The 60,948-nt window shown below is 44.3% G+C and overlaps 1 protein-coding gene and 1 long non-coding RNA gene across 2 annotated transcripts in view; both read left to right on the top strand.

Moving 5' to 3' along the window:
• Positions 1–15,932: 15,932 nt before the first annotated feature.
• Positions 15,933–36,174, top strand: CACTIN (cactin, spliceosome C complex subunit). The gene is made up of 10 exons (XM_081958670.1): positions 15,933–16,141; positions 18,425–18,917; positions 20,818–20,913; positions 22,916–23,061; positions 23,811–23,973; positions 27,308–27,422; positions 30,073–30,265; positions 31,548–31,685; positions 32,485–32,756; positions 34,951–36,174. Exons 1-10 carry the CDS (start codon positions 15,948–15,950, stop codon positions 35,439–35,441), a joined length of 2,301 nt encoding a protein of 766 aa, XP_081814796.1. The 5' UTR covers positions 15,933–15,947; the 3' UTR covers positions 35,442–36,174.
• A 16,746-nt stretch (positions 36,175–52,920) lies between these two features.
• The window catches only part of LOC309396006, a 148,553-nt gene continuing 140,525 nt past the window's right edge, over positions 52,921–60,948 (top strand). The window contains exon 1 of the long non-coding RNA XR_014176017.1: positions 52,921–53,267. This is a non-coding gene — a long non-coding RNA (uncharacterized lncRNA). The remainder of the gene's footprint in view (positions 53,268–60,948) is intronic.

Here is a 60,948-nt window from a genome sequence, read left to right as displayed (position 1 = left end):
ATGATGCGACAAGCCTGAAGGAAATCAGCTAAAGTAACCCCGGGACGATTTGCTATAGGTTGAAGAACCTTTTGACAATCCCTATTACCATTTTCATAAGCCAATTTCAGAGAAAGTTCATCTCAGGCATCCTCATTTTTCGTCCTCAAAAACATATCTCTGACTTCCTCTCACTTATCTGAAATCCTCTCTTACAATGACCAATTACTGTACAAAATGCACATTGATTTGGTCCCAAAACAACCTCCAACTGCCAAAGCTAACATCTCCATTTCAGCACCAATATCTGATTGTCCTTCCAAATTTCCTTGTAAACTGAGCTGGATTCAAACAAAAATGTTATTCACTCTCTCTGACTACATATTGTAATTTCTAAGTCATCTCTGTAAGAATTCCTAATAGGGCAGCAACTAGCGCTGCCGACAGACAAACAACAGACCAACAAACAATTAAACAAACAAACGTGACATCTGTTAAACATACAAGGTGCGCACAAACATAAAAACATAAAAGAGAAAAAAAACAGCTTCAAAAATAAAACAAACAATCTAAATAAGGTAATTTGAGTCAATATTAAAATTTTCCAAAAAGCAAAGTTGAATTAAAACTTCAGATGCAGGCATCAGATATCACCCTTTACCCCGCCTTTCTTGGCTGGCAGGAAGAGAAAAGAAAAAAAAATGGTGAAAAGAACACAGCCCCCCCTCCTCCTGCCTTCTCACCGGAGGCAAAGAGGGGGGTGAGAGGAAGGGAAAAAATGTTTTGTTAAAACGACAGGCTCTTTTAACACAACACGCTCTGCTTTTTCAGCCAACAAACCTTACATTTCAAGCGTCCAATACTGACTACATACACACCCATTCACACCTGTAGTTACATTTCTTTTGCCACATTAATTTTACACACTATCATTATAGATGCAAAGAACGGTAAGTCAAAGGAAATTGAATGCACAGCGGGGGAGGATTGCAAAAGCAAAAGTCAGGAAAGGGGAAGCGAGAGTTGTATTTTTTCCGAGGACACATAAATAATTTTTGTACTAGGGTTTTGATCCCTGATGAAAGAGAGGGCAAGATGTTACAGACATGCCCCTCCTTGGATTTTTACACTCTCTTTTAAAATAACGCTTTTCTTGAGGTTTGCTGCCTTGCAATAAAGCAGCTACTAACAAATTAGTTTTATAAGAAGATGTTCTTATGTCCTGACACACTTCAATCATATCTGCCAAATGTATTTTAGAAGGTAAATCAAATTCTTTTTTGATATCATGGGCAGGACTTTCCTGTTATTTTTAAAATCAGCCAATTGTTTTGGTTTATTGGTAAGGGTTTGCCATGATTAAGACAGAAGGTCAATTAATTCTTTTTTATTTTTTCTTCAAACGAGGGAGAGATTTCCCTCCATTTGAGGCAATTTTAGTCTTTGTTTTTATACAGTGGTGCCGTTAAGTTTCTACAGACGATTGGCTTCTTGATTAAAAGGGAAAGGTCAGCCCTGTGAGAGGCATGAGACTTTGAGAGTGAGGAGCTCATACTTACGAAGCGCTTGCCCGCCAGGTGCGTAAGATCAGAATCAAGGCGCCGAACACGTAGACACGGGACTCGGCGTGGGACAGCCGAAGGCAATTCGGCACGTCGGGGTCACCAGTTGTGATTGTGCGGCTGGCTGCCACACGGCAACAACCTCGTCTGCTTTTGGGACCCTCGTGAGGGTGCACCTGAGCTAGGCTTGTGGACCCCCGAAGGGGTGAGAACCCTCGTTAGGGTGAGCCTAAGCTAGGTGGGTCTGGCTCTGCTAAGGAAGCACGGACACCAAGATGTGTTGGAACGCATCAACCAGCTCAGCGAGATGCCAAAAAGACCCCCACTGGCTGATTGAGACGGTATTTATTAAGGCATACAAGAAGGGTTTTCGTAATACAACATACGGTTACATGATTGGTTAAAAACTTGTTGCAGGGCAAAACTTAAGCAGGTTAGAAGCTTTCCATAGGATGTGGTTTTCTCTCATGCCCGGAGTTCTCCGGACAGGCTTTGTGGTTTAGCGTTTCTGCGTAAACTACAGGTGCTTTAGCTCGACAAAGGATGTGGTATTTATGTCTTTAAGCATGTTAGCTACAACACAATGCGATTGTTATTTGCCCTTTCCCAGCCGAGAAGATGAGAGAATCCGGATTTGCTTAGCAACCATGTGATTCACTTTACAACCGTGGCAAAAAAAAAAGTTTATAAAATTGGGCACAACTCTCTTAATGATCACCTCACTTAGCAATGGATGTTCTGGAACCAATTGTGGTTTCAAGTCGGGGACTAGCTGTAATACTGTAGGCTGGGGAAGATTGCATCAGACGATTGGCCTTTCCAAGCCGGTGAAATCTTCTCTGGTTTAATTGGCAATGCGCCTCATAAATCTCAGTGGAGAGATGGCTTTTCCAGGCCTGGCTACCAATCTTTTGGTTTTGCTGCCAAGTTTAGAATGGAGTTGAATTAAATGACTGTTTCCTCCAATCAGGACTCCGACTTCTCGAATTTTCCAAACCATTTCCAACCCCTGCCCTCGGCTTATGAAATTCATGGTCCAGTTATCCAATTAGTCACAGAATCTCTAATTATTTCTCCAGCTACCATATTCATTATTGGAAGACTGAATTCAGCAGTGGCCTTGTTAGCGGAGGACATATGCCTGATCGTATTCAAAGTGGTGAAAGAACACTGGAAAATTCGCTAGCCGAAGATCCTGTCAAAGAGAAAATAGCTTGTAATATACGGTAATTGTCTTGGATGCCGAGTATGGTCGATGGCCAGCTCCCCATCAGCAGAAACACATGAAGAGAAGAAATCAGAAGGGAGGAGGAGGAGGCCTTTTGCCTCTTAAATACAAAGAAGGGAAAGAGGAGAAAGAGAAGATTTTGCTTCTTAAGTACACACCCATTTAACAATTGGTTAAATGAGACACAGTTAGGCATCTACACTACAGGAAGGCTGAAAAAACAATCAAGATGGTGGAATATCATCTAAGCCCTCCCCTCCCCTTATTTTAATATGACCCTGAAGCAGAGGTAGTATTCAGCAGGTTCTGACCAGATCTGGAGAACTGGTAGCGGAAATTTTGAGTAGAACCAGTAAATACCATCTCTGACTGGCCCCGCCCCCATCTATTCTCTGCCTCCCGAGTCCCAGTTGATCGGAAGGGAATGGGGATTTTGCAGTAGCCTTCCCCTGCCACGCCCACCAAGCCATGCCCACCAAGCCACACTCACAGAACCAGTAGCAAAAGTTTTGAATCCCACCACTGTCCTGGAGATAGACTAAGTTGCCCCTAAAACAGTTGTAGTTTCAGTCACACTGTTGTGGCTGCCATCTTGACTTCTTTGCCCACTCTGGGTCAGCCTGCAAAGAACTTTCTCCTTATCCAGTTTTTCCATTTGACCCTGAGTTTAAAAAAAGTCTCATAAATGCAGAATTGATGCAGTCTTCAGGATTCACAAGTACGGAAAAGTACTGGGAAAAGTCACTTTGGGAAACTGAAGTTTTTTCTTGGGCACACAGTATCTTGCTGGAGGTGCCGGGCCTTTAATATATCTATATCTATATCTATATCTATATCTATCTATATCTATATCTATATCTATATCTATATCTATATCTATATCTATATCTATATCTATATCATCTATATCTATATCTATATCTATATCTATATCATCTATATCTATATCTATATCTATATCTATATCTATATCATCTATATCTATATCTATATCTATATCTATATCTATATCATCTATATCTATATCTATATCTATATCATCTATATCTATATCTATATCTATATCTATATCTATATCATCTATATCTATATCTATATCTATATCTATATCTATATCTATATCTATATCTATATCTATATCTATATCTATATCTATATCTATATATCTCTCTATCTATTATATCTATATCTTTATATCTATATCTATATCTGTCTGTGTGCGTGTGCATGTGTTCCAGCATAAATCTGGAATGCCTTGAGCAATTTCAACCAAACTTGGTACGTAGTTGACACTTACTCTCTGGAGAAAAATACTGAGGGGGTAAGACACCCCAACACCCCTCGGAATGTGTATTCTGTTAAGATACAGCCTGTTGTGCTGTACTGCCGTACTGGCTTCTATTGTACAGCACAGTGGAGTTGCCATGGTAATGGCTTCACAGCACTCCACAAGGGGGCTCCCACTGATAAGAGGGAAAATCCAACATTAGAAATTACGTTTGGTCCTGACATTTCCCCCCTATAAATAAATACCAGGACAATGCTAGATTATCACCTAGTCATCCATAAAGGAGTCCTATATGATATAAAGAGAATTCATATGGCAAGATTCCCCCTCATTTCCCTAAAAATCAGATTATGCAGGATGAACAAAACAAAATATTCCTTTTTAAAAAATTCAGCTTGTAATAAATAATTAAGGATGGAAAAACTGATCATTGGTATTATTCAATTTATTATGTTTTGCCATTTAAAAAAAAATCAAAGACCCCAGGAAACAACCAAATGGGTTAAATTTAAATCTACCCCAAGCAGAAGCAGTATGCTCCATCCCATATTTGGGTTGCCCAGGTTGCCCTAATAGACCAGTCTCACCAGAAAAACACTTAACCAAATGGGTTCCTTCTTTTCGTTTCATTTCAGCAACACTTTGCAAATACAAGCAGTCCTCAACTTAAAACAGTTCATTTTGTGACTGTTCAAAGTTACAATGGCACTGAAAAAAAGTGACTTACCATTTTTTACACTTACAATTATTTCAGTGTCCCCATAGTCACATGATCAAAATTCAGTTGTAAGGCAACTGCTTCATATTTATGATGGTTGCAGTGTCCTGGGGTCATGTGATCACTTTTGTGACCTTCTGGCAAGCAAAGTCAATATGTGAAGCCGGATTCACTTAATGACCGTGTCACTAACTTAACAACTGCATTGATTCACTTAGCAACTGTGGCAAGAAAGTCATAAAAGGGGATAAAACTCACTTAGCAACATAAATTTTGGGCTCATTTGTGGTCATGTCGAGGACTACTTGTATTTAAATATCCTGATCAAAATTCTTATACTTATTTTTCTTCACATTTATCCTATTTTTATAACATTTTCTTTGAACTTTTCCGAACATACGCCCATTTGCACATGGTTCCGCGTTTTCTTATACCTCTGGTGCATATCCAGTGGACTGAAGAAACAATTAAATGTAAAAGAAAAATGCTGATTTTGAAATACAGCTACATTTCGATCAGGAAAATGCAAAAGAGGGCGTGTGTTAAAATGAAAATCTAATTTCTCCCCCAACTTTAACAATAACAACCGGGCATGCCTCAAACACCCTTCAGGTTCCAAAATTGATTCTGACTTGTTCCAAGGACAACCAAGGCAGAAAAGGCTGTGCAAATTCCACTCACAGTTGGTTTTTAGATGTTCTTTTCAAGATGTGTATAAATCAGGCTGCCTCATATTACCCCTCTGGGGGTATATCATTTATAACCACAAGCCTGGTTCCAGGAAAAGAGAACTTATCTTGGGTTTTTTCAAGATTCTCTGGCATCTTTAACCATCCCAATATTTGTATAATAAATACTAAAAATGGCATTGCTTTCAAAAACACTTTGATGTTAACAGGTCAGCCATTTGTAAACTTTCAGTTTCTCCAGATGTTTTTTTTAAAGAATGGGGCTTCAAGGAAGGAAAGAACTTAAAAGTACATTTTTGTTTGATGTTCAAGGGTAGGAAACCAGTGGCATTTCCCTTTGATTTATATTCTATATGTTTTATATTCCCACAATGCTGTTCTTTTCTGTGACAGTAGTATTAATTCTCTGTAGAGAGGAGTTCGAAATAAACAAGATTCTAACAACTACTCACTCTAAGTAGATAGTATCATCCCCTTAGCCAGGCCAAACCAGACCAGGAAATCAACCATACAGAAAGTTAAAACTACTTTTATTGTAATAGACTATAATTACTTAGAAAAATTACGGTACATAAGGAAGGCTGAGCGCCAAAGAATGGAGGCCTTTGAACTCTGGTGCTGGAGAAGACTCCTGCGAGTCCCTTGGACTGCAAGGCGATCCAACCGGTCAGTCCTAGAGGAGATCAACCCTGAGTGCTCTTTAGAAGGCCAGATCCTGAAGATGAAACTCAAATACTTTGGCCACCTAATGAGAAGGAAGGACTCACTGGAGAAGAGCCTAATGCTGGGAAAGATTGAGGGCAAAAGAAGAAGGGGGACAGAGAATGAGGTGGCTGGATGGAGTCACCAAAGCAGTAAGCATGAGCTTAAATGGACTCCAGAGGATGGTAGAGGACAGGAAGGCCTGGAGGAACGTTGTCCATGGGTTCGCGATGGATCAGACACAACTTCACAACTAACAACAACAAAATTACCGAATCTTGCAAGCATCCCCTTCTGATTGTGCTTTCCCCTCCTTCTTATAACCCAGTGAATCAGGGAGGTATTTGCTTGAGCTGCTTCTGAATATTATTGCATAGTTCTGGACTTAAAAATACTTCAGCACCTTTGGTCTAGGAAACAGTTCCTCCATATCTCCATCAAGGTCTTCTGACAAGTAAATGTCAGAAGTGAAAGCCAGATTCACAACAATCAGATTACTAACTTATTGACTGCGGTGATTCACTTAACAACTGGGGCAAGAAAGGTGGTAGAATTTTTTTTCAAAAAATTAACAAATATCTCACTTAGCAACAGAACTTTTGGGCTCAATTGTGGTTGCAAGTCAAGGACTTCCTGTATATAAGCATTCCAAGCAGGGGTGGGCTGCTACGGGTTCAGGAGTATCTGTAGCTAACGTTATGGATGGTTCGGAGAACCTCCAAATCCCACCCCTGGCTGGCCCATCCCACCCCAACCATCCCAGCAGTCTAGTCCATTTTGGATGCAAGGTAAGTGCAGGGCCCACGCAAAGGCTCAGGGAGGGGAAAAAACGGGTCTCCTGGAAGTTCCGGAAGGCTGGAGACGGGCCTGTTTCTGGTCTCCGAAGGGCCTCCCGAGCCTGGGTGAAGCAGTTTTTGCCCTCCCAGAAGCTCAAGGAAAGCCTCTGGAGCCTGGGGAAGGCAAACACACACACACCGCCATGGTACAGGAGGCCGACTAAGCCACGCCCAGCATGGCCACGCCCACCCAGCAACCGGGCAGAGAACCCGTTGCTGAAAATTTTGAAGCCCACCCCTGTAATGCACCCATTCAGAGCAGAACTCTGAGGCAGGCGGATTCCTCATAGAACAAATTATTGACATAATGATATTGGCACAACTGGTGAAAACCGTCTCTGAAAGTTCCTGTGGTTTTCACCTAATTAAAAAGCGAAAGCTTCCCCCTTCCCCAAAATACATCACTCACATTGTCCAATAGCGGTGCTGGCCGGTTGCTTGGTAACTCCACTCCTCCTCTCCCAGCCACCTGTTGGAATGGCCTTGGGTCCCACAGGAAAACTTTCTGTTTTGACGGCATAACCCCAGGTAACTATTACCCCCCCACCATGTCGAGATGGCCTCGGCCAGGTTCACTTCAGAGTTGACTCTGTACATGTGTCAGTGCAGATGGCTGAATACATTTTATTCAAGGCAGCAACAATAATGAATTAAAATACAATGTCATGATTTATTCCAGAATTTCAGCTTGGCGCTTCCATGCTCAATTCCTTCAATAAAAAAAAAAAATAATAACACTGTTTTCATTCCACCATTGGTTAGATCAGCCAGAGATCAGATTCCTAATATAAATAGGGACAGAATCAACCATTTTGCATCCGATCGCAGTTTTCCAGAAGAAGGAACTCAACTAGACATTTCAGCTCCCAAAAGCAACTCTTCCATCATGCCTCAGTGACCTTCGATGCACCCACAGAAAATTGCAAAATCAGGAATATAAGCCTGAGGCTGGTATTTCGATTTGAACAGATGTGAAGTCCATCTCTGGCTAAAAATATTTCTGAGTGTGAAGATAGAAGGCATATTTCTCCAGTGAGTTTAGAAATATTTCTTCTGCATTCTTCCCTCTTTGCTTTCTCCTAGGAAGGGATTTAGACCTAGAGAAACTTTGCTGGTGTTTTTGTAGCATCACCCAACCGTCAGCAAAGTGATTTAAATCCTATTGATGTTGATGTTTTTTTGGCACAAAGATGATTGGATTGTTCCAGAAGAAGGTAGAAGTTGCTAAGAGGGAAATAAACATCTGAGTCCCTATTTTATATGTCGAAGTTTCAGTGGTATCACTTCATCCAATGTTACGCTTCACAAAAACGTATGCCTTTAATATAATCTGTTAGTCAGAAAAGGCATCACAAAACTTCTTCTAATGCAGGGGTGTCCAAACTTGGGAACTTTAAGACTTGTGGACTTCAACTCCCAGAATTCCCCAGCCAGGCTGGGGAATTCTGGGAGTTGAAGTCCACAAGTCTTAAAGTTCCCAAGTTTGGACACCCCTGTTCTAATGTTACCATAGACCAGGGGTGTCAAACTCAAGGCCCAGGAGCCAGATCTGGCCCGCAAGTTGCTTAGATCTGGCCCGCAGGATGCTTTGGGCCGCCCTGGAAATAGAGAAGGACCGGCCCGTGGTGCCTCTGCTAGCAAAAATGGAGCTCGGGAGAGCTGTGGACAGCCCTCCTGAGCTCCATTTTCGCTGGCAGAGGATTGCAGAAGGGTGTTGCAGCCAAAACCGGAGTTCGCCAGCACAGGCACCCCCAACACGAGCGATGTCAAGCTGGCCATGCCCACCCTGGCCACTCCCACTCCTGCCCCCTGAGGTCAAACACAACCCTGATGCGGCCCTCAATAAAATTGAGTTTGACACCCCTGCCATAGACTAACATGGCTCTCCTGTAGTGTTTCTTTTGACCAATTCAGTTCACACCAGAGAGCAAAAAACTCCAATAAAGAAAGAGAGTATTTAACTCGTTCTAAAAGAGATTTATGGTCCTGCTTCCACGTCTACCCTGCAAAAATCCATCTGACCACTAGATGGCCAGAGAAACATTGCAGAATGTTATGTTGTGGCTGCCATCTAGTGGACAATGTGATCTTGCAGCCCAACAACAGCATACATAGAAATCCTAGTTTAACAATATATACTACTGTATGGGAAAGTGATGTGCGTGGGGGGCAACTTTACATGGATTATATTGCCAAGAAAAAGGGAAACTGAAATTGCCAGGGCAATCCTTTAAAACATCTGCTATTAAATAATTTTATGAAGAGGTTATTTATATAAACAGTAGAATGAACTGTCCTTTTAAGATAATACGTGTTTCCCCGAAAATAAGACAGGGCCTTATTTTCTTTTGACCCACAAAATATTGATTTGGTCTTATTATCGGGGGGGGTTATTGTTTTGGGGTTGCCAGGTGGCTGCTCTCTTTTGAGTGGGCACCTGAAGAGCCAGGCGCAGCCTCAGGGGCAAACGGCTGTGTTGCGCTGTCGCAGCAGCGCAATACACCAGCCATGAGGTGACCACGCTCATGAGCAGCCATTGGCAACCCCCCTTTCCAGCCGGCCAGAGCACCACTCACCGACCCAGTGACATCCCAAAGGCGCTAAGCTGCGTGGTGCTCTGCCCTCCCCCCAGCTCCCGCGGTTTGGCGCATTCAGGATACTCTGCATGGCATTCTGCCCGGCTGGAAAGGGAGGTTGCGCGAGCATCTGTTCCGCCCCCAGTGGGTGTGCCTCCCAACCTCACCATGCCCTGGCCCGGCTCTCCCTGCAGGCCAGGGTGCTGCCACCGCCGTGGCACTCAAAGCATAACCTATTCTCTAGCTTCCAAATTCCGGAGATCCGCAGCCGAGATCCGAGTCTTTCGGCAGTGGCCGCTCTGGGAGTATGCTCTATGGTTGTGGGCTGGCTGCCAGCAGAGTGTACTACCAAAGCGTACAATCATAGAGCATATCTGGAAGACTTGGCATCCTACCTCTGTGCTTTGGAAGCAGCAGAAAAAGGCATGTGGTGGTGGCAGGCGGCGGCGGCGGGTGATGGTGGTGGCAGCGGAGATGCCCTGGCTCTTCAGGGAGAGTTAGGCAAGGGCATCGTGAGGCTGGGAGGCGCACGAGTGGGGAGCAGAAAAGCCACTCGCGCAACCCCCCTCTCCAGCCATGCAGAGCCCCATTCACTGACCTAGGGACATTCTAAAGGCGCCAAGCCGCGGGAGCCGGAGGACGGCAAACAGGCGCTCACGCGGCTTGGTGATACCCCTAGATCAGTGAATGGCGCTGTGCCCGGCTGGAAAGGGGGGTTGCCGGGCGGATGCTCGTGAGCATGGTCACCTCATGGCTGCTGTGTAGTGGTTCTGCGACAGCGCAACACAGCCGTTCGACCCTGAGGCTGTGCCCTGCTCTTCAGGAGCCCGCTCGCAAGAGAGCAGCCGCCCGGCAACCCCCCTCTCCAGATGGGCACACCACCACTCACTGACCTAGCGGTATCCCAAAGGCGCCAAGCAACATGAGCCTCCCCCCCCGTTCCTGCAGCTTGGCGCCTTCGGGATACCCCTAGGTCGGTGAGTGGCGCTCTGCCAGGCTGGAGGGGGGTGTTGTCCGGGGGCTTATTTTCGGGGGAGGGCTTACATTTTTGCCCACCCGAAAAATGTGGCAAGGCCTTATTATCAGGACATGTCGTATTTTGGGGGAAACGCGATATTTGCAGGGATTTGTAAAGCAGGCTAGTGCAACTGCAATCATACCAGCATATTGCCTGGCTAGTAGAAAGCTAGGGTACCATTGGACAGATCATCATTGGTGTTTTTAGAGTGGCTCTTATTGCTTCTTAGATTCTTGGTTTAAGTGGAAATGGAGCAAGGTCAAATCTGGAGTCCTCTATGTATTTATTTCATCATGTTTATGTAGTGTATATTGGAGGTGGTGACACTTTGAGAGCTGTATGCAACGGAATTTCATTTTAATGTATGCCGATTAGCGTACATTCGAAGTGTACATACATTTGCTCCAAAGCTCAAAGTCAACTGAGCAGTAGTGCCAACTACCTTGATGTATGCCAATGACACTTGGACTGTATACAGGAGGCACACTAGACAATGGAACCACTTCCACATGACCTGCCTCCATAGAATTCTGAGGATCCGGTGGCAGGACAAGGTGTTAGACACAGAAGTCCTCTCCAGAGCAGGCCTGCCATCAGTCCACACCCTGCTGATGAAAGCCCAGACACGCTGGGCAGACCATGTTGCAAGGATGCATCCCCCAAAAGCTCCTCTATAGTGAGCTGTTTCAAGGAAAGCGATCCTTGCATGGGGTACAAAGGTAGTGATACAAAGACAGGTTGAAAGCCTCCTTCAAGTCCCTGGGTATTGACACCATCTCCTGAGAAACCCTGGCACAAGATCGATCAACATGGCGCATGCTGATCCACCAAAGCTCCCGGGCATCTGAGGACAGAAGAACAACCACAGCACAAGAGAAGCGAGCACTCCGCAAAGCCAGAGCTGCAAATGCTGCAACAATGGTGCCCACACATGTCTGCCCAACATGTGGCAAAACATTTTGTGCCACTATAGGCCTTACCAGCCACCTGTGGACACATCATGGACAGCCCATAACCTGTTAGATGTCAAGGTCCTCTTTGAACACGATGGATGAACATCATCATATTAAAAGTGACAATAAAGTTATTGTTCTGATCTGTTCTCTTCTGTTCTGTTCATTGCTCACCTCTTTTTTTTTTGAGTGGAGAGAGGTAAAGCAGGCGCTGCTCCATCTGTTCCAAGCATCGGTCGGACATGGCAGTATTTGCCAGAATTGTGAGCTCCCATTTGGAAACGGTAATGCCTGTGCTGTTTTCCATTGTTCTTTACCCAGGAAATATATTTTATAATATTATTAAATTTGCTATGTCATTCATAATAATAATAATTTATTAAACTTGTATTCCACCAGATCTTTGACAATTCTAGGCAGCTATAGGTTTTTTAATACCATACCTAAGGAGTTGTTTGAATTTGTAAGGAAGATACCGTATTTTTCAGAATATCAGACGCACCTTTTTTCCTCAAAAAAGAGGCTGAAAATCTAGGTGCGTCTTATACATCAAATACAGCATTTTTTTGTCTCCCCAAGTTCCGCCCCGTTCACCAAAATTGCTGTGCAGAGCCTTATTAAGGCTTTCAGAGAGCTCCTGGGGGCTGGGGAGGACAGAAATGAGCAAAAAATGGGCCTTTTTTGCCTCCCCCCCCCAGCAGCACTCTATAAGCCTCCATAAGGCTATGCATGCAATTTTTTTTACAAAAAACAGGCCCGTTTTCATGAAAAACGGGCCGTTTTTTGCTCTTTTTGCCCCCCCCCCCGAAGCACTCTGCAAGCTCCCCAAGGCTATTCATGCTTTTCATTTGAAAAAAAAATGGGCCCATTTTTGCAAAACAACGGGCAGTTTTTGGGAGGTTTGCAGAGTGCAAAAACTTTTTTTCCTTTTGGAAAGCTCTTTAAATGATGAGAATTACATTGATCAAGTGCTGTTCCAGCAGAAACAAAGTCTTAAGGTTTGTCAGCAATTTCCTTCTCCAGCACATGGATAAATACACCTGGAAACATCTACCTACCTACCTACTCTCTCTCTCCCCCTACCTACCTACCTAATGTATTTCTCTCTCTCTATCCACCTACCTACCTACCTACCTACCTACCTACCTACCTACCTACCTACCTACCTACTGTCTCTCTCTCCCTACCTATCTACTGTATTTCTCTCTCTCTCTATCCCTCTATCTACCTACTTACTCTCTCTCCCTACCTATCTACTGTATTTCTATCTATCCCTCTACCTACCTACCTACCTACCTACCTACCTACCTACCTACCTACCTACCTACTGTCTCTCTCTCCCTACCTATCTACTGTATTTCTCTCTCTCTCTCTATCCCTCTATCTACCTACTTACACTCTCTCCCTACCTATCCACTGTATTTCTATCTATCCCTCTACCTACCTACCTACCTACCAGTGGTGAGTTTCAAAATTTTTTAGAACCTCTTCTGTAGGTGTGGCCTGCTTTGTGGGAGTGGCTTGCCAGCCATGTGACCAAGTGGGAGTGGCTTGGCAGTCATGTGACTGGGTGGGCGTGGCCAACTTGTAAAATGTGGTGAAACTCACTTAACAACGCTCTTGCTTAGCAACCAAAATGTTGGCTCAGAAACTCTGGCATTTGAAGCATGTAAGTCTTAAAGCTGTCAAGTTACAAGACCCTTGCACCCCTAATCCTTTAGAAAAAAAACCACAGGGGTGTTCAAACTTGACAGCTTTAAGACTTGTGGACTTCAACTCCCAGAATTCCTCCTCCAGTCATGTTAGTTCAGGAACTCTGGCATTGAAGTGTGCAAGTCTTAAAGCTGTCAAGTTACAAGACCCTTGCACCCCTAACCCTTTAGAAAAAAAAACCCAGGGATGTTCAAACTTGACAGCTTTAAGACTTTAAGGACTCTTAGAGGCGGGCGGGGCGATTGGTGAGCCAATCAGTGAGCAGCGGGCAGGGCAAGCGTGGTGCGGATGGGTGGGGGGAGGGAGCTGGAACCGGTTCTAAATAGCACGGTAGATTTGTGGAACCTCTTCTATAGAAGAGGTTACAACTGGCAGGAACCCACCCCTGCTGCCTACCTATATACATACATACATACATACATACACTCCCTCCCTCCCTCCCTCCTGTATTTCTCTCTCTCTCTCTACCTCTCTACCTCTCTACCTACCTACCTACCTACTCTCTCTCTTCCAGCTATCTACTGTATTTCTCTCTCTTTCTATTTCCCTCTCTCTATCCCTCTATACCTACCTACACACTCTCTCCCCCTACCTACCTACTGTATTTCTCTATCATCTATCTATCTATCTATCTATCTATCTATCTATCTATCTATCTATCTATCTATCATCTATCATCTATCTATCTATCTATCTATCTATCTATCTATCTATCTATCTATCTATCTATCTCTATTTCTCTCTCTCTCTCTATCCCTTTATCTACCTACCTACCTACCTACCTACCTACCTACCTACTCTCTCTACCTACCTACCTACTGTATTTCTCTTTCTTTCTCTCCCTCTCTATCCCTCTATCTACCTACTTTTTATTTTTATTTGCCTCTTCAAAACCTTGGTGCATCTTATACTCCGGTGCGTCTTATACTCTGAAAAATACGGTACTTCCGCCCCTGCAGGTTAAAGAAACAGCCTTAGGATTTAGACTATTACCATACCTGTATTTTTAACACCGCAATGAATGAGAAATTGTGGCAGAAGAGTGAATGTATTTACTCCACTGGTGTACATTTTTAGGATCAATGTAGTAATGTAATCAGCTTGCACTTTCAATGTAGTAATGTAATCAGCTTGACTATCCTCATAGTCATGTGATCAAAATTCAGATGTTTGGCAAGCTGGCATGTATTTATATGATATATGATTAATTCTTTATTGTCCAAGTGTGATTGGACACACAAGGAATTTATCCTGGTTGCAGTGTCCTGAGGGTGCGTGTGTGTCATGTGATCCCCTTTTACAATCTTCTGACAAGTAAAGTCAATAGAGAAGACAGAGTCACTTAACAACCATGTTAGCAATTTAGCAACTGCAGTAGTTCACTTAACAACTGTGGTAAGAAAGGTTATAAAATTGAGCAAAATTCACTTAACAACTGTCTTACTTAGCAATAGAGATGTTGGACTCAAGGTAAGTTACAGATTACCTGTACTATATGGTTAACATTAACCAAGCTTGAAATTGCAAGATCTTTGACCTGGGTAAGCATTCTGTGTTAGCCACCTGCACTCATTCAACACGCTAAACTTGGTCACTATATTTGTGGCTTAGGGTGTTGCACAAACTGCCTCTTTGACTGATACAGAGTTAAATATATTGTGCAAAATGAAAAAAAAAAACTGGATTAGTTAAGTCACAAAACATGAACTGTGATGTGCAGGGGATTGGACTAGAAGGCCTTCAAAGTCCCTTCCAGTTCTATTCTGATTGATTGATTGATTGATTGATTGATGAAACTTCAATTAAGAAATTTGGAGACTAAACCATATGATGAACGATTGAGGAAATTAGATATGTCCAGTCTAACGAGGAAAAGGGTAGCAGTCTTCCAATATTTGAGGGGCTGTCACAGAGAACAGGGGATAGAACTAGTCTCCAAAGCACCTGAAGGCAGAACAAGCAGCAATGGACAGAAGGAAGATCATTAAAGAGAAATCCAACCTAGAATTAAGGAGAAATCTCTTGACAGTGAGAACTATTAATCAGTGGAATAGCTTATCTCCAGTTATTGCAGATGCTCCATTACTGGAGGTTTTCATAAGTAGACTGGACAGCCATTTGTCCAGAATGGTATAAAATCTTCTCCTTGAGCAGGATGTTGGACTGGAAGACCTTGAACCCTATTATTCTATGTTCTAAGAAAATTGAAAATGCTTGTTTCTCCCTAATCTGTCTAAGGGGGGTAATGCATAATCTTCCTATATCAGTCCCAGGACAATAATAGTGACTTTTGCAAAGCTATCTGCAACCAAAAGTACTTTGAATTATCCTCTCTCTTCTCCAGATCTTTCATGAATTTAGTGCCAATGGTCTCAATAATGATGAGCCTGACGTTTGTTTAAATGTTGGGGTTAGCTGAAAAGAGACACATGGAATACGACCTCCTGCTTGAGCAGGGGGTTGGACTAGAAGACCTCCAAGGTCCCTTCCAACTCTTGTCAGTCTGTTAAATAGGCGTGATTGACAGGCAAGAAAGAAATTTAACACGCTGCTTCAACGGTTATTCATTTTTTCTCGACACAAGCATCTGTTTTTCACATTCCCCGTTCCTCTCTAAAAAGAAAAAAACCAACAAAAATTACGGTCGCGAATTGAACTAGGGTCGAACTCTTGTCAGGCATTGCGATGGGCACCCTTCACCGCGACGAGAGAAAGGAAGGACCTCTTCGAGAAGCAGGAAGTACCCGTGGAGCCAGGCCTCGAGTGGCCATGGGGTCCAGGTCCAGGTCTAGGGAACGGCATCGGCGTAGAAGTCGGTCTAGGTCTGAAGAGCGAGAAAGTCGGGGGAGGAGGAGGAGGAGAAGAAATCGGGAAGGGAGGTGAGACGAACGAATGCAGCTCCGAGATTTATGATCATAGAGTTCATAATCATAGAGTTACTCGGTAGTAGAAAGGCGTTAGGAATAAGCTGCTAGTGGATGCTTCTTCCTTAGAGGGAATGGCTTATATTTGGGGAGCTGGACACAGATGAGAGCTTAAAACTCCAAGCCCCGTTTCCTATCCTGTGAAATTTGGATAAGCAGCGGATCAGTTTTTAACGGGTAATGAACTGGGGAGCAAATCCCTCTGAGTACATAGAGATAACTTAAGTTTAAGTTCACTTTATTGTCATTGCACGTCGTGCAGCAAAATTAAATGCCATCTTCAGTGTACATCACACATAAGAAAATTATAAAAAATAACTAAAACACAAACACACACCCTTCTCATTCTATACAATTGAATTGAAAACCCCTGATACTGCATTGATATTGCATTATACAGTAGAATTCAACATAGTTATTGCCCTGTTTTTCAGCCTATTTGTCCTTGTTTTTATTATCCTGTACCGTCTGCCAGATGGTAATAGTTTTTAAAAAAGGGTGCCCAGGATGAGATGGCTCTTTAAGAATGTTTTGAACTTAAGGCAGTGAGAGCTATAAAGCTCTTCCAAGGAGGGGAAAGGGCAACCAATGATCCTTTGGGCAATGACACTAACCCTCTTGAGCACTGTCCTATCTGCCACTGTGTAATTGGCAAACCATACACAGGTGCAGTAAGTTAAAATATTGTCTATGGTACAGCGGTAGACGGTCACCAGCAATTTTTTATTCAGTTCATTCAGAGATAACTTTGAAGGTAGCGAAGTTTTCTGAAGTAGTGTCTGCTGCCTCCCATCCCCAGTAGTCTTGGAAGTGACAGCATGAAACTCCATATTTCATGGTAGAACTCCATAAGTTCTACCTTTAGGCCAGTGCTTTTCAATCTTGACACATTTAAGATGTATGGACTTCCAACTCCCAGTATGCAGGCTGGGGAATTCTGGGAGTTGAAGTCCATGCATCTGAAATTTGCCAAAATTGAGAAACAACGTGCTAGAGCTCAAAACTCAGTTGTCTCAATAACAATAATAACAATATCCACTGTTGTTACTGCTACACTATACAGGTACGTGATTTTTTAGAAAGAGAAGTAGAATGTAGAATGTAATACAATACAGATAATTCTCATTTAGCAATCCCAATTGGTACATTGTTGTTAAGCAAAGCTGTTGCTAAATGGAACTGCGACTATGATTAAGATCTTCTTTGCTTTATGGATACGCAAAAGTTGAACATGCAAGAAATGGTTGTAAAGTTAACTTTTTCATCACCATTGTAACTGTGGTCGCTACATGAGATAGTTGCTAATTGAGGACTATCTGTATAACCAAGTTTTTTTCCCCACTGGAATCTTACGGGATATTTGTCTTCATTACACTCTCTTAATAGAGCATGAGTCTATTTTGTTGCATGAATTAGGTAACAAAAAGAGCAAAGGGAAGTGAAAGCTTAATAAATTAAAAGCATCTAGAAACAGTTATACATATTGAGGATTATTTGCAGAATAATAGGATTTTGGGAATAAGTTATTGTAATCCCATTTCACTATAAGCTACTTGCCACAAAGAGAAAAAGCTCTTTGAGAAGTGTCCAGCATCTCATTGTAATCAGGATTTAATGGACTCTCTTATTTCCCTATGACAAACAAAGAAAAAGCAGATAATCTGCTGAAATTCACCCTCATGTCAACTTTAAGGGGGCATATGAAAAAGCCAGAGAAATAATAGATTGAAAGATATCAGCATTTTCAGTTCAAATCACCTTAGTACAGACTTTGGCTGCATCAGATGTGCTTCATTGTTTTACAGTAGGTTTTGTGGAGATAAATTCAGAGCCAGTTCAACAGAATTTTTGGCAATTCGGGTTGGTGGGAGTAATGTATTGATGAATGCTGATTTAGCTAACCCAATTAGATCCTTAAGTTGAATGCAGAAATGTAGATGCATAACAAGGGTGGGGAACATTTGAGTGCCAAGGCTGCTCTTAACAGTTTTGAGGCTGCATGGTGCATGTGGTTGCATCAGAAAAGAGCAAAAACTAGTATGGGGGAGGATTTTGTTCTTTTTTTTTAAATTGTGACCTGCCTATTTTAGAATACTATTTTCTTCTTTTCCTACCACAAACCATTTTTGGTTTGCGACAGTTATGCTCAGAGGAGGCTGTAAGGACCACAGAGACAGGTCTCACAGGCCACTTGTTTCTTACCTGTTTTAAACTAACACCAGAGCTTTTCCTTTTAAGCTCAGAGGAAGAGAACCAGAAATGGGGAAAGAAAAAAGAAAAAAGGAGGGACCAGCATCACAAGAGACACAAGAGTCACTCTTCACATCACCGGGAACGGTCCTCCAACTCGGATTCATCTTCGGAAAAAAGGGGCCATAAAAGTGAGAGGAAGGAGAAGAACAAGTACCAGAAGCGGTCTGAATCCAGGTCCTCGGTATCTTCCATGACATCCCCGTCACCTTCCCGCTCACAGAGCTCGAAGGGTGACTTGGATGAGCAGCTAAGCCTCCAGGAACGCTTGAAATTGAAAGAAGACCAGAAGAACCAAAAGGAGTTGATGAAGGCCCTTGAAACCCCTGAAGAGAAACGGGCCCGACGTCTAGCCAAGAAGGAGGCCAAGGAACGAAAAAAACGGGAGAAGATGGGATGGGGAGAAGAGTATATGGGTTACACCAATACGGACAACCCTTTCGGAGACAACAACCTGCTAGGAGCTTTCATCTGGAGCAAGGTAAGTCCTGAATTCATGTCTACAATCCAAGGCAGGTGGTGCAAGGTGACGGTGAAACAGCTTGAGAGAACCACCTCTTTAAAATGCACTTCCTCGCTCATAATCTAATCCAGCCTTCAATGGTGAAGATTAGATAGACAGATAGACTGACCTCCTTCCTTAGGATAATCTTCCTCAGCCTGGTGATGCTCTTCCAAAGTGATTCGTTTCCGTTCCCATAATCCATCAGCTGTGATGGCTGTGATTGAAGAATGATGGAAGTTTAAGTTCAAAATATCTGCCAAACACCAAGCCGTGGAAGACTATCGAAAATCACAAGTACAATAAAACTTCCAATTAGTATGGGTGTATTCCAGAAGAAATAGATGAAATTGGTGGCTGGAAACAATCCTTGGAAGGTTGGCCAGATGTAAAGTATATGTTTGGGGCAAATCTCAAGTCAATTATTTTACCCAGGTAGACTGGCTCCTGTTATTTGGTGCAAAGAATGTGTTCATAATCTCAAAATGTTTCTTTAGGTCCCTATGAAAATTACAGAGGGTAAATACTGCCTTAAAGTAATATTCACTGTAGTTTACCATAAGTCCACATAGACCACATCATTTAAAATGTTTCTTACATTTCTTACTTCAGTAACGTTCTATCCAGGTACAAAGTTAATCAATATTACAAGATTATTATTGACTAAAATGTACATAGAGATTGTATTTGGTGTAGTGGTTAAAACACCAGACTAGAAAGCAGGTGGTGGAGAATTCTAGTCCTACCTTATGCACAAAGACAACTGGGTGACCTTGGGCCAGTCACTCTCTTTCAAAATCTTACCTAGAAAACTTCAGGGACTAATCCCAGGAATCAACATTGAACTGAAGGCACACAGAAACAATGTATACAATGCATAAACCAAGGGTCCTCGGTGCTCCCTGAGCTTGGTTGTTTTCTTGCAGATGTTTCATTGCCCAAACTAGATAACATGATCATTGCTCAACATGTAAACCTTTATTTAACTGAGCTATAGGTATATGAGAAAGCCAATTTGGTGTAGAGCATGGGTGTCAAACTCGATCATGTCACATGAGGTATCGTGACTTTTTTGCCTTTGCGGAGCCGGGGTGGGCATGGCCTGTGCATGACACATCTGACCCACAGGCCGCCAGTTTGACACCCTTGGTGTAGAGGTTATGTCAGCGTTCTAAATACCATGCATGGAATCAATCGGAGACCAAGGCAGAATCATCCTTAAAGTTCCAATTTAATCATACAGGCATGTTAGCACTTCTGTGGAATTCCAACTCTGATCTTCTTCCTGGAATTCCACCCAGTTGAAAGTTCATGATCTATCCCCACACCCCATAATCCATCACATGGTCCAATCCTTTTCTTCCGCGCTGGCATCTACAACCCTCTGCTTCCGGTCAGGTATCAAGGTGCGGAGACAAAATATGACCTTGAGCTTCTAGAAAAGAATGACAACAATACATTCCACAATCCTACTCCTTTCTATTCCCCCCTCCCAACTACTACATTAATGAAACAGCATAGGAAACTATTAGAAAGTGTGGCAGGCCAAAGATCCTAAAAGGAACATAACTACAGGCCTGACAGGTTAAAGGGTTGGCTAGAAATCAAGAGACTGAGTTTTACCTTAGCCACAAAGCCAGGTGGGAGCCTTTGGGCCAGTCTTGCTCCCTTACAACTCTGGGAAGAAGAAGATATCGTGTTGTCCAAAAAAAAAAACCCTACAGAGACTCCTTGATGCTAGGAGGCAAGACTGACCAATAGCCCACCTCCACTGTCCCCTTTTAAAATGCCGTGGGCTGTTGCAACTTAAGTGAACATGTTTCTAGGAAATTTTTATTTGGCTTTATTTAAGGTTTGGTGGGTTATATTTAATTTTTAGGCTTTGGAAAAAAAAGGAATTGGACACTTGGAGGAAAAAGAACTGAAAGATCGTAACAAGCGGATCCAAGAAGAAAATCGACTTGAATTGCAGAAGGTAAGAATCAAAACAAAATAGAGGGAGAGAATCCTTTGAGTTTCGCACAAACCCAGCACCAGTTGTTTAATTCCAAGATGTAAACTTGTAAAGTATGATAGTGAACTGAGTCTAATGTTTGGACTACTATGTTATTCTTCGATATTTAAGATCATTCAGATAGCAGGCCAGTTCTGAATTTAAGGTACCACATTTCTTAAGACATATATTTTCATACAAAATGGTCCAGGAGTGATATCCAAGACAAAGTAGATATTCTTTTCTAATCAGATCAGTGCTTCTCTTATCTGGACAGGATGTCTGACTTTTAGCCATTGCAAAGAATTCTGAGAGCTGAAGTCCTGATTGAGAAAGGCTGAAACGGATAGGGATTTAGGGAACTGCAGATACTTCTTCTCTATAAAAATTTCCATCAGGGAAAATTTTCAGCAACAGCAGAGAAATTCTGATTGCATGTTGTTGGATTGAACAGAAGAAGCTGTGTTGTACACAATACAATTGCTGTTTTGTCAAACTCAATTTAAAGGATTGGTAACACCTATCCCTTCAGATTTTCCTATCCTTTCCTAAAATGCCAGAAGTTAAACTAGAGATATTGATCAGAAATTTTTCTGGGGTGGGTCAGCATTTTTCACTTCGGGCAAATTGCAGTTTCAGAAAGGTAACCTTTTTATTTCCAGTAAACATTATTTTCTCCACGCTTCAAGGCTTTTAATTTGGCAACTTTAATTTGGCAAAACTAAAGTACAGGTACAGACTAGATGAAATTTGGCTCAACAGCAGTAACTGCAAGAGGGATGTTGGAATCCTAGTGGACAATCACTTAAATATGAGTCAGCAGTGGGCAGCAGCTGCCAAAATCGGCAATGCAATCCAAGCCTGTATTAACAGAGGGATAGGATCAAGATCATGAGAAGTGATACTACCACTTTATAATGCCTTGGTAAGACCACACTTGGAATACTGCCGTGGGTACTCAAACACTGGAGGCTTTTAAGAAGAGATTAGACAGCCATTTGTCTAAAATTATATAGGGTCTCCCCCTTGAGTAGTGGGGTGGAGTAGAAGGCCTCCAAGGTCCCTTCCAATTCGGTTATTCTGTACCGTACAACTGCTGTTATTCTGTAATTTCTTTGTAATGTAGTCTTCAGACTTAACAGAGGGGCCTAGCCTTATTTTTTTTCCATATCAATGCACTCTAAATATTTGTACAAACTGTGGTGCAGGTAGTTCTCGACTTATGACCATCATTGAGCCCAAAATTTATGTTGCGTGAGACATTTCTTAAGTGAGTTTTGCCACATGTTATGATTTCTCGCCATAGTTGTTAAGTTACTGCAGTTAAGTTAATAACACGGTTGTTAAGTGAATCTGGCTTCCCCATTGACTTGTCAGAAGGTCGCAAAAGGTGATCCCATGACCTAGGCACACTGCAACTGTCATAATCATGAGCCATTTGCCAAGAATTTGAATTTTGATCACGTGACCATGGGGATGCTTCAATGGTCCTAAGTTTGAAAACGGTTATAACTCCCTTTTTTCAGTGCTGTTGTAACTTTGAACGGTCATTAAATAAACTGTTGTAAGTCTAAGACTACCTGTATTGCTAGGGGGCCTTGCTCATTTGCATAACAAATGTTTGTGGTTCCAGGTTTTTCAAAAAACCCACACCTCCGAGTTGAACCTAGAATATCATTCATGAACTCTGATGCTGAACTTTTAAGAGTAGGAGTAGCATCTGCTACTGCTCTGCTCTGTGCCTCTGGATCCATGTTTCTCAAAGCCTTCAGATATCTGGACTCCAATGTTGAAGTTGCACATCTTAAGGTTGCTGAGGCTGAGAATCACTGCTCTGGAGTGAGAAAGGAGGGTTGGGTCTCCTGCTTGGGCGAGGGGTTGGACTAGATGACCTACAAGGTCCCTTCCAACTCTGTTAATCTGTTAAATGAGTGCCAGTGTGTTGTGTACCTCTGTTAAACTCTCCCTTCCCCACGTATACCAGGTGAAGCAGCTCCGCTTGGAGCGGGAGCGGGAAAAAGCCATGAGAGAGCAAGAGCTGGAGATGCTGCAGCGGGAGAAAGAGGCGGAGCATTTCAAGACGTGGGAGGAGCAAGAGGACAATTTCCATCTTCAGCAAGCCAAGCTACGGTAAACAGGGACAATGGATGGAACCCTGGTCTTCAGGGGAGGGAGAAATTATGTTCCCAAATATAAAAGAATAATAAAACCATTTCTTGAACTTACTAGTCCACAGCATAATTCTCAGACATGATCTGCCAATACATTTCTTTGGAGTCCAAGGAAGGACAAAAACCTTCCAATATGATCGGATGAAGAATAGGGAAGAATTGATAGATTAATGGTGAAACATTTAGTTTGGAATTTCTTGGGTTCTCCAACTGCTAGTAGTCAAGCCTGCAGCCATCTTTTCTTTTGGATGTTTGGCCTGCCACGCTTTCCATTATTCTGCTATGCATTTTCTATTGTGGGAAAATGGGAGGGGGGGATTGAACGGAGTTAGATGCTATGTAGCCATAACAAAATTCTTTCTAGAAAGCCAAGGTCATCCTTTGTCTTTGCACCTCTGCACCTGTCCGGAACTGGATGGGTGGAACTGCCAGCATGGCAGTGGAAGATCGGACCATGTGAGGGACCTGTGGATGTGGGGGCAAGATCTCAAACTTTCAATTGGGTGGGGAAAACCGGGAAGCTTTCAGATTCGGGTTTTCCCAGACGTGCCAGCATGGCTCTCTTAATAAATTGCAACTTTGAGCAATACTTTGCCTTGGACTCTGATTTACTTTTAAACCCTAACAGCTAGGATGTTTGGAAATGGTTTCCTGTAGTCAAGAAGCCTTGCTCTGAACCCTTTTTCTTGGATGTCTCTTTTCTGGCAGTTCCAAAATCCGGATACGAGATGGGCGGGCCAAGCCAATTGATCTCTTGGCAAAATACATCAGTGCTGAAGATGATGACTTGGCAGTGGAGATGCATGAACCGTACACATTTCTAAATGGACTCACTGTCTCCGACATGGAAGATCTACTAGAAGACATCCAGGTATCCATCCGATGGTGGCTGTCCTGTTCTCTCAGGAGTTACCTGCGGGATCGTATTCTGCCCCATACATCCCTGCGACCAATCCGCTCGCACAGAGAGGGACTTCTCCAGGTGCCGTCCACCAAGCAGTGCCGGGGGGCGGTGCCTAGGAGCAGAGCCTTCTCTGTGGCGGGCCCAGCCCTGTGGAATGACCTCCCCCCGGATATTAGGAATACCTCTGACCTCCGCTCCTTTCGTGTAAAGCTCAAGACCCACCTATTTCAAGTTTCTGGCCTGGCTCAACCTTGATCCAACTATATCACTCCTGACGGGTTTTTTATTTGGGGTATTTTAATTGCATTCAGCTTATTTAGGGGTTTTTAAACATTGTGTTTTTACTTGTTTTTATCTATCAGTTCACCTCCTCCTTGTATATGTATATGTCTTGGTATATGTTTTTGTTATATGCATGTTTGTCTATATCAGTGCTTCTCAATTATTTTCTGTCATGCCCCCCCTAGGAAGAAGAAAACATTTCGCGCGCCCCCCCCCGCGCGACTGTAAATAGTATAATTTGTCTATAAAATTGTTATAAGTACACCTCTGCATAACATAGCACACCGGTCTTTCCTCGTCTCCCACCGTAGTCACATGCTTTCTTTCCTCTTTCCCTCTTACTTGTCTATCCTTCCTTCCACCCTCCCTTCCTCCTTCCCTTCCTTCCTGCCTCCCTTCCAGTTCCCTCCTTCCTCTTTCCCTCTGCCTGCCTGCCTTCTTTCCTCTTTCCCTATCCTCCTATCCTTCCTTTCTCCCTCCCTCCTTCCCTGCCTCCCTTCCAGTTCCATTCTTCCCTCCTTCCTTCTGCCTCCTTCCTGCCTGCTTGCCTTCTTTCCTCTTTCCCTCTTGCTTGTCTATCCTTCCTTCCACCCTCCCTTCCTCCTTCCCTTCCTTCCTGCCTCCCTTCCAGTTCCCTCCTTCCTCTTTCCCCCTGCCTGCCTGCCTGCCTTCTTTCCTCTTTCCCTATCCTCCTATCCTTCCTTTCTCCCTCCCTCCTTCCCTGCCTTCCTTCCAGTTCCATTCTTCCCTCCTTCCTTCTGCCTCCTTCCTGCCTGCTTGCCTTCTTTCCTCTTTCCCTCTTGCTTGTCTATCCTTACTCCCTCCTCCCTTTCTTCCCTCCCTCCCTGCCAGCAGCTCCTCCAGCATCCCAGCTGGAAGCAGCAGCACAACAGTCGCCGTTACCAGGGGCGAAGGGGTGGCGGTGGCAAGATCGGGCGACCGCCGCCCCTTTGTCCCTTCCCCAACAGCGGCTGTTGCGCTTCCGCTTCCAGACGGAATGCTGGCGGTGGAGCTGTTGGCGGGGAGGCGAGCTACCTGCATAAAGACGCCGCCGAGGGCATGGCAGAATATATCCCGGCTTGAAGTGGCAGTGCTGGGGACTGCTCAGAGACTCATCAGAGCCGCGGGCTGGAGCTGTGCAAAAAGTCTGCTTGGGCTGGGGGGGGGGGAAGGGAGGGAAGCCTGGGACAGCCATGCTTCCCTCCCTCCCACCCCCGCCCGAGCAGGTTTCTTGCACAGCTCCAGCCCGCGGCTCCAATGAAAATCCACAGTCCGAAGTGCTGCCACTTCCAGGCGGGATATATTATGCCTCGCCCACGCCGCCGCCGTTGCACCCAGATGGAAAGGGAGCCTTCGCACCCCCCTTTACGGAGCCTCGCGCCCCCCCAGGGGGGCGCGCCCCACTATTTGAGAACCGCTGGTCTATATATTTATTTCCTATGTTTTGTTGTACGCCGCCCCGAGTCCTTCGGGAGAGGGTGCGGCTAAGAAATAAATATTTATTTATTTATTTATTTATATCTTCCCGACATTGATCTGAAGTTCATCTAGCTCAGCCTTCTTCTACTTGGTGGCTTGAAAATATATTAACACTCAAATTCCCAACCATCTAGAACCGTGATGGCGAACCTATGGCACGGGTGTCACAGGTGGCATGCAGAGCCCTCTCTTCGGGCACACGGGTTGTCACCCCAGCTCAGCTCTACTGGGCATGCGCGCCTGCCTCCCACCAGCCAGCTGATTTTTGGGTCTCTGTTGCAAATGCGTGGGGAGTGGAGCGCATGCGGAAGACGCACGTGCATGCACAGAGATGAGGGGGGTCTTGCACGCATGTGTGTGGGGCGGGGGGTAGTGTGGGGGTATGTGTAGTGCTCCCCCCGCACCCCATTTTTGGCTTCTTACCTGGGGCGGGAGGGAGTGTGGGGGTTACATGCGTAGGGGGCGTGGGGCACAGAGGGTGTGTACCCCCCTGCGTGCCCTGAACCCCCTCGCACATGCATTGTATTATGGGTGTGGGTATGTGCGTGTGCAAGCACTTTTGACACACAATGACAAAAAGGTTAGCCATCACTGATCTAGAAAATACAGGTAGTCCTCGACATGGCCATAATGGAGCCGACCCATTACAGTTGTAAGACATGACAGTTGTAAAGTGGGTCACCCCTGTGACCAACCTGATTTTACAACCTTTTTAAAGGGGGGTCATTAAGCGAACCCTTTGTTTGCTATGAGCTGGTTTTGCCAAAAAATGGGAAGTAGAGGCTGGTTTTCAGCAAAAATGTCGTCAGTCATAGCGCATGGAATGCTGCCAATGGCCCTAAGTGCTGACCAGTTGCTGAGTGGCTGATGTAGTCATGTGATCATGGCAGTGTGGCCATGGAACTTTGGAACCAGGTTATCAAGGCCTTTTGGGGGGTGCTGTCCTAAGTTTGAATGGAAGCCAAGTGGGTTGTCATAAGTCGAGAACTATGTGTACTAGGCGGGAGGAGGCTGGGCTAGTTAACAATTGCAATTTAATAAAACCGTGTAGCTTGTAATCAAACAATTTGTCTAGTCCAGATGATCATAAACAAAAGGAGAGAATAAATGCAAGTTATTTTCAAGAAGCTATTTTGCTGCAGTATTTTCTAGTTTCTTCTCTTTGCTTCTATTTCTTCTTCCAAATTTAATTTGCTTTCAAATACTATTCCCTCCCTCCCCCCATTTTCTTTTCTCCATTTGACAGCAGAAAAAAATGTAAGTAACTTTTGCATATATGCCTATTGTCCCTGTTGTTTTAACATCTATTCCTCCCTCAGTTCAAATTTCAAGGAGAGTTAACAGTTGAAAACAAGCATTGTAACTCTTTCTTTCTTTCTTTCTTTCTTTCTTTCTTTCTTTCTTTCTTTCTTTCTTTCTTTCTTTCTTTCTTTCTTTCTTTCTTTCTTCCTTCCTTCCTTCCTTCCTTCCTTCCTTCCTTCCTTCCTTCCTTCCTTCCTTCTTTTCTCCCACTTCTCTTATCTTTTCCCCCTTGTTTCAGGTTTACATGGAGTTGGAGCAAGGGAAGAATGTGGATTTCTGGAGAGACATGACTATCATCACTGAAGATGAAATAGCCAAACTCCGGAAACTGGAGGCTTCTGGGAAAGGACCAGGTAGGGGCAGAAAGACAAAAATTAGGACTCGGTTAATTCCAGCCTAATAATACTTGGTTTTGTTTTGTTTGTTTTTATTGGATTTATATGCCGCCCTTCTCCCAAAGGACTCCGGGCGGCGTACAACAATGAAAAACACACATCCCGAAAGTTAAAAAGAAATAAAATACATACCCCCCCCCCCCAAAAAAAGCGAATTTATAAGACAATATATATTCTTCCTTACCCACTGCTGGTTTTCAGCAAAATAGGGCATTTTTCCATTTTCTGAAGACATTTGATATTACCCAAGTCTCCGAAGTGAGGCGTGGGAGGACTCACACATGGCTATTAACACAGCCCTTTTGTCCTGGAGGCTGAGGTAAATCTTGAGGCCACACCTCCGTTCCTCCTCTGACCTCCCCAGATTAACCTCAGCCTTCGGCCCAGAAGGAGTGCTTTTACCTGACTCTCCCTCACTTCGAAGACTTCTAGGTTTTCTATTTAGGCCTTTAGGTTTTTTTCCATTTTTGGTTTTACCTCGGATCTGCTCCTCTCTTCACCCGTGCTCAGCGCTGCTGGCAGGCAAGCCTCGCCGCGTACCAGCGCGACTCCCTAGCGGCCGGACGGCCGTGTAAAGGGGAAAGTAGCCGTTGTGCCACGAGGTCCGCGGGGACGTCTGCAGGACCTCCAGGAGTCCTACGCAAGGGCGCCAGAGATCGAGGAACTGGCCAGGGCCTTCCTCCAACGTTCCCGAGCCTCGGAGGAGATCGGGTCGCAGATCGGCGGCCATTTTGGGTTCCCCGCCATCTTGGAGCACGTGGGAGAGTCTGAACTCAAGTTCCTCTTCATCTCATCCATATCTACTTATTTATATATTTTGTTTGTTTGTTTAATGAAATTTAGAAAATCACCCATCTCACTGTCCAAATGCCTCTGGGTATTTTTACAGATAAAAGCCATAAAACCATATAAAAGGAATAACATTCAAAGCAGAATTTAAAACGGAATGAATTTACTCCTCTCCCCAGGCCTGGCCAGCTGGGGAATTTTACATTGACAACTAATTGAACTTCTACAACTTTTTTGGAAGGATCATACTTGGCCGATTTTTTTTTTCCAACGGAGATCAGGGTGATCAGAGTCGCTATCATACCTCTTTGATAGATCCCTACTTTGCTTCTGGAAAGCATCTTCTCCTAGATTGGGCAGAGCATAGCAGACACCACCAACAATATGGCTTCTATTTGTTCCTTTATCTGTTTCAACCAGGCACTCTTCACATTATTGCCAAGTTCATTTCCTTGAATATCTGAGCAGAAGTGTAATGTAGGGGCAATTCTTTCTTTTCTGTTACTTCTGTTCCATTTGAACAATCAAAACACTTCCCTTATTCATTACTGTATTTTTCAGAGTATAAGACGCACCTTTTTCCCGCAAAAAAAGAGGCTGAAAATCTGGGTGCGTCTTATACATTAAATACAGCATTTTTTGCCTCCTGAAACCCCGCCCCCTTCACCAAAATGGCCATGCATAGCCTTTAGGAGGCTTCCAGAGTGCTCCTGGGGGCTGGGGAGGGCAGAAATGAGTGAAAAATGGGCTGTTTTTCACTCATTTCTGCCCTCCCCAGCCCCCAGGAGCACACTGCAAGGCTCCTAAAGGCTATGCATGCCCTTTTTTTGACAAAAGACGGGCCAGTTTTTGCGGAGAACGTGCCAGTTTTTGCTTGTTTTTGCCCCCCACCCCACCCCCAGGAGCACTCTGCAAGCCTCCTAAAGGCTATGCATGCCCTTTTTGGGGGAGGTCTGCAGAGTGCAAAAACTTTTTTTTATTAATTGGCCTCTTCAAAACCTTGGTGCGTCTCACACTCCAGTGCGTCTTGTACTCTGAAAAATACGGTATATCCTAATTGGATGAATCATCCTATTACTGTTGAACTTTAGATCCTAGAATTCCCTGCCACATACCTAAGGATTCTGGGAATTGAAGTCCAGTACTGCTGTGGGCACTGAACTGAAGAAGGCTGCCTTAGAATCTAGGCAATTTTGCTGTTTTATAATGGAAAAGTTCAGGAAATATGGCTTGCTAGTTCTTTGAACAGACCTAGTGCAGTTAAACAAGGGGGCTTAGGGGCAAAGACGCTGAGCTTGTCAATCAGAAAGGTCAGCAGTTCGGCGTTTCAAATCCTTAGCGCCGCATAATGGAGTGAACGCCTGTTACTTGTCCCAGCTTCTGCCCAATCTAGCAGTTCAAAAGCATGCAAAAATGCAAGTAGAAAAATAGGGACCACTTTGGTGGGAAGGTAATAGCATTCCGTGCTCCTTTGACATTTAGTCGTGCCAGCCACATGACCACGGAGATGTCTTTGGACAGCACTGGCTCTTCAGCTTTGAAACGGAGATGAGCATGCACCCTAGAGTCAGGAACAACTAGCACATATGTGCGAGAGGAACCTTTACCTTTAGTGCAGTTAAAATGAGCATCCGATCACCCCATCCCCACATATCCCTTGAAAATCTCATGTAAAAAAAATAAGTCCTGTCCTATTTATCTGCCATCAAGACAAACTCTTCCTGGCCACTGGAAACAATTGTCTCCATGTCCTCTTCTGGCCTACGGATTTAAGGAGTATGTTTCTCCAATTGTATATTCCTCTTTTTGTGCCTTGCAGGAGAGCGTCGTGAAGGGGTCAATGCCTCAGTTAGTTCTGATGTACAATCTGTCTTCAAGGGGAAGACCTACAACCAGTTGCAAGTGATCTACCAGGGAATCGAGGGCAAGATCCTGGCTGGGGGACCCAACTTGGACATTGGCTACTGGGAGAGCCTGCTCCAGCAGCTAAAGGCATACATGGCACGGGCCAGGTAAAATATGCACGTATCTGATTTATATCCACCTCCATCCAGAGAGGGACTGGATTATACCATGTATCTTCCATTACCAAGGAGTCAAGACTTTCCCAAATGACTGGACCAAACCAGACTGGCTAGCATCCCGGCTATCTGGATTTGGTGGAAATAATTGGCCTTACCAATTACTGTTCTTAGCTGATCTCAGAAAGCTAAGCAGCATCAGGCAGGGTTAGGGCTCCCTCTGGGGACCACCATGAAATCAGATAGGCAAACCTGATGGGAAAATTGCACACATGTCCCAAAAGAAAGCATTGGCCAACCCCCATCCTTGTAGCTACCAGGAAAACCACATGGATTTATCCATGTTGTCTTCAGGAAAATAAGTTAGTTCAAAAGAGACTTTTAATCCAGCTGGAAGGTGCGGGTTGGAGATGGAGAGGTACCTCTCAAACTTAACTTAAAGAGAGTGTTTTAGCGGGTTTGATATATATTTTGAAGCATTCATTGTATCGGAACAGCCACAGAAGAGCTCAACCATATTGGGGTTGTAAATGCAGGGATGGGAAGGAGGAGAATGAGGAGAATGACATTAGAAATGGGCATATTGCCAAAGAATAGTGAACAATTTTAAGAGGGATGTGCTGTTCAAATACTATGCCTATCACCTGAGCACCATTGGCATATGGCCCTTATTTAGGGAATTGGACTCAGACTGAATAGATTTCATGGAAAGATTATGAGGTTTGGCTGCCGTTTCCTGCTACATACTCTGTCTCTCTCTGTGTCGGGGTTCCAAATAGCATCCAAAAATAAATCAGAATCCAAGGCAAAGTATTGCTCAAAGTTCCAATTTACTAAGAGAGCCATGTTGGCACATCTGGGAAAACCCGAATCTGAAAGCTTCCCGGTTTTCCCCGCCCAGTTGAAAGATCAAGATCTTGCCCCCACACCCACAAGTCCATCACATGGTCCAATCTTCCACTGCCATGCTGGCAGTTCCACCCATCCAGTTCTGGTCAGGTGCAGAGGCAAAGGATGACCTTGGCTTTCTAGAAAGAATTTTGTTATGGCTACATAGTAAGTAACTCCTTACAATCCCCCCTCCCATTTTCCCATAATAGAAATGCATAGTAGAATAATGGAAAGTGTGGCAGGCCAAAGACTCAAAAGAAAAGATGGCTGCAGGCCTGACACTCTGTCTGTCTCCTCTCTCTCTCTACACACACACACAAACACACACACACACACCTAGCCACAGGAACTAATTCTGTGCTCTCTCCCTCCCGGGTCACAGGTTGCGAGAACGGCATCAGGACGTCCTGCGCCAGAAGCTGTACAAGCTCAAACAAGAACAAGGTGTGGAAAGCGAACCCCTTTTCCCCATCATGAAAAAAGAGTCGCCATCCCCGGAAGCTGCCAGTTGCAGTCACAGGTAAGTATGGTTGGGATGCTGTTACCTGCTTCCTTCATCCTTAACACTTCAGGTTTTCATTCCAGTGCATAAAGCCTCGTGTGCTTTTTCTGTTTATATGCGTAGCTGCTCTTATGTGACATAAATAGCATTATCATTATAGGAGCAGCATTATCCTTGCAAGGAGAAGCCTTGCTGTTTTATACATAAATAGCATTATCATTATAGGAGCAGCATTATCCTTCCTATGCAAGGAGAAGCCTTGCTGTTTTATATATTCTCTAGCATGCTGCTCAATCTGGACTCCCTCCAGATACATGGACTTCAGTTCCCAAAATTCCCTCTGGCCATTACTGAGAATTCTGGGAGTTGAAGTCCATATATATATATATATATATATGTAGAGTTGCCCAATTTGAGAAAAGCTGCCCTAGTAAGTGTGTTTTGGGTTGTATTTGTTTGTTTTTTATTATATGCTGTCCATCTCACCATCCAAAGCGACCCTGGATGGCTTACAATACTGGTAAGAATAGAAATATAAAAACAATGTATACATATAAGAACAATTAGAATTAAAAGGATTAAATGCAGACTTGGAAATTTATAGAAGTAGCTCACAGGTAGTCCTCGCTTAATGTTTATTGTTCAGTGACCCAACATTACGACCGAGTAAAGAGCTTGTTAACCGAAAGAGATTAAAAGCCAATGAAGGTTAGAACAATGGGTCAAGTCAGAAAGATTTAGAGATCTTATGTCTCCCGTCGCTGCACTCTTTTTGCTCAAAAGGGGGGGGGAACCCTCTTCCCCATCTTCTACCCAGGCTAGAGCCAGAGGAAATTGCCCCAGCACAGCCTGGTCCCTCCTCCGTTGAGCCTAGTGCTGAACCGGAAGCTGAAGCCAAAGCCGAGGGAGACGGAGAAGCGGTGCTGATTGAGGAGGACCTGATTCAGCAGAGCTTGGATGACTACGATGCCGGCAAGTACAGCCCCCGGATGCTCACCTCCCACGAGCTCCCCTTTGATGCCCACGTGGTGGGCGCGGACGAGGATCTCCAGCGCCTCCAGCTCTCCAGGCAGCAGCTCCAGGTCACAGGTAAGGAGGGGAGAGATGGTGGGAGACTTCACCTGAGTTTCATGACAGCTATGTGTGTGCATGTAAGGCAGTCAATGTGTACATGGCACTGTACCACAAAAGGAATTTATGTTCTGAAATGCAACATGCAAACAGCTTGGGGAAAGAAGAAAGGAGACAAATAAATCTCCCGCTTCCAAAATGTCCAGCTAGCCTCCCCATCTCAGAAATATCTTCTTAATATTACTATACTTTTTGGAGTATTTCCACCATAAAAGAGGGTGGAAATGTTGGTGCGTCTTATACACCGAATACTGCCATTTTTGACCTCCCCAAACGCCACCCCACATGTCCTGTTTTTGCCGAAAATGGGGGTATGAGAGGGTTTGGGAGGCCTGCAAATGCTCTTGGAGGCTGGGGAGGGCAAAAACAGGATGTGTGAGGGGTTTGGGAGGCCAAAAACGGGCTCTGTTTTCACAAAAATGGGATGCACAGAGGGTTTGGGAGGCTTGCAGAGTGCTCCTGGGGACCGGGGAGGGCAAAACCCAGATGTGCGGAGCCCAAAAACTATTTTTTTTCTTATTTTCCTCTTCGAAATCTTGGTGCATCTTATACTCCGGTGCTTCTTGTCGTCGGAAAAATACGGTAATTAGTATCCACCAGGCTGAGAATCCATTTTTCCTCTCCATAGTCTGCCTTTTAATCTCTCCTATTCAATTCTTCATCTAGTCATTTTTCATAAGGAGTTTCCAACTTTAAATCTAAGTTTTCTAGACTCTAAAGAGAAACAGGCAAATAAGAGGTCCAAGTGGGTTTCTACATTCTTTAAAAAATAGTAACAGTTCAAATTAGGCAACAATTAGAAATTAAAACAAATAATCCCTGAATCCAGAAGGAAGGCAAATGAGTACAGATAGTCCTTGATTTATGACCATAATAGAGCCTCGAATTTATGTCATAAATTATGATAGTCATAAGTTGATACAACATATGAGCAAACTGATTTTATGATCTTTTTTATGATGATCGCTAAGTCAGAATGCATTCCTATGGGGTTTTCCCCCCGAGAAAGTAGTTGAAAAGGCCAGTTTCTGGCAAAATAATAATAATAACTTGAATCTCATGACTAAGGAATGTTGCAATCTGCCATAAAGGTAAGCCGATTGACTGCAAAATGCAGTCATTTTGCCACGTTCGGAACTGGGTCATAAATACCTTTTGGGGAGACTCATAGCTTCAAATGGTTACTAAGTGAGGCCTACCTGTATTCCCTTGCTACAGAATCTTGGGTGGAAAAATTATAGAAAAACCTCTTGGTGGAGATTTATCTTATTTGGGAAGTAAATATGATTAAAGAAAAATAGGCCGTACGTTTTAAGGAGCCTCCTGCTGCTATTTAAATGCCAGGCTTTTAAAATATTTTAAAAAAATAAAGTAGACTTGGCCATCCCTTCAAGTTTCTGTCATAACTTGAACCTCTTCTCACCCTCCACATTTCAAGGCAATTGAAATCAAATCTTTAATTTTAAAAAATGAGACTGGAAACCAGCTTGATCAGATTGCTGCAGAACAAATCTGGCAGGCTATAAAACTGAAAATATACCTTATAGTCTGCCAGTCCCCTAATCCAAATTGTACTTGATATTTTATTTATGTATTTATTAGATTTGTGTGCTGCCCATCTCATCTAGAGGCAACATAATATGTTTATTATGGTTGGGATAGAAGTTCAAATCAATATGAAATATTTATTAATATTAATATACGCCGTGGTGGTGCAGTGGTTAGAATACAGCATTGCAGGCTACTTCTGCTGACTGCCAGCTGCCAGCAGTTTGGCAGTTCGATTCTCACCGGCTCAAGGTTGACTCCGCCTTCCATCCTTCTGAGGTCAGTAAAATGAGGACCCAGATTGTTGGGGGCAACAGGCTGACTCTGTAAACCATTAGAGAGGGCTGTAAAGCACTGTGAAACTGTATATAAGTCTTAAGTGCTATTGTTATTAACGTTCAGCTATTTTAATGGTGGAATACAATTGGGTAATAACAGTTTACTGCTGTAGAATCCCATAGTGAAGGTGTTTCTGGATGTATTTGCGCCTTCTGTTTCTTACCAGCCACAGGGACTAAAAAATTGTAAAGATAAAACATGTTTAGGCATACTGTGACTAATCACGCACAAGACCACATGCCAACCCAAGTTTTTTCCTCCACAGGTGATGCCAGTGAGAGTGCCGAGGATATTTTTTTCCGCCGGGCCAAAGAAGGGATGGGGGCTGATGAGGCCCAATTCAGTGTGGAAATGCCCTTGACCGGCAAGGCCTACCTGTGGGCTGACAAATACCGTCCCCGCAAGCCGCGTTTCTTCAACCGAGTGCACACCGGATTTGAGTGGAACAAGTACAACCAGACCCACTACGATTTCGATAACCCTCCGCCCAAGATTGTGCAGGGTTACAAGTTTAATATCTTCTACCCGGACCTGATTAACAAACGCTCTACCCCAGAATACTTTCTGGAAGCTTGCCCGGACAATAAGGACTTCGCCACCCTGCGCTTCCACGCTGGACCTCCCTACGAAGACATCGCCTTCAAGATTGTCAACCGGGAGTGGGAATACTCTCACCGGCATGGCTTCCGCTGCCAGTTTGCCAACGGCATCTTCCAGCTCTGGTTCCACTTCAAGCGCTACCGTTATCGACGCTGAAGTGGTGAACCAGAAGTGGGTTGATTTTATGAAGGGACAAATGTAGATAATGTGCAGGGAACAAGTTGCTTCAACATGGACCAAGATGGCAGCTTTCAGTATTAGACAGCGTTTCTAAAGTGTGATAGAACTACTACTATCAGAAATTATCTTTTTAAAAAATGTTTCAAGGCTGCCCTGATACTCACCAGCAATTCGGCTCTGGGGGAATTGTCTCTCTGGCAATAGATGGCGCTGTTCCCTCTGCTAGGTGGTGAGACATCTGAGTCCGGTCAATTTAAAGTGTCTAATTGAGGTAGCTGATACCTTGATTGAGATGATCCTAATTTTCTAGAATGTATAGATTTGGGAGGATGGAAGAAAATGTCCAACTACGATAAAGATTTTGGATATGTGCTGCTTGTTTGGTATTCTTTACCCCGATACAAGAGAACATAAAAGAGAAAAGACAAGCTTCCTATTCTAAAGAGGACTGTAAGAAGATTCACTAATACAAGGATATCCACAAACTGAGATGATCCTTGTTTTCTAGAATGTATAGATTTGGGAGGGTGGGAGAAAATGTCCGACTACTATAAAGATTTTGGATATCTGCTGCTTGTTTGGTATTTACCCCGATACAAGAGAACATAAATCTATTCTAAAGAGGACTCAGTTATACAAGTATATCCACAAACTGTCTTCTCCAGCTGTGTAGATTGTTCAGTGCTGATCAATAAACTGCGGGTAGCAACTGGTAGCTTTCAAAGTGGATTAAATAAATGGTGACAAAAGAAAATAGTTCCATCAATGAACAAGACACATGCGCACATGCTCACATGGTAAGGCCACACTTGGAATACTGCATTCAGTTTTGGTCGCCACGATGTAGAAAAGATGTGGAGACTCTAGAAAGAGTGCAGAGAAGAGCAACAAAGATGATTAGGGGACTGGGGACTAAAACATATGAAGAACAATTGCAGGAACTGGGTATGTTTAGCTTAAGAGAAAGAAAGACTAGGGGAGACATGATAGCAGTGTTCCAATATCTCAGGGGTTGCCACAAAGAAGAGGGAGTCAAACTATTCTCCAAGGCACCTGAGGGTAGAACAAGAAGCAATGGGTGGAAACTAATCAAGGAGAAAAGCAACTTAGAACTGAGGAGAAATTTCCTGACAGTTAGAACAATCAGTGGAACAGCTTGCCTCCAGAAATTGTGAATGCCCCAACACTGGAAGTCTTTAAGAAGATGTTGGATAGCCATTTGTCTGAAATGGTATAGGATTTCCTGCCTAGGCAGGGGGTTGGACTAGAAGACCTCCAAGGTCCCTTCCAACTCTGCTATTGTATTGTAGATGTGGGGATGCTGTAGCTGTCAGCATTCCAAATAGCATCCAAAATTAAATCAGAGTCAAAGGCAAAGTATTGCTCAAAGTTCCAATGTATTAAAGAGAGCCAAGTTGGCACATCTGGGGAAACCTGAATCTGAAAGCTTCCCAGTTTTCCCCACCCAGTTGAAACTTCATGATCTTGGCCCCACACGTCCATCACATGGTCCAATCTTCCACTGCCATGCTGGCAGTCCCAGCCATCTAATTCCAGTCAGGTGCAGAGGTGCAAAGACAAAGGATGACCTTGGCTTTCTAGAAAGGAATTTTATTTTGACAACATCACATTCTACTCCTTACTATTCCCCCTCCCAACTAATGAAACAACATCGTAAAATAAGAGAGAGTGTGGCAGGCCAAAGATCCAGAAAGGAATATGACTGCAGGCCTGACTAACTCAGGAGGTTGTTTTTTTTTAAGGGGGAGGGAGTTAAATAACACAGATGTTGTTGTGCGGGGACCGGGGCAAGCCACAATACCAAAATGGTAAATTGCACAATCTGGTCGTCACCCAAATGCCTTCACTACGTATTGGCCTCATCCAAGAAGCTTCTTCAGCTCTGAGAGGATAGTGAGGAATAGAATGCAAAATGTATTAATGGAATCCCCACTATCCTGTCGGAGCTGAAGAAGCTTTTTGGATGAGAAGCGAAACATCTTCAAAAGAAAAAACAAAAAAGTCCAGTTGCCTCCTGAAAAAAGCACCTTTGGGATCACCTGGATGACTCAGAATCTCTACAGATTAAAAATTATACTTTATCTCTGCTAAAAAAGGAAGTTTGGAGGCCAGGAGATAGTTGTCTAGCTCCTCTGGATCCAGAGAGAGCTTTTTAAGCATAGGGTGCCCCATGGCCTCTTTCAAGGCTGTTGGGCTTTCCCCCTCCCACAAGAAGATGAACCAAGAAAAGGGCAGGAGAAGTGACGTGAGAAAAAATGCACCTGCATTGGAGATCCAGGGCCCAGGTGAGAGCACCTGGGCAAAGAACATAAGGAAAAGGAAATCTCTCTCACACACACACACAGACACACACAAACCAACTTTATGTGTTGAAAACCACCCAGCCAGGCAAAAGGTTTGGATTAATGCCTCCTGAAACTCAGTTTAGAGGTAGTATTCAGCCAGTTCAGACTTGTTCACCCGAACCGATAGTGGAAATCATGGGTGGGCCCGGCCCATTCGCCCCAGCTCTATGCCATCCTATTTCAGCATGTTTTCAAGCTCCGCGCCGCAAGGGGGAGCAAAGCACATGTGCAGAAAGCTGCACACATGCGCACATGATCACATTTGCATTCAATAGAACATTCAGTAGAAATAGGGTGCCAAGAACGCCATTCTCTTTTCTACCTTCTGCATTTTAAAAAGAACCTTGATGAAGTACGAGAGGAAAACAAATCATGATGGCGAGGCAACGCTAAAGAGCCTAGAAAGAAATCCCTTTGATAAATGTTTGGAGACAGATACCGTTTAGCCTGGAGAAAAGGAGACTCCAAGGAGACATGATCTGAAAGGCTGCTGAGTAGAAAATGGGGCTGTTCCAAAAGACGGGAAAAAATAGTGAATATAAATTGCACAGGGCAGGTCTTTAACCTTGGCAACTTTAAGACTTCTGCACTTCAACTCCCAGAATTCCCCAGCCAGCAAAGTTGAAGTCCGCCAGGCTTAAAGTTGCCAAGGTTGGAGACCCCTGGTCTAGGGCCGTGATGGCAAACCTATGGCATGCTTGCCACAGGTGGCACTTGTAGCCATATTTGCTGGCACGCTAGCTGTCAGCTCCGGCGCGCATAAGCACGCTGGCCAGCTAATTTTCCACCCTTCCGGAGGGCCAGGGGAGGCCGTTTTCACCCTCCCCAGGCTTCAGGAAAGCCTCCGGAGGCTGGGGAGGGCGAAAAACAGCCGCAACGGGCCAACCGGAAGTTTGGAAACGATCCGTTTCTGGCTTCTGGGGGGCCAGGGGAGGCTGTTTTCTCCCTCCCCAGGCTTCAGGAAAGCCTCTGGAGCCTGGGGAGGGGTCTTGCGCGCATGCAAGGGGGAATCTCATGTGCATGCACAGGTGGTTGGGAGATTGGGCAATTTTGGCACGCCGTAGCAAAAGGGTTCACCATCACTGGTCTAGGGGACCAAGGATGGCTGGACGTAAAAAGGTAGTCCTTGACTTACGACCACAATTGAGCGCAAAGGTGGCTGAGGAACTCTGGGAGTTGAAGTCCACAAGTCTTAAAGTTGCCAAAGTTGGAGACCCCTGGCCTAGTGTACAGTAGAAGTAGATTCCAGTTGGACATCTCAAAAAGGTTTCTAATAGATTAAGTGTCATTGAATTATTTTGAGTTCTAGTGATCACCCAGACAGATATTTTTTTCCATGATGATCTATCCCTAATCTGGATTTTCAGGTCTCCCAATGGTGACAACAACTCAGGATCAACTAAGTCCATTTCTTACAGAACTGTTTAACAATGAAACAAACTTTGATGGCCCTCTGCCAGGGCTACTGCACTAGGATTCCTATAGGGGGCAGTTACAGGTAGTCTTCGACTTAACGACGGTAATTGAGCCCCAAATTTCCATTGCTAAGCAAGGCAGTTGTTAAGTGAGTTTTGCTTCATTTTATGACCCTTCTTGCCACAGTTATTAAGTGAATTAAGGCAGTTGTCAAGTTTGTAACACGGTTGTTAAATGAATCTGGCTTCTCCATTGATTTTGCTTGTCAGAAGGTCCCAAAAGCATGAGCCCCCAGACACTGCAACTGTCATAAATACATGCCAGTTTCCAAGCATCCAGATTTCGATCACATGGTCATGAGAATACTGCAACAGTCATAAGCGTAAAAAAATTGTCATAAGTAACTTTTTTCCCGTGCTGTTGTAACTTCAAACAGTCAGCAAAAAGGTTGTAAGTCAATTACCTGTGATTAGATCCACTCTCATTCCATGCATAGCAGGGGAGGTAATACAGGTGGTCCTTGATGTGCAGCCACAATTGAGTTTCTGTTGCTAAGCAAAGCAGTTTCTAAGTGAGTTGGGCCTGACTTTAAAAATTACTTTGCCACACTTCTTCAGTGAATCACTGCAGTCAAATGAATCACATCATTGTTATCAGAGGTGGCATTCAGTTGGTTCGGACCGGTTCGCTCGAACCGGTAGCAGAAATTGTGGGTGGGCCTGCTCACCCGCCCTGGCTCTATGCCATCCTATTAGGCATGTTTTTGAGGCCGGGCGCATGCGCAGAAGGCGCACATGCCAGCAAAGTGCATGTGTGGATTGCTGGGTGCATGTGCATGCAGAGTGGTCACGCATCGGGCGAACCAGTTGTAACAAAATGTGAAACCCGCCACTGATTTTTATGTGAATCCAGCTTGTAAGAACCTATCAGGCAAGTTTACGAATGGTGATCACATGACTCTAGGATGCTGCAACCATCATAACTACCGTATTTTTCGAACTATAAGACCCACCGGAGTATAAGACGCACCATGATTTTGAAGAGGTAAATTTTTTAAAAAGGGTTTGCACTCTGCAGGCCTCCCAAACCCTCTGCAAGCCTTGTTTTTTTGCAAAAAAATAAATAAATAGGGCATGTCGAGGCTTGTAGAGTGTTCCTGGACGCTGGGGGGCAAAAACGGCCCAATGTTTGCTTTTGTCTGCCCTCCCCAGCCATCAGGAGCACTTTGCAGGGCTCCCAAACCCTATGCACATGCATTTTTTTTCAAAGGGGGCAGGGTTTCAGTAGGCTAAAAATGCTATATAAAAACGCACCCAGATTTTCACACTTTTTTGAGGGAAAAAGGTGCATATTATATTCCAAAAAATACGGTACATGCCGGTTGCCAAGCTCCCAAATTTTGATTGCAAGAAAGGCAGTGGTTGTAATTGTGAGGATCGTTTGTAAGTGGCATTTTTTTCAGTGCCATTGTACGTTCAGAATGTTGCTGAACAAATAGTTGTGAGTCAAGGATTAACTGTGTAAAGAGCTTTGTTTCCTAAATAGACTTTGTGAGTTCTTATAGACACGGCAGACTGGACTGCATCTATTTTGGGTTTCACTAGTATGATGACCAGTTTGTAAAGCATTCAAACTACGCCAAGAATTGCGATGACATGGAACAAGGCACTAAGGCAACACAGCCAGCTGATAGTTCAAACTCCCCTTTATTGCTCCAACTTTCCCCCAAACGCTCCCACGTTTATGGCAAGTCCTGGAGCAAAGCGCTCACACACACACACACACAAACACAAACACACACACACACACCAGCCTCTGGTTGCGAGTAGTCCAGCAAAACACTGTTAGCTTCAGTCCAGTGAGGTAAAGGAACAAGGCAATGAGTCCACCAAGCAAGGAATGAGGCAAGCAGTCCTGCAAACTCCAGACGTTGGCAACAGCATACAAAACTCCACGAATTCAAATGCCCCTCCCCACAGGGTCTCCTTAAGTCCCACTCCCCAGGTGCGCCTTATGAAGAGGGGCGGGGAGCTCTCTTCCCGAGTTGTCAAGTCTGTCTGAGCTGTTCCTGCCTCTCCACTCTCCGTGCTTGGGATCAGGAGGAGGCGGTTCTTGCTCATCGCCTGAACTCCGTCGCTCCTCATTTCCATTACCTGCCCTCTCCCGGTCGTCCTGCCCCCATTCCTACCTGCTGGCAAGCCGTCCCGAGCCTGAGGAGCTTGGGGCTGCCTTGTCCTGCCCCCCGCGTTCCTCCAAGCCAACGAGGCCGCCCTCTTGAACTCTATCAATCCCAGCTCTGGCTCATCCGTGGATTCAGGCTCCGATGGGGCCATGACAAGAATGTTCCAAGAAGCAGAACACATTTCCTCAAAGCATCAAAGCAGCCACAACTCCTGGAAAGTTTTACACATAGTTCTAGAGACCACTGCTATCAGTCTTACGTTGTGCATGTGTAGAAACGCTTCCACCAACACCACTAGCAAACAACAATAGTGTAATGATGCTGCATACACTTTCACAGATAACCTTTCTAGACAATTGCATCCATCTTTCTAGAGGAGATGGCAGCTTTGATGTTCTGAGAGGCGGGCATTGTTTGTACTTCGCAATTGCCCCTTTAAATCCAGTCCACACCCCTAATAAATACTGCCAAGTATCCAATACCAGAACGAAAGCTTCGGTTCATGCAGGCTAACATTTTATCCTTTTCACTGCCAGTATCTCCTGTATCACCTGCGTCAGTCATGATGAGCCCATTTTCTCAGGAGCCCATTGTCACTGGCAGAGCGCTCGGGCCCTCCCAGGCGCCCACGACACAAGTGACATCAAGCTGGCCACAGCCCCTGGTCACGCCCTACGCCCCCCTCCCTCGAAGTCAAACACAACCCTGATGTGGCCCTCAATGAAATTGAGTTTGACACCCCTGGCTTACTGTATTACCTTCTCTCCCAGCCCCCTGCCCCCACTTAAAGAGGGCTCATATATGTGGGCAAAAGGGACAGGAAGCTGCTCAAGTAGGAAGGCTATGGCATTAAGAGAGTCCTAAACAGAGAGACACTCTGGTGTATTAGTTAAGGCAGCAAGCCAGAAACCGGAACATTGGGAGTTCTAGTCCCATCTGAGGCCTGTTAACCTTGGGCCAGCCATTCTCTCTCAGCCTTAGAAAGAAAGCAACGGCAAACCTTCCAAAATTTTGCCACAAAAACTGCAGGGCAGGTAGACAGTGATGGTTAACCTTTTCGGCATCGAGTGCTGAATCTGGAGCGTACGGACACACGCACCGGATCACTGGAACCCAGAAGAGAGCAGCTGGCCAGTGCGCATGTGCACGGTGGTCAGCTGATCTTCTGGGTTCTGTCATACGCCTGCATCAGGGGTGGGTTCCTGCCAGTTCTAATCTCTTCTATAGAAGAGGTTCCAGAAATCTACAGTGCTGTTTAGAACCGGTTCCAGCTCCCTCCCCCCGTCCGCCCGCACATCATCAAGATGAAGAGCCAGAGGAGGAATTCTGGGAGTTGAAATCCACTAGTCTTAAAGCTGTCAAGTTTGAACACCCCTGGGTTGTTTTTTTTCTAAAGGGTTAGGGGTGCAAGGGTCTTGTAACTTGACAGTTTTAAGACTTGCATGCTTCAAATGCTAGAGTTTCTGAGCCAACATTTTGGTTGCTAAGTAAGAGCGTTGTTAAGTGAGTTTCACCACATTTTTCAAGTTGGCCACGCCCACCCAGTCACATGGCTGGGCAAGTCACTCCCACCTAGTCACATGGCTTGGCAAGCCACTCCCACAAAGCAGGCCACACCTACAGAAGAGGTTCTAAAAAAATTTGAAACCCACCACTGGCATGCATGCTCGGCAGCTGGTGCAGCACACATGCACACCGGCCAGCGGCTTTCTTTCAGGTTGCAGTGCACATGCGCGTGCTGGAACCGAGAAGAAAGCAGCTGGCCGGCGCACATGCCCAGAGTGAGGGCTCTGTGTGCCACCTCTGGCATGCGTTCCATAGGTTCGTCATCACAGCTCTGGGAGTTAACACTGACTTGAAGGCATAATAACAGTGGCAACTTACTTAAATAAATTGATAAGAGAATATTTCCTTTTCCTCAGGAAATTGAAGGAAATAACCAATTACTCTACCATCATTACTCTGGTTAGAGACTTTTGAAAGGCGAATACCATCCGATTTATTCTGTGCTTCTTCTTCAATCAATGCTAAAATTCTCTGGAACAGGGGTTCAAAACCCAGCCTTTGCTCTTACATTTCTTTTGAATTTCAGTTGATCTCAACTTCTGAGTCAGCCTGAAGTTCACCAGAGGTTTTTTTTTTTTTTACACTGGGGGGGGGGGAGAGGAAGGCAGTGAATAGAGAGACCCATCAACTCTTCCTAGCAAACAAATGAGTAATTTGTTTCATAACTGCTTAATGGACTTATTGGAAGGAACTGAGTTCCAAATGGAATTCACGTCTGCTTTTATACATTTAAAAGATTTAAAACTCTTGATGAGGTAACAGGATCTAAAAGATGCTCCCACTTAATTCCTGCTAAAAGTCTCCCGTTTCTCAGCGCTTCCTTTCCTTCAAATGCAGTTTAGTTGCCGCCAGCCTCTCTAGGGAGGCTGAAGGGTTCATGGTCCTGGGTGAGGCACCAGTTACCCGTGGGACATTTTTGCGTTTCAATCTCCAGACGTACTTACACTTATTTTTCTAGCCTTGTTAGAAGGCCAAATTTTTAAGCATTCGTCCAGGTTCTTTTTGTGTGTATGAGGGAATGGAATTCTACCCAATTCTAGCTATGGTTTGGAGTTCATTTTGTTGATTACTCTAACTAACCCCTTTCTATACTTAACTTCGTTCTAGTTATTTATAATTATTTGTTGAGCTTTTCTTCACAAAATAAAAACTCTAAATGGAAAGCAGAGATGTTTGTCAACACATAATTATATCAAATCACTAAAAAAAAAACCACCACAATTCTGAATGTGTGCTAAAACGAAGAACAGGGTATTTGTAATGCTGTAAGAAATTTTATTTTATTTCACTTCACTTCACTTTATTTACTTTAACTTAACTTTACTTTACTTTATTTATTATTTATTATTTTATTTATTATCTTTTATCAAATTTTGGAACTACCTCTCTCTCTCACGGAGAATATAAGTAATGCGTCTCTTTTTTAAAAAAAAAAAGCAAAATCACAAAGTTTATTTCACCTTAGTTATTTTGGCCATGTCAATCGATCAAATTCGTTGGAAAAGGCAGTTAAGTTCGGAAGAGCCAGCGGTAAAAGGAAATGAGACTGTCAAAAAACCACAGTGGCCAGGCAACATCAAAGCATAAGCAGGCAGAGCATAAAAAGAAATGAAAGACGTCATAGAAGATTGGAAACTCTGCAGAAAACCAGTCCATAGAATCAGTGAGAATCGGACACAATGGAACAAATAGCATGATCAATAATACTTGTGTTTTTATGTCTTGTGTGACCCAGACACAAATACACACTGCGGTTTAAAAAAAGAAATAGAAATGGCTTAAAGTGCCCACATGCATTTAGACATACTGCAACCCGTGTAAATATTCAAAGCTATCACACACTTCGTTTTATTGTTCTGTTATTTTATTTCTGTTTCTATTCTTCATTTTTCTTCCCTTTTTCTTATTATAAGCCGCCCAGAAAAGCCCTGTAGCAAATAGGTTGCAGATAAATTTAACAAATTAATAAATACATCCGCATCCAAGCGGTGGGGAGTATTTTTTTCCTCTTTTAGCTCTGTTGGGCTTACAGAGAACAAGGCAAGAGAGAAGGTGGGGAGGGAGGGAAGGAGAGCCATCTATACTACTCTGAACACATGAAGCCTTAGCAGATGTGTCCTCTGCTTCCGCCAGATAGGCAGCTAAATTTTTTCCTTCGGAGAAGCAGGAAGCTGCTCTCAACATCAGCCCAGAATAAGACTATTATTGGGAGAGACTTTGGAAGTTTTCTAGTCCAACCCAGTGGTGGGATTCAAATAGTTTAACAACCGGTTCTCTGCCCTAATGACCAGCTGGGGGGGCGTGGCCATCATGGGCGAGGCCAGGAGGTGTGGCAGGCATCACTCAGCCTCCTGCATCCCCCTGGGAGCCAAAACGGAGCGCATGGGGACTCCTGGAAGGGGTGGGGCCAGCCAGCAATTTAACAACAGGTTTGCCCGAACCGGCTGAATCCCACCACTGGTCCAACCCTCTGCTCAAGCCATTTTAAATCAATGGTTGTCCAGTCTCTTCTTTAAAACCTCCAGTGTTGGAGCATCCCCAACTTCTGGAGGCAAGTTGTTCCACTGATTAATTGTTCTCACTGTCAGGAAATTTCTCCTTAGTTCTAGGTGGCTTCTCTCTTTGATTGGTTTCCACCCATTGCTTCTTGTTCTACCCTCGGGTGCTTTGGAGAAGAGGTTGACTCCCTCTTCTTCGTGGCAACCCCTCAAGTATTGGAACACGTCATCCCTAGTCCTTCTTTCCACCAATAGGTTTAATAGGCCACAAAGAAGAGGGAGTCAAACTATTTTCCAAGGCACCTGAGGGTAGAACAAGAAGCAATGGGTGGAAACTAATCAAGGAGAGAAGCAACTTAGAACTGAGGAGAAATTTCCTGACAGTTAGAACAATTAATCAGTGGAACAGCTTTCCTCCAGAAGTTGTGAATGCCCCAACACTGGAAGTCTTTAAGAAGATGTTGGATAGCCATTTGTCTGAAACGTTATAGGGTTTCCTGCCTAGGCAGGGGGTTGGACTAGAAGACCTCCTAGGTCCCTTCCAACTCTGCTATTGTATTATAATATTACATATCCAGCAATAGGTTCTCAGGGTGATGGTAATAAGGAGTCCAAAAGGACTTTGAGGACACATTTGGTCTTCCTGAGTGGCAATTCACTATTTCCCACTTTTGAACGGATAAAATGTATACAAGAACAGCAACAAGATAAGCTGTTTCCGAAGTAATCTGGTTTAATGTAAAGGGATTAGTGTAATGTAAAGTAGAAGAATGTGGGTTAGACAGCATCACCACCAGGTGGATTCGTAACTGGCTGACCAACCGCACTCAACGTGGAGGAAGGTATTCAGTGGAGTACCCCAAGGCTCTGTTTTAGGCCCAGTACTCTTCAACATCTTCATCAATGATTTGGAAGGGACCTTGGAGGTCTTCTAGTCCAACCCCCTGCCTAGGCAGGAAACCCTATACCATTTCAGACAAATGGCTATCCAACATCTTCTTATAGACTTCCAGTGTTGGAGCATTCACAACTTCTGGAGGCAAGCTGTTCCACTGATTAATTGTTCTGTCAGAAAATTTCTCCTCAGTTCTAAGTTGCTTCTCTCCTTGATTAGTTTCCACCCATTGCTTCTTGTTCTACCCACAGGTGCCTTGGATAATAGTTTGACTCCCTCTTCTTTGTGGCAGCCCCTGAGATATTGGAACACTGCTATCATGTCTCCCCTAGTCCTTCTTTCTATTAAACTAGACATACCCAGTTCCTGCAACCGTTCTTCATATGTTTTAGCCTCCAGTCCCCTAATCATCTTTGTTGCTCTTCTCTGCACTCTTTCTAGAGTCTCCACATTACTTCGGAAGCTGTGAGTGTTCCACTACTGGAGGCTTACAAGTAGATGGGACAACAATTTGTCTTCAATGGTATAGGGCCATGATGGAGAACATATGGCAAGCGTGCCACAGGTGGCACATGAAGTCATATCGGTGGGCACATGAGCTTAGCTCTGGTAAGCATGCGCACCCCGGCCAGCTGATTTTTGGGCCTTCTTGGCCCACCAGAAGTCAGGAAACAGGCTGTTTTCGGCCTCCTGGAGGGCCCTTCCCAGGCTCCTAGAAAGGGTCTGGAGCCTGGGGAGGGCGAAAAATGGTCCACCGTGCCATTACATGCCAAAAGTGGGGGGAGCACATGGGAGGGGGTCATGCATGCATGTGCGGGGACGGGCACATAGAATTATGGGTGTGGGCACACACGTGCATGGCCCCCCAGACTCCCCCCGCTTTTGGCGTGCAATGGCAACAAAGTTAGCTTTCACTGGTATCACTGGGTCTCCTTCTTGAGCAGGGGGTTGGACTAGAAGACCTCCAAGACCTCTTCCAATTCTATGTTCTATGTTCTGAACACTGTCCCAAAGTGATATCAGTATCGCTTCACAAAAAGGCTATATTTGTGCCATGGATTTTTCGGCTTGTCTTGCCTATTGAACCTTGAGCATAACTCAAGAGGAAGACAGTTTCTTGTTATAACCCAGCATGTATAAAGAGGGTTCTCTGCCTTTTCCAGTCAGACCAATTGATAAAATGGGAACTGAGTTTAAACTAGACCAAATCGGGACATCTGTGTTTCTAATATTTGGAAAAAAAAACATTTGTAATTGTTTATAATTTCTGTGACCCATCAGGCCAAAAATTGCAATAGCCTCCTCACCAGAGTGATAAAATGTGTTGTTGTTAGTTGCAAAGTTGTGTCTGACCCATTGTGACCCCATGGACAATGTTCCTCCAGGCCTTCCTGTCCTCTACCATCCTCTGGAGTCCATTTAAGCTCACACCTACTGCTTTGGGGACTCCACCCAGCCACCTCCTTCTCTGTCGTCCCCTTCTTCTTTTGCCCTCCATCGTTCCCAGCATTAGGCTCTTCTCCAGGGAGTCCTTCCTTCTCATTAGGTGGCCAAAGTATTTGAGTCTCCTCTTCAGGATCTGGCCTTCTAAAGAGCAGTCAGGGTTGATCTTCTTTAGGACTGACTGGTTTGATCCCCTTGTAGTCCAAGGGACTCACAGGAGTCTTCTCCAGCACCGTAGTTCAAAGGCCTCAATTCTTTGGCACTCAGCTTTCTTTCTTTTTTCTTTTTTTTTATAAACAAGTTTTATTGGTTTTTTTAAAATTTACAAGGGAAAAGGTAATGGAAAAGGTATACAAATTTTGGCAGTTGCAAGGTGTGGTAGGCCCTCCATACTCATAGTGTACATCTAAGTAAAAATCATTAATACATAGTAGTGTATAGTCAGCATATTAATTCCATTGGTACTTTCGATCAGTTTATGTCAAAAAGATTTTCTTATTCATTTTTGTGATCTGAGCTTTCTTGGTATTGCCCCATCTCCCCCTGCCGACAGAGCTCCGGCCCCTCCCGTGTCCTGTATGTCTGTTATAGGATCTTCTGTTTTTTCTAGGTGTGTTTTGTTTTTTTCCATAAAGGCCTGTGCCTCTATGGGTGTATTGATTCTAATTCTTGTCTCCTCCCAGAATATTAACATACCTTCAGGCATCAGCCATCTGAACCACACCCCCTTCTGGTATAATTTATTCGCTAGTTGCGAATAATTTTTTCTTTTCCCCCTCACTTTCTTGGGGATCTGCTTCAGAATGGTTATTTTCCTATCTTGGTATGTCAAGGCTTGCCCCCTTTGTGCACTCAGAATTTCATCTCTTGTGCTTTTTCTAAGAAATTTAATGTGTACCTCCCTGGGTACGTTGTGTGTTCTAGCATAGGCTGAGTTCACTCTATAAACCAGGTCTATCTCCCACCCCATCTGTTGTTTTTCTTTATGAATGTATTCAGCCAAAATACTTGTCATGATGTCCCTTATGTTTTCATCATCTGCTTCCATCACATTTTGAAATCTAAGGTAAAGGGACATTCTCTCAAACTCTATTTTCATCTGTTGGGTGTCAAGTTCTTTGTTTCCCTTCTGCACCCCTTCCACTCCCTCCCTCATCTCAGCCGCCTCACCCTCCAAAAGGTCCAGTCTCTGTGAGTTCTTATTAATTTGGGCCTGGTTCTCTTTAATTTCTTCTTTCATCTCCTTTAGTTGTTTCTTGATTTCCTCTTGTCCCAGTAAAATTTGCTGAAACATTTGTTGAAAGTCCATCTCTGTACTTTTAGGTTGCATCAGGGCTGTTATCTTTGATTGTGTAGCAGGGCTGGAAGTTGCTGATGTCGGGGCAGAGGTAGCAAAGCCAGGCTTTCCAGGAGGTGGTCTTTTAGGAGGCATTGTTTATAGGATAAACAGTTCAGTCAGTGTAGAGAATGGACAGTCGGAGTGGCAGAGCAGCCAGAAGAGTCCAGGAGGCAGAAGGTCCAGGCAGAAGAGACTTTCTCTAATCACCCTGGCAATAGAGCAAAGTTTTTCACTCCAGGGAGTTCAAAGAGTAGCAATCCACAAGAGATTTATCTGAGTAGCACGGAGACAAAGACCGGAAGCCTGAATTTTAAAAGGTGGAGTCAGGTTTCACAGCTCATGAAGACAATGGAAGTGTGCCCTTGCCCTGCCAGCTTCGGGTTTAGAGGCATAACAAAGTTTTCAAAGTTCCCAAAGTTTTCAGATCATCAGTATATTATGAGGTTAAGTTCAAAGAAAATCACTTTAAGAAAGGGTGTGGCATCATTGGTTGGCTCTCCCCCCTCCTCCTTCCCCTGGGGCTGAGAGCAGAATTGTTCCAAGCCGCCTGTCTGAGGGGGGGGGAATCCCCCTCCCTCCAGCCGCGCCTCTCAAGTCAGCCGAAAGAAAAAGTTTCAAACTGCTGGCAAATTCTTCAAATCAATAAAGGGAATGGAGGGGAGTCTGCGCCTCACCGCACCGCAGCTGCTTCCTTCTGCTTGTTCATTCTCCTCACAGCCTCTCAGCGAAGACGCCCACGCGTCCTCCGATCTGCTCCCCGGTGCCTTGAGCGAGGCAGGGGAGCTCCCGCCGGCTGCCGCCAATCCAGGGATCCCCCGTGATGCTGCCCCTCCGGCAGGACACCTCTGCGGGGCGTCCTGTGCCCCCCAAGAAGTGGGGAAGCCCACCGGGGAGCCGGAGCGAGCAAACACTTGCCCGTCGCCGTCAGCCGCCGGAACCGAAAGTCGGCACTCAGCTTTCTTATGGTCCAACCTTCACAGCCAACCATTGCAACTGGGAAAACCATAGCCTTGACTGTACACACTTTTGTTGGCAGGGTGATGTCTCTGCTTTTTAGTATGCTGTCTAGATTTGATAAAATGTACAAACTAATAAAACTTGCACAAAATCTTGCAAAGTAGAATTCAAAAGCAACATATTATAAATCAATGCATGATATATGATATTCCCTATTTATCATAAAGAAGCCTCACTACTTAATAAAGCAGGGACTTCAACTTCCAGAATTCCCCAGTCAGTCATGCTCAACTACCCACAATTCCCCAGCCACAAAATATTTATTGCTAGGGAAAAGATTAACAGTCTCTAGGAAATGTTTTTTTTTAAAAGCAATGCTATGGTAGTGGATCATTATTTTTTATAAGTGCGTGATAAATGCGAGATATTACTGTTCTGGAGTGTTTATTAATTCTTCTATGTTTGTGACTCACCACTTACTCATTTTAAAAGCAAAGTCATCATATATGCATAAATGGCAACGCTAAGGTATGGTTAACCATGCTACAAACATTTCTCTTAAACATGTACATGTTGCATAACAATCATATTGTCTTACAGTCACAATTACACACACAAGGGCATTTTGTCAGAAGGATCGGGGGTTTCAAAAATACAAAATGTCAGCTACAATACATATAAAAAGTGGGCAGGGTTTTGAAGAGGCAATCTTGGCTGCCATTTTGATTTCTTTAAATTAATTTTTATGATTTTTTTTTTTGCAAAAATCATACAAATTTAAACAAGAAAGTAAAGAAAAGTCATCAGTAAAATAGAAAAGAAATTAAAGAAAAAAGACAAAGAGAAAACAGGAAGATGAAAAACAGCTATAAAGAAGTGGCTTCCAATCTCATTTTACATTAGTTATATAATTGCAGAGTTCTTTTGAGTTCTGTTGTTGGTTTGCAGACATTTCATTACCCAATTAGGTAACGTTATCAGTGCTAATGGGTTATAGATGCATTTGTACTTTTATCGTCTCTCTCTATAAGGTTACCTCATGGCTCCTTTCCTCCAATATTCTTTCTTTCTCATCAAACCCATAAATTCACATATTCATTTTTTCTCTCTCCATTTTCAGCAAAACATCCATTGCTATTTTGATATATATATATATTTAAGACCCCTGTGGAAGCACCCCTCATTTTGTCCCTTTTCGATTCTTTTTAGTTCTCTGCGTCATTCCACTTTAGCTGCAATTTTAACCAAGAGGCCAGCTTCAGTCTCGTAAACTTATTATTATTATTTATTTCTTAGATTTTTAGACCGCCCCCTCTCCCAAAAAGGGACTCGGGGCGGTGTACAGTCAATGCAAATAAAATACAGTCATAACAATAAAATACATTTAAATACATTTGGAGGGGGAGATAGGCTGTACAAGAAATAAATATATTCTAACCCTAAAAACATCCCAATTAAAACCCCAAACCCAATTAAAATAAAATAAATCCCCGGGAGGTAAAAACTAAGAAAGTGCCAGGCCAGCTGATTGAAATAGGTGAGTCTTTAACTTTTGACGGAAGGAACGGAGGTCGGTGGTAGTTCGAATGTCTGGGGGGAGGTCATTCCAGAGGGTTGGGCCCATCACAGAGAAGGACCTACTCCTAGGTGTCGCCCGCTGGCATTGCCTAGCGGACGGCACCAGGAGGAGCCCCTCCCTGTGTGAGCGAATAGGTCGCAGGGACGTGTGTGGTAGGATGCGATCCTGCAGATAACTAGGTCCTATGCCATGGAGCGCTTTAAAGATGGTGATCAATACCTTGAAACGCACCCGAAAGGCCACAGGTAGCCAGTGCAGCTCACGCAGGAGAGGTGTTACGTGGGAGTAACGTGTACTCCCCATAATAACCCGCGCGGCTGCGTTCTGAACTAGCTGCAGTCTCCGGATGCGTCCCAAGGGAAGCCCCATGTAGAGGGCATTGCAGTAGTCCAGGCGAGACGTCACCAGCGCATGAGTGACCGTGCGCAGGGCACTCCGGTCCAGTAGGGGGCGCAATTGGCGCACCAGGCGAACCTGGTGGAACGCCCCCCTTGCCACGGCTGCCACATGGTCCTCCATTGACAGCCGGGCATCAAGGAGGACGCCCAAATTGCGCGCCCGCTCCACAGGGGACAGTTGTTCGCCCCCTATGGCCAGCGATGGAGTCAGCTGGCTGAACCGAGGTGCCGGTACCCACAGCCACTCGGTCTTGGAGGGGTTGAGTTTGAGTCTGTTGTCCCCCATCCAGACCCCGACGGCTTCCAAACACCGGGACATCACTTCGACAGCCTCGTTGGGGTGGTTTGGGGTTGAAATGTACAGCTGAGTATCATCAGCGTACAGGTGGTACTCAACCCCAAAACCACGGATGATCTCACCCAGCGGCTTCACATATGCGTTGAACAGGAGAGGCGAGAGGACCGACCCCTGCGGCACCCCACAAGTGAGTGGCCTCAGGGACGACCTCTGCCCCCCTGTCAACACATATTGCTTCCGGTCGGAGAGGTAGGAGCCGAACCACCGCAAAACAGTGCCTCCGACTCCCATCCCCTCCAACCGGCGCAATAGGATACCATGGTCGATGGTATCAAAAGCCGCCGAGAGGTCTAATAGGACCAGGATAGAAGAACAACCCCTATCTCTGGCCCTCCAGAGATCATCAACCAATGCGACCAAGGCTGTCTCAGTGCTGTGCCCGGGTCGGAAGCCGGACTGGCGTGGGTCTAGATAGTCGGATTCGTCTAGGTGTCGTGGAAATTGCTGCGCCACCACATTCTCAACAACCTTCGCCAAGAAGGGGAGGTTGGAGACTGGACGATAATTAGCTAGCTCCATTGGGTCAAGCGAAGGCCTCTTGAGCAAGGGTCTCACCACCGCGTCTTTCAAGGCGGTTGGTAAGTATCCCTCACCCAATGAGGCGTTCACCAGGCCCAGGAGCCAGCCTCGTGTCACCTCCCAGGCTGCCAGTACCAGCCAGGAGGGGCACAGGTCCGTTAAACATGTGGTGGGTCGCAGCCGTCCATGCAACCTGTCCAAATCCTCGGGGGCAACAGAGTCAAACTCCTCCCAGAATGGTCTCTCAAGACTCGCTGTTGGCGGCTCGTCTGGTCCACTGACGGAGGTCCACCCGCTCCGGATCTGATCGATTTTGTCCTGAAGATATTCCCCAAACTCCTCTGCTCTACCCTGTAAGGGTGTCTCCCGCGCCCCCTGGTGTTTTTCTATCTCCATGCACAGAGCAGAAATAAAATCAATCAATCAATCAATCAAACTTTTATTTATAAACCGCACCCTTTCCTAAGCAGGACTCGGGGCGGTGTACAGTCATTATTAAAAACCATATACATATCAAAATAGAATACATATACATAAACTTAGACATAGACGGAGGAGGTAGAAAATATACTGTACCATATTTAATTAAAATACAAATAAGATTAAAAGCAGAAATAAAAGGGAAAGTCAGAAAGTGAGAAAGCTAAGGAGGAATGAAAGCGAAAAGCGAAAAGAAGGGAGGGAGGAGAAAAAGTGCTGGCTTTTACATGCTGCCTATGCTGATTGACATTGCCTAATTCAAATTTGTTCTCAACACAAAAGGGATTGCTTTCAGTACCAAATAAAATGGTGAGCCCAAACTATGTTTTCTTCTCTGATAGATCTGTCTATATGGAGATTCTCAGTCATCTAGGCCATTGTTGTCTCAAAGGTGCTTTTCAAGAGGCAACTTGGACTGTTTTTCTTTGAAGAACATTTCGCTTCTCCTCCAAGAAGCTTCTTCAGCTCTTACTGGACGGTGGGGAATGGAAGGATGATAAATTATGAATAAGTCCAGTTGCCTCTAGAAAAAGCACCTTTGAATCTCTGATAGATCCTTTGTGGAAGCTCCATTTAAAAGAAAATAATTGTTAAAAATCACTTATTTGTTTTTTAAAAAATTAGATAAGGATTGCTAAAGAGATTTTGATGCTCTTCTTAATAGTTGCCTTTTCTCTTTAGGATGGAGTCCCATGAGGCCTCTCTGTGTTGTTTTAAAGATTATTTTAGTTTGGGCTGAAACATTTGGTTTAATGTTTTAGCGATAGCAATAGCAATTAGATTTATATACTGCTTCACAGTGCTTTACAGCCCTCTCTATGCAATTTACAGAGTCTGCATATTGCCCCCAACAATCTGGCTCCTCATTTTACCAACCTCGGAAGGACAGAAGGCTGAGTTAACCTTGAGCCAGTGAGAATTGAACTGGAAGGACAGAAGATTGAGTTAACCTTGAGCCAGTAAGAATTGAACTGTCAGCAGCTGGCAGTTAGCAGAATTAACCTGCAGTTCTGCATTTTAGAAACTACACCACCACAACTCTTTACTTGCTTTTATGGATTTTTCAGTCCTGGGTGGCTAATAAATTATAATAATAATTATAATTAGGGTTGGTTGCAAATCAACCAGATGTTTAGACTGGTTAGTCATTTTTCTCCCCCTATTGAATCTTTCTGAAGAACCTGGGATAGACAGATGTTGCTCTTGTTTGATCATCTTAAAGGTATCATTATATGATGTAAGCTGTTCCAAGTAAAGCTGCCTTTTGCAATTGACTGATGGAGATTTTGTCAATGCCAGTGTTGTTCAAGTGGGGCTCCAGATTTTTTGGAATTACATCTAAGGTGTCTTTATTAGCTTTTCTTTTTGCCATAGTTGTTCCACATCTATTTACAAGTTTTGGTATTTTGTGATTTTCTCCAGTTCTTTCTCTTTGTCTTGAATCAGTCCAGCCACGAATAAAGATCTCGCATCATTAGTGCATTAATCTATTCAGATATCAGGTTAGTTAGGCGAAAAAGTGGCTAGCAAGAAAAAAGCAAACACACAGAGATGGAAAGTGGCTGAATTATCATCTTCTCCTTCACAATATCCTCTCTTCATTTTAAAGTTGAAAAAATTTTCAGGTGTGATGTCATCAGTTTTCCCTCTGATTGGTTTTTTTTTCCACCTCCATATATGGCAAAAAAAACCAAAAACCTTTAGATTGAATCTCTGAAAAATGGAAATTCTCCCACTCTGCTGATTCTGTGACCTGTTTTCTTTCCATCTGATTCTTTGTGGTTAGCAATGAAGAGTTTACAGTTAAAACTTCTTTGATTTCTTGCAAGATCTAATAAAGAACCGAAGGGGGAAAATGAAGAGGAGGTGACGTGATTAAGATAAAGCAGAAGAAATATGAACTTTCAGCCTGGCTTCAGGGCTTTTTGGTTATGATATTTGAGGCAAAAGCAGGGTTCTTGGCATCTTATTCTAGCAGTGATATTCTAAGGTACAGGTAGTCCTTGAGTTATGAACAAAAATGGTGCCAGCCCATCACGGTCATAACTTGTGATGTAAAGCAACTTGCAAAGCAGGTTGGTAAGTCAGAGGATGCATGTACAATGGTTTTGATCCTCTTCCTTCCTAACTTGATTGCCAAGAAATAGGTCAGCAGCTATGTGGCAACTACACAAACACACAGACACACACGTACTGGTGGTGGATTTCTACCGGTTTTACTACCAGTTGGCTCATGCGCGTGGTCTCTCTCTCTCGCACGCGATGCTTCTGTGCATGCGTGGCAGAGACACCCACCGCTGGCGGTACTGGTTCAGCCGAAACACACACACACACACACACACACACACACACACACCAAGAATCGGTAGGGAGAATGGCTTTTCACTTGTCCACAAAGGGGGGAGAGGTGTTGAAAAAAGGCAAGATGGTGGCCAGGCCTGTATGATTGAAACCATCTTAATATTTTTGACACACACACACACCCCGGGAGCTATCATTGCAAGGCATCTCTAAACAACAGGACGCAACTGACTGAACTTTGGCTGTGTAGTCCACTCGACGTGGAGAACCTATGGTCCACCATACATTTTTTTTATCCTGCCTGGAGCTGCTGGGAGTTGTAGTTTAGCACCGGTGGGTCAGTCCTTGCTTAGAAGCCATCAGGGCTGCAAGAAGTTTTGATGTGGTTCTCCTCCCACCCCCTTATTTTCTCTAGAAAATGTTGCATAATTGAAGCCGCATGGGGGAAGATCAGGGATGGGCTTCAAAAATTTCAGCAATGGGTTGTCTGTCCGGTTGTTGGATGGGTGTAGCCATGGTGGGTGTGGCCTAGTTGACCTCCTGCACCATGGCAAGTAGGGGGTGTTTTCACCAGGGACGTGCGGTCAGCGGAGGCAGGGGAGGCAGAGCCTCACCTCTCTTCATGAAATAATATTAATATTATATACTATTATATAATAGTATATATACTACTCTGCGGAGGCAGAAATGTTGTCGGCGCTCCCGGATGATGAAACCACGAAAGCGACTGGGGGAAGGTTCTCGTCATTCCCCAGTCGCTTTCGTGGCTTCGTCATCCGGGAGCGCCGACAACATTTCTGCCTCCGCAATATGCAGTTGCGAGGAGCGTGCAAAGTCCAGCAGAGGAGGAAGGTTCTCGTCGTTCCCCAGTCGCTTTCGAGGACTGCGGAGCGCGAGCCGGCGGAGCACGCTCAGCAAGGCGGGGAATGGGATCACGTGTGCTGGAGGCTGAGGCAGCCTCAGCCTCCACCACACGTGGTCCCATTCCCCGCCTTCCTGATGACGTCACCAGCCTCACCAGCCTTAAACCTCACCGCACGTCACTGGTTTTCACCTTCCCCAGGCTCCGGAGTCTTTCTTTGAATCTCAGGGTGGCAGGGTGGGAGGGGTGGGAGGGGCCAACCAGGGGTGGGATTTGGAGGTTCTCCGAACTGGCCATAACATTAGCTATGGGTTCTCCCGAACCCAGGCGAACCTGTAGCAGCTCCCCCCCCCCCCCCCCGGGGAAGATGGTACTGGAGACTCCTTCCTTTATATTTGGGGTTAGGAATTTGGGCGGAAACAGGAAGGCCATCTTCCATTAAGGCCATGCAAACATCAATGAACCCTTTCTTCCCTGACAGGGATATTCATTGTACGTGAGTGGTGCAATTACTCACGCCTAGTGGAAATTCTTTTCTATTATTCATTTCTGATAAGTGATAATAAATTATCAAGCTCAATTGCTGCAACCACAACATTGCAGAATGTCTGCCAACGTTGCACGCTATGGAGACTTTCTATGCTCCTTGGAGAGTTAAAATACAATCTCTAATGCACATATCCCGCTAAAATGTAATTTCTGGACTTGGCTTCTCCAAGACGTTACTTTTTGGTTGGGTTAGACTACAACTTTCATCAACTCCTGCAAAGATGGAGTCACTCAAAACTCTGAACTAGCCCCTCTGCAGCTGGCATTCTGGCTTCTGTATTGAAGGAAGTTAGCACTCGCCCTTCTCTAGAAGAATGAAACATTTTAGGAAATATTAAAAAGGCAGAATATTATGTTTCCCTGGATGAGAAAAGGGGAAGCATGTTTTAAAGATAAAGCAGTTCCCTGCATCTCCCTATCCCTCCCTTCAGCTCCAGGATGATAGGATTAAGACATGGCCCTGAGAACATGATATAATTAACCTCACCACATGGCACCTAGGAAGATTACATCATCCAGCAAAGATCAACCAAGCCTGGGACACAGGACAACCTACAAAGTTATATAAGACCCAGTGGTGGGATTCAATTTTTTTTACTACCGGTTCTGTGGCTGTGGCTTGGTATCTGTGGCATGGCTTGGTGGGCATCGCAGGGGAAGGATACTATAAAATCTCCATGGGAAGGATACTGTAAAATCCCCATTTCCTCCCGATCAGCTGGGACTCGGGAGGTAGAGAATAGATGGGGGCAGGGCCAGTCAGAGGTGGTATTTACCGGTTCTCCAAACTACTCAAAATTTCTGCTACTGGTTCTCCAGAACTGGTCAGAACCTGCTGAACCACCTCTGACCCGCCCCATTGGAGTCTGACAACCAATCAGAATACAAGCTCAAATTCAAAGTCCAAGGATATACATCTCTCTCTCTCTCTCTCACCCATGTGCTTTTTTGCCCAGGACCTCAAAGCATGTGATCCTGTCCCCCATTAAAACCATCTTTCCAAACAGCCACCATTATTTCCAATATCTTTCTCCCCACTTGGAACTGAACCCAGATGGACGCTTCTTTCAACGCTATACATTGTTCCGTAGCTTCCACCAATCTGACCATTAGCTGTGCTTTCTAGGGTAGGGGGGTCTCCAAACTTGGCAACTTTAAGACTTGTGGGCTTCAACTCCCAGAATTCCTCAGCCAGCAAGTTATGAGACACTAGAGCAGTGTTTCCCAATCTTGAGAACTTTTAAGATATGTGGACTTCAATACATGGCTGGCTGAGGAATTCTGGGAGTTGAAGTTCACAAGTCTTAAAATGGCCAAGTTTGGAGACCCTGCTCTAGGCTGATGGGAGCTGTAATCCAATACATCAAAAGAGAGATTTTGAGGAAAACTCAAGGACAGAGGCCTTCAAACAGCTCTTCCCAGCTGGCTTCTGTCAAGAAACGTCCATGGAGAAGTTGGCAGGAAAGTCACAAGTCGCTGTCCCGTGATGTCACCACAATGATTCACAACAACCATGGCAAAAAAAAGTTGTAAAAAGACACAATCAGCTGATGCCTCAGCTAACAACTGCACTGCTTAATGACAATTTCCCCTGCCCCCTATTGCAGTCATAAATCAAGGACTATCTGTAAAGATTAAGGTAAAGGTTTCTCCTGTCCAAGTCGTAGGTAGCGTACACGAAAGCCAACGATTAAAACATATTACACAATCCACTTAAAACAATCAATTTAATTAAACATACATAAGACCATGATGACAAGAGGATTAAAATCAGATGGTTATGTGTGCTGTGGTTTCCCCTTGTCACACAGCTCTCCATTCCATGTCTTGTGCATTCTCACACATAGGCAATGCATCTTTTTCTGCTAAAGATCTGTCAGATGTGATAAAAGCTCATGAACCATCTCAGTTCAGAGGATAGTCTGCTTCTTGTTAATTTTGCATGCAGAACTCCAGCCAGCTCCAGCTGAAATATCACCAGGCCTGGAGAGGGAAGCAGCTGCTGTCACAGAGAAAGTGTGGGTCATTCATTTTGGCTAAGAAGGAAGGACCTGAACATCACCCCAAGTTATACAATACAATAGCAGAGTTGGAAGGGACCTTGGAGGTCTTCTAGTACAACCCCCTGCCTAGGCAGGAAACCCTATACTGTTTCAGACAAATGGCTATCCAACATCTTCTTAAAGACTTCCAGTGTTGGGGCATTCACAACTTCTGGAGGCAAGCTGTTCCACTGATTAATTGTTCTAACTGTCAGGAAGTTTCTCCTCAGTTCTAAGTTGCTTCTCTCCTTGATTAGTTTCCACCCATTGCTTCTTGTTCTACCCTCAGGTGCCTTGGAGAATAGTTTGACTCCCTCTTCTATATGGCAATCCCTGAGATATTGGAACACTGCTATTATGTCTCCCCTAGTTCTTCTTTTTAGCCTCTCCTGGAGGAAGAGAGAGAAAGTGTCACCTGGAGAAGAAGCTGTTTTTTTTCCTTTTTCTTTTTTTTTGCAGAAAATCAACAATAAATCTTGCAGATCCATAAAGATTTGAAAGTTGGCTGTCAACCATTACATTAAGCCCATACTGTGGTTAGTTTCTTTGGCACTGTTATATTATGCCTGCAAAACATCTCAAGATGGTTTGCAACATCAAAAATATATGAATGCATTCTGCCATATCCTATCTACTGTATGTGCTGCTAAAACTCTTGTGTCTGTAACATTTAACTGGGCCAAATAGTGCATCAAGGGGAAAACATTTTCAACCCTCATATGGCCAAATTTACAGAATGCTGAGACTTTGGACTCTTGTGAGAATAACGCTTTGGAAGCTTTCGGCCATTTCACAGTACTGCTGTACTGCTGCTGTTCAGCACCACTGCTGTGCTGCCATGGTCATGTGACCCCATTTACAAAGTTCCCTGACACCTTCTCACAACTCAATGGGTAGGAAACCAGCAGGGAGAAAGTTAATGGGGATCACGTAACTGTGACTGATGGCAGGACTGTGGCAGTGGATTTGAGTTTGCAATTTCCTTCCCGGAAAACTTGCAGGGAGAAAGTTTGGAATTCGTTGCTGGAATGTATTTTTATGCAACAACTACAGTAGTATTTAACTAGTAGATGGCAGTGTTTACAAATTTGGAGCTATGTTTTATGCTCTATCCCCTTTTGTTCTAAGTAGAGTTTCCTGTTTCCTGTTATAGTTATATAGTTGAGCAGTAAAGCACATGGTGACTGTGCTCTTCATTTGCTCTGTGTGGTGCTTTATATAGATAGAATTTCTAACAAGAATGCACCCGGCAGGGACAATCTTCTGTTCCTGTGCAATCTCCACCAGTCCCTCTGAGCTCCCGCCAGCTACTCACACTGTCTCTTGCTCCCTTCTCTATCTAATAGTAGCAATAGCCACTTACCTACCTGTTTTATCTTCCCTTTAGAACAGGGGTCTCCAAATTTGGCAACCTTTAAGGTTGTGGACTTCAAGTCCCAGAATTCCTCAGCAAGGCATGCATTGAAGTCCAATCTTAAAGGTCCCAAGGTTGGGAAACACTGCTCTAGAGTGTTGTAACCTCAAGAAAGAGGTATTCTTCATTCTGAACGTCCAATATCCTAACTCTTTACCAGTCCCTTTTCCCACAGATAACTTACCTTGGAAGATTTAAGATTAAAAGTGATGACTCTGGATCCACACTTACAGCAGCTGAAATGGAGGATACCCTCCACTGTTGTAACTCTAGACTGTAACTCAAGATGGAGTGCCAAGAAGAGCAAAAAGAAGCATTA

Source organism: Natrix helvetica (genome assembly GCF_964273705.1).
Source record: "Natrix helvetica genome assembly, chromosome: 1".
In the NCBI taxonomy this organism is placed as follows: domain Eukaryota; kingdom Metazoa; phylum Chordata; class Lepidosauria; order Squamata; family Natricidae; genus Natrix; species Natrix helvetica.
This window is presented reverse-complemented; position numbering and strand designations above follow the sequence as displayed.

Coding starts and splice junctions, on each gene's coding strand:
- CACTIN (XM_081958670.1), top strand. CDS start 15,948: ATGGGCACCCTTCACCGCGACGAGAGAAAGGAAGGACCTCTTCGAGAA. Junction 23,974..27,307: donor ATCTACTAGAAGACATCCAG/GTATCCATCCGA, acceptor CCCTTGTTTCAG/GTTTACATGGAGTTGGAGCA. Junction 31,686..32,484: donor GCTGCCAGTTGCAGTCACAG/GTAAGTATGGTT, acceptor TCTTCTACCCAG/GCTAGAGCCAGAGGAAATTG.